The sequence below is a fragment of the Parasteatoda tepidariorum genome, chromosome 2 (assembly GCF_043381705.1).
Source record: "Parasteatoda tepidariorum isolate YZ-2023 chromosome 2, CAS_Ptep_4.0, whole genome shotgun sequence".
Taxonomy (NCBI): Eukaryota; Metazoa; Arthropoda; class Arachnida; order Araneae; family Theridiidae; genus Parasteatoda; species Parasteatoda tepidariorum.
The window spans coordinates 28,983,039-29,055,127 of NC_092205.1; the positions used below are offsets into that span (position 1 = coordinate 28,983,039).

A 72,089-nucleotide genomic window follows, 5' to 3' on the forward strand; every position below is an offset into this window, starting at 1 on the left:
CAAATTAAAAGATTGCGCTTTTTTAATTAAACGCATGAGTAACTTTTTATTTAACTTTTTTTTAAAAATTATTAATGCATGGCATATTTGTGTTCAAACACAAAATAAATGGGTATTAAAATCAGGCATTGTATATAATATATTTAAAAAAAACAACTTGCATTCCTGTAGAAATATACAATAACTGATAAAAATTAATATTTAAGCAATTAAAAAATCTAAACTTAAAGAATATAACAAGATATTGATAAATAAAAACCATAAACAAAAACAATTACAAATCGCTACAATGAATTATAATTGGAAAATGAACAAACAGCAACAATTTCAGAATTGTTGTTATGGTATCAATATTTAGTTACATTACGATTCGATTTTCTTTTCCCAATCAAGATAGAAGAAAATACGCCTAAGTACAGCAGATTGTTGATGTACAAATTGAGCTCTTTAAACATGAAAATATAATTTATTTTTAATTTTTTCTCGAAATACTTTCTTGGGAAGAAAACTAACATTCTCTCAAAGAATAATTCGGCGTATAATTACATACATAACTTGATAAAAGTAACAAGGCGAAAGTCGAGCTATAATAATTTTAATAATCAAATTATTTTACAAAAAAAAAATTTTTTTTTTCAACATAATGTTTGTGAATAGAAGATACTTTGAACAGTTTAGATTAGTTTTAAAAGGAAAGGAGGAATATGTACCTGAAATTATGGGATTTCGCTAGATAAAAATAACTTGTCGATCACTCCACGTTAAGTCTAAGAGAAAAAGTTTCGTTTTGTTTCGGTAAATTTTGGCTCTCGACGAAGCAGAGAATGTCAGACGTATGTCGTAACTCTCTAACGAAATTACATAGAAGTAACTCTAGTTGTACCAAAGAATATACATACGAGAAGAAGGTCAGCTTCTATAGATGAAATGTAAACCGAAGGGTTGGTATGGACCCGGTGTATTAAGAAAAAAGCAACATTTAGGGGGCATAGCAGCACCCCATCAACTGTTGAAGAGGAGAAGGAATAGTTTCTTTTGATTTAAAATTTTCTGTTGCTCTATTTTCGCACTATTTATTAACACTACTATACACTATCATTGGAATATTTCCTTGAGAATTCATTTATATAATTAGTTCATATTAATTATATCTGCTAAACACATTTTGAAATGGAATGAAAGAATTTAATGGTTGAGGCAGTGTACCCAATCAACAACTAGTTCAGGTGACGAACCCTTGGACTGTCACTTTGATCTTTATACGCATGCACTAGCACACATAAGCTGATCTGATGCAGCGAAATCTGAGTGTGTTATTCCAACACCCTGTAAGTTGTTTTTATGGTATAGCATACTGTATTGTGCATTTCCCTGGGTTCATTAAGTATATGGAGAGCTGGACTTCTTTTCATTTCCTAAACAGAAAGAAATAATTCAAATAACCCAGAAAGTTTGTGAAATAAAAATTTTACGTTTGTCTATTTATCTTATTTTTTTCCCATAAACAAATTCTATGAAGAAGAAAAATTAAGTAGATTGATTTAAGGTACAGAACGCAAAAAAGTAAACGAACCACCCTGAATAACTTTCGATCTAATGATCGGATCTTCACGTTCTAGGACCCAATCTTAATGGTTCGAGAGAGTGATCCCAAATACGATAATTAATTATCGCAGACGATATTTTTAGTTACGTAACCATACACAAAACCATGCTTTCTCTGTATAAACATACCTTTTTTTTCCTACGGATTCGGATTTATAAGCCCCAATATATATGGGGTAGCTGAAATCTGAGAAATATGGTCCCAAAATCCCCATAGTTTGGTCAAGAGAGCTGTCCAAAGTTTGGACTCCTAAATGTTTATCTTACTTTTAGCGTATTTCGTTGGATTTTGAAAATTTTCAAGTAAATTGAAAAAATTTTGCCACAATTATGAAATTCGTTTATCCAAAGATAATTCCATGCAAAATAACTTTCAATAAATATTTATTATTTTTTATTATTTTATTTAATAATAGTCGAAAAAATTTTGAATAGTGCGCTATACAATTTTTACATTATTGAAAAGAATATAATTTTGCTTGACGAAATATAAAATTTGAGCGAAATCGGTCAAATAGCTTCTAATCGGTCGCAAAGCAAACTACCAAAGTTATTTTTATTCCAAAAAAGAGATAACGTGAGACTCCAAATAAACCCATTATTTTCATGCATCGGTAAAGTCTTGGACAACATGATGGCTAAAAGTTTTATGGTTTATTGAAAAAGCCAATTAGTATTCAGAAGAGGGAAGAGCGCAATAAGAGTTAGTTGCCTGTTTAAGAATGCAAAAAGTTCTAAAAATATTCTTTGGTTTGGTGTAAAAGCGTCTTTGAATGACGCTAATGAGTCCATACTTTTAAATGATGAACCATATCATCATGAACCCTGTTTCCAAAACTCCACATAATAGAATGATGATAGAGAACATTAAAAAAGGATAGGTATATTTTGTGCAACATAGACTACAGCAAAAAGGTAAAAGACATAATATCAACATGAATGATGAACTTTTATTTAGGCTTTATTTACGTTTTTTTTTTTTCTTCTTTAATTTATGGTAACGAACTTTTTTGCGAACAAAAAATTTGTTTTTACTGACCAACCAACAGATACTATATGATGCAGGGGGCCACAGGGCTATTCTTAATTTTAAAGACATTTTCAAAGTCACCCTCTGAGTGGATGCGAAGCTCATTCTATTCTTTTGCAGATGATGTCATATTTCCGAAACTGCTTTCCGGCACTACGATGTGGTAATAGCGAAACTTTTTCACAAATAAAAGGTTAAGGCGTCATATGCTTGGTACTAATAAAGAAAAAACAATTAGGATTGCTTCTAGGGAAAATCGATTTCAAGAGATCTGCATATAAATTTAAGACGTATAACTTCAAAATAATACAAGATTGAACTACTTGAGTGTTGCAATCAAAATCAATTTAAACATTACTGGAAGAAATTCGAAACAAAGTTCAAAAACTCCTCTCAAACTTACAAGGTTTTCATTAGTAAAGCAAATTCGGGATTGAACAAATATTCATATAAAAGATTTTACTTGATGGCTAAAAAAATACGCTGTCTTTGAAGTGTGGTTGAAATCCAACGATACTTAACGATATCCATTCAACCAATTCCACTCTTTAATATAATCAAGTTATACAAAACGGTTTGAACGGAAAGGTTTTAGTTAGAGTTATACCGTTCAGCCTAAATCGAGTCTTTGGGGTAAATCTCGATAGTAATGACTTTGCGGAAATTTTGGAACTACTCCCAGACAGTATCAAGCCTTCTAGATAACCATGGCCTAAATTCCATTAGTCTAGATAGCAAATCCGTTTTCTCATAAAGAAGTATGATTTTAAATGGTAGAAACATCCGAATCCTTCATTGTGTGGTCAAATAAGAGAAGGGAACAAGAAAGGACTCTTTAAGATTATCTGATAGAAACACACTGTCATATTGAGAACATTATTTTGATATAAAGCTTTGCGTAGCTTTTACTCACTCGCGAGATTGTACTTGAAAACCCAACTTGTCAGTTAAAAACTTAATCCTAAGATAAGTAACCCATATAGGGGCAAAGATGTAAAAAAATTAAATAATGTTTAAAAGAAAGTTTTTTGATTGTAGATGGTCACTTTTAAAGCAATGTAAATAATACGAATAAGTGACAGGAATCTCCGTTTTTCATAACTCAATACGACGTAGCAAGATTGGAAAATTGGAATAACAATTCATTCATTCAGTTTCCAGCTTTAATGAAGGAAAACTCAAGGGAAAACAAATACGTTTTTAAAAAAACTATTCATTAAATTTCTAGCTTCCATTAGTTGGAAGAGACGAAAATAGGTTTTTGGAATAAACTATTTATTCAGTTTAGAGTGTCCTTTCATACGAAGGGGGAAATTATGCTTCTGTAGAAACTTATTTATTGAGTTCCTATTAGAAGCTTCCATTAGAAGAGGGGGAAATATGTTTTTGAAATAAATTATTCATTCAGTGTCCAGCGTCATTAATTGGAGGGGGGAATTGTTTTCGGAATAAACTATTTATTGAGTTTTTAGTTTCCATAAATAGGGAGAGGGAAAAATTATGTGTTAGAAATAAAATATTTATTGCATTTCTAGCGTTCATTAACCGGAATGGAAAAAACATATATTTTCGGAATAAACTATTCATTCAGTTCCTAGCATCCATTATTAAAAGGGAATCAAAAAGAAGAAGAAAATACAAACGCATTTTCTTCTTCTTTTTTATTCGTTTTGGTATTAGGAATTCATTCAGTTTGCAGCGTACATTAATAAGAAGAAGGAACGGAATCAGAACTGAAAAAAAAATTACGTTAGATAAACAAAGAGTAAGAGAGATATTGAAATGTTATCTGTTAAAAAAGATCGATAAAAAACGATTATATTCCAATTTGGAACATGCGTTTCAAATAATAAATAGTATCTGATTCATGGTGTTTAAAGGGCATCTTGACGATGTCGAGGCGCGTGAAACAGAAGAGCACAACAAATGGTTTGAGATATTTTCAGTCATTGGCCAATGTAGCCGTTCCGGGCACTCTGGAAGAAGTGCCCGAAGAAATCGAGAAAAAAGCAGAGCAGATATTTGGAAACGATGATTGGAAAAGGTAAATATCTGTTTTCTTATTAGATTAACAATTTCGTAGAAAAAAAATATTTTCAGAGATATTTAGTGATAAAAGCTTTAAGAAATGTATTTATCTTTTGATTCAAAATGCGTAAGGCATGGCTGTCGTTGTCGCCAGTGGCATAGTGGGTGCATATTTTAAAAAGTGCAAGTCCCTTCAAGAATTAGAAATCTCAAAAATCCTCCCCCTGATATTTCAAATAAACTTAAGAATAATATTCACGTTAAATTTAGCTAAATTAAAAACAAACGAAATTTTTCTTTTAAAAATCATAATTTTACCAATAAAATTTTTTTTCCGAACGGAAATATTAGAGACTTGTTATAATTGTGTATTTTATTACACTCCCTTCAAATATTAGATGCTTGAAACGCCAGTGGTACAAGGGGTGTAATTTTTGGAAGCAGTTATGATCTTGGTTCCTTTCTAAAAATAGCAGTAAAAACTATCGGGTTATAAACATTTCTGCATAGTTGAGTCTACATTTGATATTTAATAAACTTTGTCTTCTGTTTTTAATTAAAATAATTACTTTCATGTAACTTATTCTTCATGTTAATTATATTCATGTAAATCGAATTTTCATAACATTTGTTATTGAAAAAGATTCTAAATATAGTTTGAAATATTTTCCTATGCTTTAACTTCTACACAAATTACTGTCTTGCAATTTTTACCTAGAAAAAATTATTAATAATTCTAATTCTTCATTCGTTGGAGTTCTACAGGAATTAAAGAAAGGTTTTGAAAGAGTTGGAATCGTGAAAATTGTCTTGATTTTAGTTCGTTAAATGTTAAGTTTTACAGGAAAAAGAAAAGAAAGAAAAAGAACAGACGTTTTTGATCTTAGGAAAATTATTTAGACAAATATATATAATTATGGGGGGAAATATTACTTACGAAAATTGAGATAATTATTTTAATTACAGCTTAGTAGAAATTTAATTTATCACAAGTTTTTTAGCCTGTGTTTGTTTGAACTATTGAAAAATCCATATTAAAAAATTGAATTATTAATCAAGCCATCAAAAAGTCATCAATTTATTAAGCTAGTGTGAAAAGGTAATTAAAATTCGATGCAAATTAATTTACTGCATCATTTGTAATAGTTTCTCAGTTCATGAATATTCACTAAAAAATTTCTTGTAATAAGGTGCTTAGATGAGTGCGTGTAATTTACTGATATCCAGACTTATAATGAATTTGCATAGTTTCAATATTTTGTACAACATATTTTATAAAAAAAAAATTTTTCAACTCTTAAATTACGGTATAAAATGTAATTTTAAATAAAATATCTCCCCTAACATTACTTTAAATATAAATAAAAATAATAGAAATAAATAATTTGAAATATATATTAATATTATTAATAATATGAACATTTTTTTAAAATTCGGTGGGATTTTTGAGAAAGTATAAATTAAAGTCACTGTTTAACTCACAGAAAAAAAGGAGCCTTTCTGTAGTTCTTACTAAATAGTTGCAAGTCACGGCATGAAATAAAGCTTTTTTGCGAATAATATACTATTTTTACAACTGCTTCGAGTTTGAAATCGTCATTTATGACTGTCAAGTCGTCGCTTTGAAACTAAACCGTAGTAACTCAAAAAAATCGAAAAATGAGATATGTGGGTCATTTTGTGTAAAAAAATTTACCCTTTTAGAGAAACAACGTGTTATCTTCATAGTTCCATAAAATTAATTTAGAGAGCAGATAAATCGTTATCGCATTGGCGCGATTCGCCCTCTTGGTTTTAGGGAATAGTGTGGCAGTGTGCCAGTTGCAACAAAACCTTGGAGGAGATAACGTCGCTTTGAAGCTAAACCATAGTAACTCAAAAAAGCAAGTTTTTCAGGAGAGGGATTTTTTTCCTACACTGTTGTATGTCAAAATCTGAAATGAAATGTATAATATTCGGGAGGATATTTTGAAGAACATCGTAGTATTTTGAAATAACTCTACACTTTTAATAAAAGTTTTAGAGAAAAGTGTTGCAACTCAAAGTATCTTAACTTATTTCGAAATTACTACAAAATTAGAAATGCTACAAGAATCAGGCCTGGTTCATTGAAAAATGTAAAGAAACAGGGTTTTTTTAATGTAAACTATTTTGCAATAGTCGCGATAGCTTCGAGTCAACCTGCGGTGAAAGTTCCTGAAAAGTTAGAAATTGCTCTCCTGAGAAACTTGCTTTTTTGAGTTACCACGGTTTATTAGTTTCAAAGCGACGAAGTGTAGCCCATATTTAGCCAGAACCTTCTATGCTCATTCTGAAAATGATGCAAAACAACACTACGAAGAAGAAACAATAATCTAAAAAGGAGAAGTGTCTTTGATTTGAATTTTTAATAATTGAAAAGTGACTCTCACTCTGCATTATCTAGGCTCACAAAAATTTGCAAAAATTGAGAATTATTCATTTATTTTGATAATTTTCATCCAGTGGAAATATTTTACAATGTGAGCTTTTTTTTACATGATTTAATAACTTTTAAAGTATTATTTGTTCGTTCGAAAACCCAGATAATTTTTTACGGGCAAGATTACATTACAAATTTAAAATGATAGCTTTGCTTGAAGTGTAAGGCGCTTAAACTGGGGCTTTTTTTATATGTTATTTAGTGAAAGAACGTCGATTAACACGGTTACATCGTTCAACTAAAAATATTCGAACAACATTTCGTTAGCAAGCTTAGTTTAGTTGCCCAAAACTTTTTTTTTCTTTCCGAAAGAGGTGCCTTAGTTGATATGTCGCCTACCTTAATGCCTTTTTTTCCTGAAGGCTTTTTTCTTAATTTTAAAATTGAAAAATTAGAGAGAGTTTTAATGTTAAAAAGTATAAAGAACTAGATATGAGAAATTTTCTCCTTCTTCTACAGTGTTGAGAATGCCATTGGCGACATATTCAAGAATGATTCATGGCTCGAAGAAAGTGGAATCCTTTTTAAACTTCATCAAAACATAAAGTAAGTTAACTCATGATGAATATCAAAAATTCTCACTTAACCATACCAGAAATGTAAGTTTTTTAATGTTTTTTGTTCCGTAAATAGTTATATAATTCATGATCTTCCCAAGAGGAGTTAATAAGTCAATTGGATTTAATATCCGTACCCAAACAAATGCATCCAGAAATTTCTTTTATTCCTAGAATTTTTCTAAAAGGTGAAACAATTTTCAATTAGGAAGATTTATTATTTTAACGAGAAAAAAAGATATTTAATAACGATTGATCATTTTACATAGCAAACCACCTCTTAAGTAATTAAATGCCGAAATAATTTGGGGAAAGCTGGGAATTGCTTTAAAAGTAGTGGTTGATACATATGAAAACCCAGCCAGAAAAGAGGTAAACTTCAGCCGTTATTTGGAATTTACAGAAGAGGTGGACAGAAGAAACTTATATCAAAGATATTGCTATCTAGACAAATGAGGTTCTTTTCTGAATAGATTGAAACCAAATAAAATCGATGAAATGGTTGCGAATTTATGTTAGGCTTTACGGTAAATATGTCTATTTTAAGAAGAATTACTTAAAAACTATTAATTATATTATTAAAATGATTATTGAAAAGAATGCTTATGTTAAAACTCTTCATACACANATATATTCAAATCTTACTAACAATCTAACAAGAAAATTCTTTTACTATTCTTCATTATTTTTTCAAATTCGTGAAAAAAATAAATGAAGATTATTAAAAATTTATGGAATATTTTGTATTCATGCTATGTTTCTAATTTCAGAAATATACTGCGATCGAGAACTGGAACTTTCTTAAACGATTGTTATAAAGTAAGGACAGGCTTTGGATACAAATGGCAGTTTAGAGAATGTCCTTTATGTATTCAAAGAATGTCATTTCAATTGGATCCTCTTTTTTTAGGAGTGGTTGATCAAAGAATTGAATAAAGAGGTCTTAAACCTTAAAGGACTCAAAGGTAATAGGCAATTTGTTTTTATGAAAATGAATTAGTGAAGGTAGACAATTGTATTTAAATCTAAAAAGAAAAATATCAAAGAATTATCGATAACTCACTCGAGTTTCAAACATTTGTTTTCAATGGCTCTTCAACTGTATTTGTGAAAATACAATTGAATACAGTGTGTAAATTAAACACTTTATAAATGATTTTTATTTTCGATAAAAGTGTCTGATATCTTATTAACGGAAGAGGTGGGATGGTTCAAGAAATAAAGAGTCGTTGAAGAGGTTACCCAAGTTCGAATCCTGGCGATGACTAACCCAATCGTGTTCGTTTCTTGGGATCCTTTTTAACAGGCTAACCGTATGAAGTATTCGTGCGTTTTTTCTTCAGGTTAACCTTAATACTTGATCCAGGAGTTTTCTTCTCGTTAGGTGGATGTCAGAACAACAAAGCTACTGAGTGGATTATGATTTCGGAGCATAAATCGGCTGTTTAATGCTGTTAATAAAATTGAATAAAAAGCATTAAAATGGTAAAATTAAGTAAAATAAGCTTTTGATGAGGTGACCCAAGTTCGAATCCCGGCGATGACTGACCCAATCGTATACGTTTCTTGGGATCCTTTTTAACAGACTAGCCGTATGAAGTATTCGTGTATTTCTTCTTCACGTTAACCTCAATACTTGATCCAGGAGTTTTCTTTGCTTTAGGTGGATTATGATTTCGGAGCATAAATCGGTTGTTTAATGCTGTTAATTAAATTGAATAAAAAGCAGTAAAATGCTAAAATTAAGTAAAGTCAGCTTAGGCAAGTAAAGTCAGTAGGCATTTTACTTAAAAAAAAGTTGCAAAAGGTCAATGTGGTGCCATTTTTTTTTTTTTTTGATCGTCCTTTAAACCTACTATAGATTTTTGATCTTTACACTCATAACATCAAGTTCAACCACCAAATTCTATTTAGTAACTGAAATATGTCACTTTCCAAAGTTGCACTTTAAAAAAATAATAATAATAATAACATATTCTTATTAGGTGTTGAGCTTCTGCAGAGATTAAAAGAAAAATGGACCACATTTTACTCCAACACTGTACCAATGTTGGAAGTCGTTTTCTATCTCTTGAAAGTAAGTCAATCACTCTTCTATCTTTTACTTTAGGAAGTTTTTAATGAAATGGAAAAACACGAGTCTTTCTTCACAGCACTGATCAAAAAAGCCACTTTATGTAGTTTAAAGTTCTACGTTTTACAATGGCATTCAAATTAAAACATCCAATGTCATACGCAGTAAGTCACAAAAGTTGTCAGGGCTTATACGTGCATTGTATTTCTAAGAAAAGAGCAATTTCGCACCACAATTTTCACATGAGTTATTCGTTTATTTGTGGAGCCAGAAGGGCTTTACCACATCATGAATTTGGTCTAAAAGAACAGAATCCTTTGTTCGATATTTTTAAAAACTAGATTGAGATTTATATATATATAATCCTATGTCTCCTTAAGATAGAAGAAAATATTATCATGAGTCTCATCACCAATCAGTATGGATAATGAAGGATAATGGCAATACTAATTAGCATTGTTTTTAAATATGTGACACTGTGTTGGAATGTGTTTAACTGTTAACTGCTCATTAAAGCTCTAGAAATCTGGTATAGGATCGCCAAGTAGAAAATGCGTTATTCATGTACGACCAAAGCACAAATCATTCAGTATAACTTCATATTTCCTCGGTAGGACGAGTTACCCTTGAAAATGGTTGTGTTTTTGATTTATGACTGCGTAAATTTATTATTTGCCTCACTTTTTTGCCATTCTGATTATAGTTCAAGATTAATTGTGGTTTTAACATATAGAAAAGATAACAATGTATTAGTGAGACCAACTAGATACCATTACTGAGCAACCATAATTTTGTATAAATTCATAAGCATGAACGATATTATTTATGAATGATAGAATGGATTTTATGAGTGATATTCATTAATTATAAACTGCCTAACAGCTTTTATAATCTGCGTAGATTTTCCTTTTTTTATGTGTTTTGTCTGGGATAAATTGCAAAACAAGAAAAATAGTGTGAGCTTCGCATGTAAAAACTGGACATGTTGGATGAAGTTTCTCATTGACGATCTCATCCAATATGGCCACAACAGTTACTTTTCGAAGAATATTTTAAAAGGCATGGATCTAATTTCTCAATTAGTTAATTATGAGTCTTTGGCGTAAAAAATGCTATACCACACCTAACGTTTGGTTTATATTAAGAGTCTATCTCAAATTTTTTGGAAGTATCTGGAATCTTTAAGATAGTGAATAAGATTTCGAAGAGGGATGTCACAAATTTAACCTGATAGATCAGGATAATCACTATTAAAATAATGACGTTTCTTTATTACTAAATTTGTATATTGTATTGAAATATATTTGATTGTAAGCTGTTCTCTGTAACTGGAGCAAGAAAACGCTGGTTTTTTCAGAAAAAGGTGTTTATATGTTAATCTTGTAATATGTGATACGCACAGGGCCGGATTAACCTATAGGCACACTAGGCACGTGCCTAGGGCCTACGAAATTCAGGGGCCTACGAAAAACTCGGGAGAAAAATTTTTTTTGACAAAAATAGTTTAGCTTTAAAAACAACAAGTGTATTTTGCACAAAATTATGAAGATACAAATAAAAATATAATATTTTACGGTAATAAATTATTTTGCAGAATCTTATGATCTAATATATTACTTTTTTGCGATTTTTGGATTCAACGAAATCTTGTATTATGCTGTCGAATTCCAAACTACGCAAAATGTCGGATTGAATAGACATAAGTGCGAGCGATGCCAAACGATCTTGATTCATTGTTGAAAGCAAATAATTTTTTATCAATTTTAATCTGGAGAAAGATCTTTCTCCTTCTGCATTTGATCCAAGAATCGACAAATATATTCTTAATGCAATGTGAAAATATATATGGCGTAATAGGTTTCCATACGAAGAAAATTTTAGCATATATTTTGAAAAGAGGGTAGGAGTGGGGGAAGGAGGGGAGGGCCCATAAACGGCTGTGCCTAGGGCCTACGAAAGGTATAAAACGGCTCTGGATACGCAATATATGTATTTACATAATATGTGAGTAAAAATTTCAGTTTTTTTCCGGAACCTCTTATAGTTTTAAAAGGAACTATTAACGATTTTATTCCGGTTTTAAAAGGTACTATTAAAGGTTTTATTTCGAGTAATTTTTTGTTGATTCCTGTATTCCCTTCTGAAGGCCAATGGGTATTTAAAGTCTTTGTTATTGCTGTTAAAATATCAAGTTGCAAAACAGGATGTTAGAAAGGTTTTTTAGGGGTTTTTATATACTAAAATCAGTTATCTCGTTTCTTAGGATTTCAACTGGTCCTAGGATCTAAGAGAGCAGTATCCCAAGCATTCATCACTAATGTTTAGTAGCAATTTTACCATACGAAATATAATGGAATGCAGTTGAATATTAAGATTTTACAAAGCCTCTAGACAGCTTTTGGAATCGGTTTAAGTGAAGCTTTTTAGTAATGATTGGTGATACATTCAAGAGCTAAATATGTAGAAAGACTTTCAGAAGTGAATATAAAACTGGCAGGGCGAACTTTCTCAGAATAAATCTTATTACAGTTTTATTTTTAAGTAAAGCATGTAAGAATTATAACATGGATGTTGGAATACAAACTGCTACAGAAGTTGGAATCATCACTTTCAAAAATATTTTCATCTACGTTGAGTAATTTATGTAAATGTGACTGCACAAGTTTTGAAAGCTCTGACCACAAATTACTTAACTATTTTGAAACATAAAGTTTTCTCAAGAAGCTGTGTTTCCCTTCTTATATTTATTACAATGCAGGTGCGGCACGTATACTGTCTGATTACAGATGAAGTATGAAACAAAATAAAAACTATGTGATTTTCGAGAGTTGCAGCAATCATAATACCTTATGCACAATATTCTGGAGCAAAAGGAAAATCCTCTCTTAAAATCAAATTTATACAATGATATACAAATTGCATCTTGTTTTTTTTCTTCTTTTAAATAATAAAACAGATAGTGTCGTGGTGAATTAGGGGATAGAGCGTTCGCCTTCCAATGAGATGAATCTGGTTCGAAACCCAGCGATGGCTGGTAGATACGGATTCCGCACCTGGCTCGCACCGACCACAGTACTGACGTAAAATATCCTCAGAGGTAGACGGATCATATGTTCGAGTCCCATTGCCACAAGTCTAACTGTGGGAGGTTTTCATGGTTTCCCTCTCCATGTAACACAAATGCGGGTTAGTTCCATCAAACATTTTTCCACGAAAAGGCACATTTCACCGAATACTTGAACCAGGAGTTCCCTTGTCTTCTGGATTGAATTCAAAATTACAAGGCTACGGACTTGAACATTAGTAGTCATTAGCCCAAAAATTAGGTTGGCTGTTCAACGATGGTTATAAAATAAAATAAAACAGATGACTATCGCTAAATACATCTAATTTTGTGCCCTTTCACTTTTAATGTTTAAATTTATTCAGAATAATACTGTCAATTAACAATAAATTGAACTAAAAAACAGTCCAAGATAATCCTTGGGCTATTTTTTTTTCATGACATTAATTAGAAAACAGAGCAATAAAACCTCATTCATAGGCTGCACATGTCGGCATTTCAAAATAAAGTTCAATGAAAGGCCATGCCGATAAGAACATCTTATCAGTGTTCTTTCTTTCTTTTTTTTTTCTTCTTTAAAGTAAAATAGTGGCTTCAGAACGAAATCAATGAAACAAAATGTAACAACATTTTTACTGATCAATGAAAAGTAGAAAAAAAAGTGAACTTGCTGAATAATTTTTGATTTGATGATGCAATTTTCACGTAGCGATCTTATGGTTCAAATTTATTGTTCTTAAATGTGCTACTTTATGAAAGCAGACGAAATATCACGTGCAAAAAAGTATTTTTTTCTTCCTCAATGCATTCAGGTGTTAAAGCCTGGGTATGGGCGTTAGTTGCTATCAGAAAAGGATGGTTCCATTATATTATTTAGGAAATCAGCCGAAATTTTTTGATAGTTAAATTAACTATTTGAGTACTTTGCCTAATTAATGTATTCTAAAAATTATTTCTTTAATAATCATAGAAAAGTGTTTAAATAGCTAGGACTTCGAATTTTTACGTTTTTTAAAACTATGTCATTTTAAATGAAAAAATATTTAAAATTTGAACAGATATGAAACTTAATTTCTTGTCCCATTACTTCCTAGATCCTCAAAATAGTATTAGTGGAGAAATGAACAAATAAGATACCTTAATTTTAAAGATAATTTAAACGCTATTCTTATATTTTTGTACATTGTATGTCATTTTGTAAGAAACCATTTCTTTATATGTTAAAGCCAAAAGGAAGAATGTCTGTACGGAGCACAACATTAGTGACATTCAGAGATGTTGTTTTCTTTTCGGACAATGTTGAAGGTACGTACTTATTGTTTTACCCTTACACTGACCCTCGTTAGTAAGTAATCTGATACAACGTGTTCATTTTTTTTATAGTAATTCTTTTAAAATATGTTTCTATGAAATTAAATAATTTAAAATCAGCAGTAACTGGGTACTAGCACTTCAAGAAGTAGAAGATCTCGGATACCCACACATGTGACCTATGACGTCAGGGCCAGCTGATTGTTATAAGCAAAGTGGCGTGTTAAAGTTGAGCTAAGTTCGAATGCTAATCAACGTTAAAATAATTAAATGCAGTGCTGTATCGCAACTCGAATTTGTTGAAATACAATTCTCTCTTACTTAAACGTCTTTTACTTAGATTTATTATTTGGTTCATGTATTTTATTGTAACTGTAAATTATTTTTGTTCTGTGTTTCTGTGTACCTAACAACTTCGATGCATAATTAGTTTGTTTATGTTCTTCTTGGCTTCATTTCTGTCTTTGTGCTAAATTAGAAATACATAGTGAAAGAATTGAAATCTTTGTGAAAGAATATAGATAATATCACTTAAGAGAATCGATACTTGACTGGCTTGACATACTCGAAATAGAATGGCGAGAACAGTTGTTAATGTGAACAAATACCACTTTTCAACAACCAATCAGGATCAAGATATCCACACAACGTCACTTGCACGTATCCCATTGAAATTTTTAAGAAATAAGTATGTATTCAAAGGCAAAATTAATGGATAAGTGGAACTAATATGTTTTAAGAGAAATGTAAAAAATCGCCATATTATTATTATTGACGCCAATGCTTAATTTAGGTAGTATATGCATATGGAAATAAAAGAACTATTTTATTACCGAACTATTTTATTACCGATTTATTAGAAGAAGATACTTACTAATAATTCTACGTCTTTCTTTTATTTACCAAATAAAAATCATGCAAGCATACTAAAAGTAATATGCATTATACATTTTAAGATTAAGGTGAAAGCAAAAATAAGTTTGTTACTTCAACCATTCTCATATTGATGCAGCCACTGATTCATAAATACCCCTCACAATGTCACTTACTTGGTTCTTCCATTAAACTCTTCAATTTTGTCGGTATATGCCTTTCAGTTTTGTGCATGATTTCGCAGTATTGTTCAGTACAGTTTATTTTTCTTTATTCACCCCCCGTACTAAGAACGGATATTCAGCTAGTTTGTAATAAGTACCAGTAACCAAAAAATTTGAATACGGAATTTTTTTTAAATATATTTTCAAAGTAAAAAAGATCTTTTATCAAGGGACTTGGTCAGAAAACTCTCATTTTAAAATCAAATCTGACGATTCTGATATTGTGAAGGGCAGAATAAAAAAACCCCTTTCCATTCAAATTAAATAAATGAAAAAAGATCCACAGGAATGGCAAGAATGTGGCAAAAGCATATTTACGCATAGAGCAGGAGATAAAAACGTTTAATGATGAGTTGCGTCAGAATGAGTTTTTAGGGACGTAACGCTCAATGAATCTGTTAAGAATTGCAGGTGTGCGTCGTCATTGCGGCGCGATTCGCCTCTAAAACTAATATCGCTGGGGCAAAGAATGAACATGTATAATTCACTTCTTTTTCCATTGAGTGTTATTTAACATGGTCTATTTTTTTTTTATACAGTATCCATCAGAACAGAAAAAGAATACGCTTCTTCGGAGTTACAACACATGATACTAGTTCTTTATGTAAGTATAATACTTTTCTCCACTAAACAGTAAGGAAGATAACGATCTCCATTGTTAAGCAAATTTTTGTAATATAGAAAAAAAAAAAAAAACTTGCATGAAGCATAAGTATGAAAGAAAATACGAGATAGGTAATTTTGATCAGTTGAATCTATAAAAGCCCTTAAAAAAAACTGCAGCTTTAAAATCTTAAGGATTGTTTGATAATTCAATGAAAAAAAATTGGAACACTTACTTTATAATCAGCGGGAACTGAATTATACTGATTCACTGAGTGGAAATAAACATGAAGGTTTACTGTTTGTTGCCAATACTACCTACTACATCTATCGGTTCTTGGCTGAAACAACGGTTCACTTCTTACTTATACCATTGATCAGATGAGCGCTACTTGTCATAATTTTGGCGTTAATCAGCCAAAGGTAATGCCAAGTATCCTATGGCTTTGTTTACTTTTACTATGAGCTCTCGCTGAACAGAGTACAGTCAGAAAGTTTCACATAATAATTGAAAATAATTAAATAAAAACGAACATGCAACATTTGCAAATGAATTATAAATTAATTAGGGAGCTACACATGTTCTCTGGAGGGTTGTCTCACGTGATCATTGTCAATGTTTTGTAAGTGTAGTAGTAGTACTGAGGTAAGAAGAAATAGAATTTCTTTTTTACTTGATTTCATTTTTTTTTTGGGGGGGGGGGAATAGGAAGATAAACTATAAAAGAATTCGTTCGCCTGTTTCAAAGAGTTATTTACCTACGTGGAGTTTTTCTTAATTTTTACCATTTCATATAAAATTAATGCGTAATTTCTTTCATGCATTCATTAAGTGATTCATATTTAATTTCGTATATAACTAAATACTATTTAATAAATGAGCATGAAATCACGAGTTCAGGTTCCGGGTAGCAGGAGGGGGAGAACTCCACAGTTGACTTATTTACAGCAAGCTGGATAGCCTCATAACGAAACATTACCTATTCGATTTCTCAGAAACTATTCAACCGATCGATTTCGCTCAAATTTTGCATTTTGCCATGTAAAATTACATATTTTAAAATAATGTAAAAAATTGAATACCTTACACTCAAAAAAAATTTTCGACCATCATTTGATAAAATAATAAAAAAGAATAAATATTTGCAAAAATTTATTTTTTGTATGGAATTATCTTTTGATAAACTATTTTTATAATGGTGCTCGAAAATTTTGTTAGAAATGCGAATTCGTAAAAAAAAAAAAAAAAAAAAANAAAAAAAAAAAAAAAAAAAAAAAAAAAAAAAAAAAAAAAAAAAAAAAAAAATAGTCAGAGGAAGTACGTTTTTGAAGTCTGATTTCGCAATTTGAAATATCATCTGCACTAATGAATTAGCATATTTGAGGTCTCCACCTCGAACCATTAAGATTGGTTATAAAATGGATCATTAATCATTCGATCAAAAGTAATTCAGGGTGGTTCTATTGTGGTGCACTCACATTACAAGATTTGTCGAGTCGGATCCGGAACTAACAATATTGAAATCTATCTAAACCAAAATCTCAACATAAAATATCCAAAAATATGTCAGAATTTCGGCAAAAAAGGGATTTTAGCATTATCTACATTTGGAATTATTACACCTGTGTGTGTTACTCTTGGAAGAAGACGTGAGTCGGAAGACGTACATGGCACACATGCCGAGTCGGATCTTAGACAAAATCCTGATAAAGGCGAAATTCTAACAATGTTAAAATCCTTTGTCAGTGGCATAAATCTCGATACATTTAAATTATCTGACAGCGTCGGGATTTCGTTTGAGTCAGAATTCTAGCTTGTCAATAATTTGGCAGGCTATCTTTCCTTGGATTGGAATTATTATAGATTGGTAGCGTTCCGAGAAGGACATCAATCAGAAAACACACATCGTACGAAAAGGTTTACAGAGTCTAATGTGGGGCGGAATTGCAACTTGGATAAAATCCCAAAATCGCTGAAATTCATCTAAACCAAAATCTTAATATATTTGAAATATCCGACAGCGTTGGGATTTCAGCTTGTCAGTAATTTGGTCGGTCGTTTGCCTTGAAATTATCACAGCTCTTTAACATTTGGAGAAGGACACTAATCGGAAAACACACACATCGTGCACCAAAATTTGCTGAGTCGGGCTTGGGAAGAAATTGTGAGTTGTATGAATTCGAAGTGTCTGGAAATTGATGCAATTCATCCAAACCGAAATCTCAACACGAATCAAACATTTGCATCATTTGAAACAAATCAACAGCAACTTGTCGGTATTTTGCTTACTTGGGATTTCACGGGAGTCAGGACTTCGGATGTGTTGGAATTATGGCCTTGTGCGAATTTTTAAGACTTTGGCTGTGTAATCTGGAGCAATTTGTTGCACATACTAATACTGGGGCGGGGGGGGGAGTGAGACATCTTAGTCACTTACTCTTTGACGACGAACGACGAGTCTGGTTTAAAGACGCAATTTTTGTTCACACTGTAATATTCATCAGGGTTAATCTGTATAAATCTTAATTTAATCTCCAGTAAACTCAAACTTTTTACTAAAAAATTTCTTAACTATTGACATCTATGCATTATCCAGTTAATCTCTTGTTAAAAGAAAAACAATCATTATGAACTCAAAATCTTTTCTGATAAAAACTTAAAAGCCACATTTCGTCTCATTTAGTTTGTATTACAAAAAACTGTCATATCATCTCAATTTAATTTTTTTGTTCTTCTCAATATTTATTTTTTGTATTCAGAGCGTAACAGACACTTACCCACCATCCAAGAACAGGCTGAGGTTAGAAGCTGTGGCAGCTTCACTCTGTTCCACATTCATGGGTTACTATGGAATGTACAAGAATGGAGAGTTGGTAATCCCTTCCAATGAACCTGCAGCAGCTTCTAGGAGGAGACCCAGTGGTAAGATTCCCCCCCCCCCGCATCTACAGAAAATGTGTAGAACAACTTGCATAGAGTGTTCAGAAATACCTACTTTTTTAAAAATGAAGCAATTAAAAAAACACGTTAAGAATCGCAAAAGTAAGTTTGAAACCGAATACAGTCAGCTCATCAAAATGGACGATATTGATTTTCATGGATGATATTCACAATAGAGGTAAAAGAAAAAAAAAGCGGCTGAAATCGGTACGATTGACAGGTGAAACAGAAACGCGATTATTATTATTATTCGAAATACCTTTCAATTTCATTGGATAATAATTTAAAAAAATCTTCATTCTTTAAAATTGCAAATGATTTAGATTTGTATAATATTTTTGTTCTCGTTCAGAGGTATAGTGGAGATAGTACGTGGGGAAACGGCATCATACTCTATCGGCTATTTGATAAAATTCCATTTTCTTCGATTTCGCAGTTTTTTTTATATATAATTAGTCTTTTTTTAAATTTATTGTAAAACTTGTGCAATGAATGTGCAATTGTGTCAACAAAAAAAAAACAAAAAAAAAAAATACGGACCACCCTGAATAATCTTTAATCTAATGATTGGATCTTTACGTTCTAGGACTCAATCTTAATGGCTCGAGGGGTTGACCGCAACTATGCTAAGATCTCCAAAATATTGGGAACAGTCGCAATCTCACAAATATGGTCCCTATAGTTTGTTTAAAAAAAGCGTTGCAAAATTTGCACTCCCTAATCTTAACTTTACATTTTGCGTATTTCGCTATATCTCGAGAATTTTTTAACCGAATTTAAAATTTTCGCACACCATTATAAAATTCGTTTATCCATCCATTCGTTAACTATCCCTAGACATTAAGATTGAGTCCAAGAACGTGAAAATCCGATCATTAGATCAAACGTTATTCAGTGTTGCCCGCCCCCTCACTGTACATTAAAAGTTTTAATTGCAGTGTAACATATTTTGTTGCTGCAGCCGCAGGCCTATTTGACACAAAATACCAAAACCATCCAGCAAGTATCCACATAAAAAAAAAATTATAGCTTAAAGTTTTTATATTATAATTAATGAATTTTTCAGCCGTATACAATAAAGGCAAAAATTTCTGAAAACATTTTCTCGTGTTATTTTCAAATGTAAAAAAAGTGAATAAAAAGTCGGAATTTTGAGCATTTTCTCACTTAAATATTTGAAACTACTGTTCTTGTCCCATTGAAATACGAATTGGTAATCCCCTCATGCATATTTTTCTTTTCTTTTCTTTTTTTGGTATGCTATATCACACAATGTGGAACATTTTTATAATTTAACTAATGAAATATTGCTAAATTAATGACAAAAAATGTTTTGATATTTCAGAAGTGGGACCCCGACGAATTTCTCGTCCTTTCAGTGTTCAACCACAACAGATGGAAACACTTAATCAACTATTCAAGAACGCCGTTAGAAACAAACAGCACCCTAGAGGTGGAGGGCGATTCCAGAAAAACTGGAAACTGGTTTGAAGACAAGACATTATCAAAAAGTCTACTGTTCACATCAATTCAAAAAAGTACACAGCAAAAATGTTCTGGTTATCAATTTTTAGCTATATTTCTATAATTATCGAATTGTGAATTAAATGTATTTTAAACTTCTCTGCCTATAGGGGTATCCAGTTGTATACAGTTTTTTATTTTATTTATAGCAGTTCTTTCTTTTAAGCAAATTTTAATTTTACTTAAAAAAAAAAAAAGATCAGTGTAAGGGATATTGGGTAATTTCCCACACCTGATTAATCCACTCTCTAAACTTTTGTCGCATCGCGTTCATAGCACTAAATTTATGAAATGCTTGAAATTTAAATGTTTTCTTTTAATGGCAGCTCGGAAGATTTTGGAAGCGTTACTCATTTAACAATACCCGGTGGACAATTGTAAGCCTAAGTCACAGAGACGAGCAACATTACCCCCGCAACACTGTCACAGTTGCCAGTTCATAGGATGGGCCACATTTATACATCAGAAGACAACACCATACTCAGAGAGTAATTCGAACCTGTAACCATTGGCTTCAGTCACGCATGCTAACCTTTAGCAAAATTTTTGTTGTAGTCATTTTTAGGTTAAATTCAGGAATTTTTGGAAGAAATAAAAAGATGCAATAAATTCATTACTTTTTATATTAAAACAACAGTTTCAATATGTTCCTATAAGACATCTTTATAATGTAAGATTATATATTTTCGAATTTAGAAAAATATATTTTTCTAAATTCGAAATATTAAAAGGAAATATATATAATAAGGGGCCGTTCTAATATTATGTAAGTGCGATTTTAGCACGTTTGGATTCCATTACCCCCTTGGGAGCAAACACAAGCAAATCATAGATCAGGGGAGATTGTGAGCCCAAGTCAAAATTTCAGAAAATTTCTTGAGTTAAAAAAAAAAGTTTAAATTGAAAAATTAGAAAAAAATTTAAACAAGGTTTTTTTTTTCCTTTTTCTCAATATTTCTTAGTTTACTTAAAATATTTTTAAAAATTTACACATAGCTATACCATTTACACATACCTATGATGACCTGGAGAAGTAAATCAAAATTTACAAATATGTCTTCCTTTTTTGAGTTTATGATTATAACAACTGTTTACTGATAAAAAATGAATATTAATCATGAATATAAGCTTATAAAGTATATCTCTGGCTCTCCTTTACAAACAAATAAAATAAACTGTGTTTTTAAGTTCCACCTTTGAAAATTTGATTTCCGGAAACTTCTGTGATCAATGATTTTTTTAAACGTCTGGACCTTCGATCTCCGGAAACTGTTAGCAAAAAGTCCGGAAAACCGGATTTTTTCCGGAGCACAATCAGCCCTGCAAATCCCCTGCCATGCTTATGTAAGAAAGCTCATATACTCCCCCCCCCTGCTTTCCACTTAACTTAAACATTTATTATAGTAATCCAATTTTAGGATTAAATTCAAATAAAAGGTTTTGAATGATTGAAGATTTGAGAATTTTTGAAGAAAAAAAATTTGCACAAAACTAAATTCACATTTTCATTCATTTTATAATAGTGTTTCGGGATCTTAAATGTTTTCCTTCTGTGGTCAAATCTCTAGACAGCTGAAGAAATGTTTCCAATTCTTTCTTTTCTCAAATTTAATACCAAATTTGAAAATTTTTCAATTTTCAATTTTTTTGCAACACTTTTCATTTGTAATAAAAAATAACTAATAGTAAATTATTTTAATGTCTTACCTAAGCATCGCTCATATCCCTCCCCCACCCCAGTCCTCAAAAATAAGCAAATCATAAACTCTTTCTCTTAGGTGCTTGCATAACATTTAAACTGCCCTTACTACACAGATTTTTAAATATACTAACAGAAAACTAATCTTAGTCAATAGCCATCAGAACAATTAATTTTAAAGCAACTGGAAAATTGAACTAATGAAGTCACTTCTCAAACCTTTGCAAAATAATCCAGTTTTATTAAAATATTTTGTATGTAAAAAAATTCTTTAAAAAGAAACAATTTGTATTACAAAAATATTACAAAGTCACTTCAACAAAATTTTTCTAAACAAAAGAATACATTTTACTTCTTTAAGTTCGCTTAAAAATCCATAATCCATTTAAAATCAGTTTTACAATTATAAATTATCTACCACCACGAATTGTATACAAATATATTAACAGCAACATTTTTATTAATATATTATCTAGTGAATTGGATATATGAAAATCTTGAATCACGTTTAATAAAACTGAGGCATTTATTAAAATTTGATCGTTTAATTCCAAAACAATTTGTTGGGATATTATTAAAATAATAATAACAATAGAAGTTATTCTTTGGACAAAAGAGATATACTCAAAAATGTCTTTAATTTCCTAATTACTTTTAGAGACATTCAAAAAGATGCAAAAAGCAAAGTTAACTTTAGGAAGCTATTTTCTTTGATTATAGTTCTATGAACCATATTTCCCAAATTAAGGCTTATTTTGAGAAGGAGTATCTTAAATATGATAACAAAATTTGTAGAAAAAATATTGCATCGTGATACAGGGAAATTAGATCAAAAGTTAATCTTGGTCTTCATTTTCTGTGCACTATATACCTTAAGAGTACTTATAAAAAATTGTAAATCATACTTAAGAAAAAAAATTTATAACCCAGGATAAAAATGAAAGAGAGGTATACCATGAACAAGATGGCTAGATAATGTGGGAAAGTATCTGAGAGGTGAGGGAGAAAATAGTTAGAGAGCAGGAGGATTTGTCATATTGAGATAAATAAAGTTGCCTGATCCAGCCATGACTTTGAATAAGCTGTAGTGCTGGTAGAAAAAGAAGAAAGTTAAAATATTCATTAAATGGGTTAATTCATTAATAAAGGTAAAATAGCTAGTCATTGTCCTCAATAAAGTCACATAAATATTTATATTTTGGAATTTTTAAAAAGGAATACAAATGCTATTTATCAAAATGTTCAAATTTTGATTCGCTGTCACCGCTTTAAATAGTTTACAAATTAAATATTTTTACTTACAAAAAGTACAAATACAAAAATAAGGATGTGTACATACTAAACTTTTGAAAATCTCAACATTATTTGACTTTAAATAGAGATCATTTCTTCTTCCCTTTTAGATTTTCGATATACTTTTCCAAAACTGCTTGAATGGAGTCTTGGGAAATGAATTTAACAATCGACTCCTGCTCTTCTTTCTCATATGATATCAACTCATCCACAAAAGGTTTACGCAGGCTGTTTTTGGTCATCTTAAAAGCAATTTCTACAAAAAAAAAAACATGGTTTAAAATATAAATATAGGCCACATACAAATATTGTTATACTTGGAGGAAACTTGTAAAATTGTGGCAATTTAAGACGAGGAGGGAAAGCCAAACATGAAATACAGGGATTGGAGAAAATTATGGAAACTCTTCTATACTAACACATTTCTCAAGAAATACTTAAGAGAATTAATTTATAACTTCAGAAGTGCTTAGATCATGTGATTTTTTATGCATATCAATGAAGTTCAAAGCTTTCAGAAGTTTGATGGATGGGTAATGAATTACGAACAAAAAAGAAAGTTCTTGAACATTAATATAAAAAAATATAGCAATAAGCTTATAGCTTGTATAAATTATTTCAGTAATAATACGCAATAACTGCACGAAATTTTGTAACCTCTGCTCAAAACATTTAAGGAGATACGAGATACGGACATTTTTATAAAAAAACTAATATTTTTGCTTTGTGATTTTTTTTTACTGTAACTACAGAAATATTCATTAAAATTTAAAGAAAATTTTTAAAGCAAATTTTATTAATATTTTCAGAAAAAAAAACATTGAAAATTGCGCAGCATAAATGTATTTTAAGAAATTCTTTCACACATCGCATGCATGGAAAACATTAAAACAATTTTATTTACTAATTTTGTTCTGAATCGTATTTGGTAACTCATTAAAAAAATCCGATTTGAATATCTTGAAACTTTAAAAAGTATAATATATAGTCAAATTTTTAAAATTCGATTTCTCAAATATTATTTGACGCATTTTGCTCAAATTTTGTATTTTGTCATATAAAATTATATTTTTTAAAATTATGTAAAAAAATTGCATAACAAATAATTTAATAAGTTTTGGACTATTATTAAATAAAATAATAAATATTTACTAAAAGTCATATTTTACATGGAATTACCTTTGGATAAACAAATTTTATAATGGTGTCCAAAAATGTTTCAATTAGCTTCAAAAGTTCTCGAGGTATGGCGAAGTGTGTAAGAAGTAAAATTAACATTAAGGGGTCCAAGCTTTGAACCACTCTCATGAACAAACCAGTGGGACATTATTTCCCAGATTGCAACTACCCCCTATATTTTGGTGATATCATTGGGTCCTTGAACTTGAAGATCTGATCATTAGATGAAAAGTTATTTAGGATAGTCCATTTATCTTTTTTGCATTGTTCATTTTCTCCTTAGTAATGGTTAAATATTTTATTAATAAACAAAAGTGATCCTAACTCTTAGTGAATTTATGGTTACTACCAACAGATTTATAAAATAGTTTAAAAAAGAAATACGTATAATAATAGCAATATGACTCAATTCAAGGATCAATATGACTCAAATCAAGGTTAATTCAAGGATTAGTACAGTCTAAACTTAAAAGGAGCCAAACGAACGAAGAGTACAGGTGACATTTCAGAATTTTTTTTTAAAATTTATTGTGGAAAATTATTTTTTCAGTCTTATTCAAATATACAACATTCATTTATTTTATCAAGCCTTTTTCATTCTGAATCCATCTTAGTGGGTGAGCGATGAAAAGTATAAACTGAGCGCTTTTGGAATGGAAAAACAATCAAAGTTCATTTGGGAAGAAACAATTGATGAGTAACCTTAAGAAACCTGCTTTTTGGCAGCAAATTAAAATGATAAGTATACAAATACTATGACACAAACAGCTTAAATGTAGTTAGTTAGAGATTTCTAGATTACAGCAATTAGAAGTTAACAGGCAAGAAACAAGGGCAAGGCATAGTCTTCAATTCTTATTGTGAGGATCACTAATTCAAATTTGCAAAATGTCACCAAGAACATTAATCCCTTAAGCTCTTCTTCATACATTATTTAACATACCAGGAATTTTTAAGAATTGCTCCATCTGTTCCTCAGCTTTTTCCTGTAATTGAGCAGGAGAATCTACAACTTCGTGAATCATGTTCAATTTCAGAGCTTCTTCTGCAGTAAACAATGTTCCCCATTTCAGAGCATTTTCAGCATTACGAAAACCAATAGTGTTGACAAATACACTCTCAAACCTTAAAATATACAATGTTTAAATTATTCAATGTTTAAATGTTGTTCATCCATAACTTTAAATCATCTGAGAATTTTATAAGGAGACCATAAAAAATTATCTGATAAAGTAGTATTCCTTTTTAATATATTACTATATTTCTTTAACAAAAATCAATCAAGTAAAGCTTGGCGTAAAAAAAAGACAATATTTCTTCAAAAGTGCTCATTTTCAGGGCAGATTTTGTTAGTATTTTTTATTACAGAACTATACCTGACTTATTAGTACTATACCTTATTTTCAAAAGTCGAGATATTACAAAATTTTAATTAAATGTATTTTATTAATTTAATGTCTTTCACTCAGTTAAGCCGTCATTTATCTTTAAATGGAAGATATTGAAAGTATAACCAGCCACATTTCATTTATCTGAATCTGTTCTTCAGTTACATTTCAGCCAATGTGAAAAAAATAATATGGAATATGTTACATTTCAACCAAGAAACAAATATCTTGCAAATGTTTCAAATCTGACAGATCTATGGGAAAGAGTCAATTAAAGAAAATAAATAATAAAAACAAACAAACAAGTAAGCAAAAAAATATTTACATCTGTTACTGTGGTAACAAATATTGTTTTATATCATATTAGACATAGCATTTCAAGGGCTGCTAGTAAATTTGGACCTTAAAAGTTGGTACTTATATCACAATACAGGGCTCATTTTATATATCTATTAATTTTTAAAAATACATTTTAAAAAAATATTTTCCAAATTAAAATACTAAAGAAAATAATGCAATTGTTGAATTGAACAACAATTATTGTTCAATATTGTTTCTGAATATATATAAATTAAAAATTTAAGATTTTTTAAGTTTTATTATGCACACAAGATGCACATACATAGAACCCATAATATAAGAAAAAACAGAAAAAAATAAGAGGAAAAAAGAATTTCAAAAGAAAGGGAAAAATTATGAAAATAATTAAAAATTTAAATTGAAATAATTTAATAAAAATTTAAAATTTGGTAATCCTGCAACTTAGTTACGAAAATATTTTTAAATCATTTTTGCAAGTCATTCTGTAAGTACACAGCATTTTTTTTCCTTCTCGCTTTGCATGTTATTGCTTGTTTTTTATTTGTTATTTTTAATATTTTTTTTTAATTTCTGTGATATTTTTACATGAGAAATTTGTGTTCACGAATCAATATCTTTTTTTTTCTGTGGTGCTCCTCTCACCATTGTATTGATTTATTTAACTTCGGCTTTATTTACACAATATTAAAAAGCACTATTTTTGCAAATATAATCATGTTGTAGAAAATACAAAATTATTTATTCAATGATATTATAAATAAATTTTAGACTTTATTAGTTATTTTTCAAAATGAGCTATGATAATATTGTAAAACAATTTATATCAAATTTAAGCAATCGAAAGATATGTCAAACAATAGGTGTGGTGTATATATACCCGTATATTCAGAAATATATATATATGCACACATACATACTTACTCAGAAACAACAATGAACAATAAATGATATAATGATATTCGATTCAGCAATTGTATTATTTAGTATTTTAAATGAAAATTGCAATTTCAAAAATTAAAAGATAAACAAAATAAATCATGTGTAGTAAATAAAAAATCATTCTCACTACATATAATTACTTATTGAGTATTGCCACAAATAAATAAATTTTTAGCATTTATCATTACTGATTTTTCAAAACAAACTATGCTCGTTTATTTGTTTTTATTAAAATCTATACCTATCCAGGTTGCAACAAAAATGCGACAGTCACAGACTCATTTGTGAAGACACGTGTGACTCTCGAGACACTGATACTCCCCCAGAGGTCTACATGAGATTACAATGAAACATTTAATTTTTGACCCTGAGATGAAAATATGACATATTCACATCTCAAGTTAGTCACACTGTGACCTTATTGAGAGATGAATAAGACACAGTTCCATCAGACTGTGACCCTGTTGAAACATGAATACGTCAAACGGTAACCCTTTTGAAACATTATTATGTTACATCTTCATCACACGTCACTGCAACAATTAAATGTCTTATTGTGGTCTCGTATAATAGAGTCTCCATGACTGTCCCACTATAGTAACAATCTGATAACGGCGCTATCAGGTTACTATCTACATTGACTTAAATATTATATAATTAAATATAATATAAACATAATAAAAACAACAACTCACCATTTAGGAGCAAATATTCCCTGTAAAGTAATAAAAAGGTATATTAAAAATAAGAACATTTCAAAAAATTCACACAGTACATTAAAAAAAAAAAAAAATCAAGAACCAACTATCAAAAATAAGCACTGTTTAAGAGCACTGTTCATATTAAAATTTTTTTTAAGGATTTTAAGAACCTATATGTACTATGTAGTCATGTTTTATTTTAAGCTAAAATATGTGAATTAATAAAATTCAACCAGATTATTTTGAAGTATAAGAAAAATTTCGCACCAGTCGAGTTTCGTTGAGGCCAATTGTAGTTCTAGGTTTCACCATGATACTATGATCACAACTAAGTGTGAGAATACAACCACCAGCTATAGCATGTCCCTAAGTAAAAGAAAGTATTTAAGTGTCATTCTATATAAATTGTTCTATAACTACCACTAATAACTCAGTGAGAAGTCTTATATTTGGAATCATCATTACTTTCACAAATACAGCAAATAGATTTTTCTGAATAATGGATCATTAAGGTAAGCAAACATCAAAACATGCATTATCCAATAAAAAAATAACAAATCAATGATAGTTGACATCAACTTTACACAACGTTTTCAAGTGGGTTGAATGACATTTAATTAACTAAAGAATGTTTAACATAATAATATAAATAAAAGTCAGCAGATGACAATCTAAATTTCCTCTTTCATGAATAAAAAATGTTTTTTTTTTCACTTTTTACCATTTGACCAAAAAAAATAAGCAGCATAAATAATCTGATAAAAACAACATTAATAACGAGTCTATTATATTGATAAATTAACAATTTAATTTTAAAAAAAATTAATATAAAATAGGGAATAGAATTGAGTTCAAAACATTTATAAATTGAAAGGAAGCAAAATTTGTCTGCTGGTGTATTTTTTTTTCAAACACTATAAATATTATTAATATAAAAACTTAATAAAGACTATTAATATTAAAACTATTAATATCAGGCACTTCATTAATATTCATAGTTTATTCTTCTCCCTGTTTTTTTTCCCCCTGTACTGCTCTTGTCTTTCAATAAGTCTTTTAGTGTGCTTATTGTAGAAGAATAAGTGTTTAGCTATTGGAAAAGAAGCAGGAAAAAATAAAAAATATTATTTTACTGATAATTTTTTTAAACACATCACGTGCGTAAAAAACAAAGGATTCTTTTTTTTAAAAAAAGAAAAGATATTTTTTATTTTAAATGCTAGAAAGTGTCCGGAAAATAGACATTTTATATTAAGGGTTGTGATTACATGATATCCTGTTTAATTTTTAATACTAATGTAGGGAAATTTATGGGTCAGAATTTAATTACAATGATACATATAATTAAACTCCTTTATGAACAGTTGGAACAAAAAATGTTATCAAAATTACTCATAAAAATAAAAATTTACAAGTATAATTAAAACTGAAAATTGTTTCCACAATAATACTAATAAATTAAAAATTTACATTAACAGCTGCAACAGTTATGAGTGGTGTTACATATAGTGTCTTCCACATATTTTGGAGAGCTGTCCAGAACTGTTTCAGTCGTTCTTTCTCAGGCTTGTACATTTCATTTATGTCCAATCCAGCAGAAAATATAGTAGGAGAACTCTAAAAATTTTAAAATAATTTATTTAAATACAATACTTATTCGATAATATTAACTTTATTTCCTTTAATAGAGATTTTTTTTTAATAAACTATCTAAAACTATTATATTTATTTATTAGTTCTAAAACTATTTTTGTAGCCATAAAATTACAGTGCATACAATACTTAGAGGCAGTAATAAAACTATTCCTATTTATTATACTCAGGATTACTATTACTTAAAAACTTATTTTACAAATTTAAATCTGTTCTTATTTTGTAATCTACACATTAAAAAAATAATAATAAAAATGTATATAAAAAAATATAAAATTTTAGTTGTTTAAAATTTCATAAAAACCATCATCAATCAAAATTCTATTGCTTCATCTATAACTTTACTCCTGGTGAAATACCAACTTGAATATTAAATATTTTTTTATTACACAAAGTTATATTAGGTTTATTTTTTCGATAATTCAAAGACATTTTTGCTCTACTAGCATTAAAGTTCAATGATATGTCAATTTTTACTTATTTTTTATATAAAGTTTGATAAATCTTTAGCAATTTCAAAAAGATATCCAATGAACAGCATAGGAATTGAAAAAAAAAAAAAACAACTTTCAGAGGTGGTGAAAATATGACAATAAAAAGGAAGAAAGTTTATCTTAATTTCTCTTCATTTCATAACTGTTTAGACAAAATCACTGAATAAGTACTAAAGCAGCCACATTTTGAAGATAAGAAACCTAAAATGATTCTCTTTCTTCATTTTTGGTACTTCTTCAATAGCATTGAGTGATTAATTCCCTTCTTACTCACTATACTTCTTCAGATGGTACTGTTATTACGGTCTGCAGTTCCTCAGGGTGCTAATTTGAAATGGTTGATGAAAATTTAAACTCTTTTGTTTTGGAAATGTGAGATGTTTGATGAAAGTCAGGACATAAAAAGATTTCATATTAAAAAAAATGAATATGTCAATATGTATCTTTCAAATGTATGTTTCAATTTTGTGGAAGTTGCAGCTCTAATAAAATAGCTATTTGCTAGCCTCTGATAAAGGTATTTTGAATGAAGGCATGTATCTAACATTAGATGATTTCAAACATAACTAAAGCTTTAAAACAAGGAAAAAACAGAGTTCTCAAAAGTTTAAGTGTCAATAATAAATCTAAACCTATTTATTAAATAGAAAAGAGTAACAGAAAGATGTATATCACTACTCATTTTCTCCAAACACTCTTTTAATAGTTTCGAGGGGGGGGGGAGAAGAAAAAGAAAATGGCAAGAATGATAATTATATTTTATTCAGTTTCAGATTAGAAGAATATTCAATCCCTTGAAGCATGTTTTGGCTCCAGATGATGCTTTAAATTATCAAAGTTTAATTGTATTCATAAATTGTGCCTCGTCGTATCATATTTTTCAACACTCATTTAATTTCAGAATAGTCATAGAAAAATTATTACATCGCTTTTGCTTCTTCAGAGGTAAAGTCAGTGAAGAAAAATGGAAAATAGAAATAAAATATAACATAGGAAACATAGAAATAAGACAAAGGAAACTTAATTTATTTGATTAAATATAATTAAAAAAAAATTTCAGTTTTATAAAAAATAGTTTAATTTCAAACCAAACATTTACAGCAATCACTTTGAATTTTTTCTAGTTTTTATGACTTTCATGATAAATTAGAATATAAATAAATTGGGTACATAAATGAAATAAATTAGAAGCCAATTAAAAGAGAAAAGAAAAATTCCCATTGTGAGTAAACAGTGGAAAAATAATTTTGAGTGTCCTGTATCCACATATGATTAACAGTGTAATTAGAATATATTATTTATTATTAAGGTTTTCACTGACTTAAGAGTACTTGTTCTATATATTGACTTAAGAGTACTTGTGGAAAAAATATTAGATAGTATCTTATTAACCCTTTAACAGTAATCAAGCTAAAATTAACAAGTCATATTACTTTAAATTACAAAAAGTGCAAGAATTTGCAATCAATGTTCAACAAATACAGAGTTATTGCATCATAGAATAGAATACCCATTTTACATTTGTAAATATTATTTTAGAAATGAAAATGTTCTTAAATAAATATACCATGATTACAGTTAAAAGAATAAATGCTAAAAATATTTTTTTTCTTCATATTATTAAATTAAAGAGTTAATGCTCTTGGATATCATAATCAGGTTTCACTTCGGATGCAGTATATCTTGCTGAACTCTACACAATTTTCAAAACTGTCATAGTTTTTGGTTTATTTGAAATATAAATGAGAGTGTAAAAATAATATATATAGCGGTAATTTAAAGTGTTCTTACTGTTTATAGCAAACATGTATTTTTATTCAATTTAGTCATTTCAAGAAAATTGTTTTGTTTTCCATAAAAAATTGCCATATAAAGACAGAAACTTGCTTGAAAGCGCATTCATCATTATGCTATTTTTGTAATTTTTTTAATTCTATAATACACTGGTTATCATAAATTAAGGAAAATTCACAAAAATCGCGATAACTCTTTAAATTACACATGGAATTTTATGAAACTTACCCACAATATACAACACATAGTAAGGTATTAAACAACATAAAAAGAAATTATCAGACATTAATAGTAGTATAGAAATTAGCACATGTATAAAATAAACAAATTGGAAGTATCGGTTTGCAATAGAAAAAGTACCTTTAATATGGAATATGATTGCCTCTAGAAGCAATACAGCACAAACAGCGATGTGTGATGCTTTCAATTATGCGGTCTATCAGTTCAATAGGAAGTGAGAGCCATTGCTCTTGTAAAGCAGTTGCAAGCGTGGCAAGGGTCTGAGGGGGCGGATTGATGGCAGATACACGCCTCCCTAGAGCATCCCAAACGTGCTCGATAGGATTCAAGTCCGGGGATCGAGCTGGCCACTCCATGCGAGTAATTGTTTCCTGTTGAAGATAATCATCAACAATGCGAGCTCTGTGTGGTCTTGCATTATCGTCCTGTAACAGGAAGCAATCACCAATTGCCCCGGCATATGGGCGCACATAAGCATCAAGGATGTTGTCTCGATAAACCTGAGCATTCACGGTTCCCCTTGGAAAGACATGGAGGTATGTGCGCCCTCCTAAGGATATGCCTCCCCAAACACAGACACTGCCTCTTCCGTATGCATCTCTTTCACGGATGTTTGATGGATGATAACGGGTCCCAGGTTCTCTCCATATCAAATAACGTCTACTGTCACTTTCTAGACTAAACCTGGACTCATCCGTAAAGAGAACAGGCCTCCATTGATCTGACGTCCAGTGGACATGTTGTCGGGCCCACTGCAAACGGTCTCTCCTATGGCGTGATGTGAGCGGCACGCAAATGGCTGGTCGTCTCGCATACAGACCACCTTCGTGGAGCCTTCTGCGCACAGTTGACGTTGACACCAACCTTCCGGTGGCTGCAGCAAGAGAGGATCTAAGATGTGTCGGAGTAGCGGTTCTATTCCTGCGTGCACTTAATGTCAAATATCGGTCATCGGCACTGGTCGTAACAGTTGGCCGTCCTTGACTGAACCTCCTAGATGCCGAATCTGTGGTTTGAAATTGCCTCCAAAGTCTATGAACCACAGATGGACTCACATTTAGCCATCTGGCCACTTCTGATTGACTCTGCCCTGCCTCTAGTCTCCCGATGGCTCTCCATCGTAGTTCTTCAGGCAAATGATGCCTAGAGGTCATTATTACGAATTGGCTATCTCAGATTTTCAATGTCGCAATCACAGTAAAATTTGTGTGCTTTCTCTCAAACTTGGACTTTTATGCTCCAGGCAGATGACGTAAGCCGAGTGCAGCGCCACTAATTTGCATATTGCAATTTTACTCAGCTACTCTTAGTGGACAACATATGCAAATTTTGCACGGTTTGGCTTACTTTTGAAAGAGTTATCGCTATTTTTGTGATTTTTCCTTAATTTATGATAACCAGTGTATTATCATTCATCTATTTAAAATATGAAATTTAAAAGAAATTTTGTTTTCAGTGTTAAAATTAATATACGTAGTAGTATAATCAAAATCAAACATGTAAATTATTTTTCAGCAGCATTTCATTATAAAAAAATGCTTAGAACATAAAATATTTCATTTATTTATTTGACACTGAATTAAGTACTCAACATACAACACTTAACTAAGCTAAACCATCTACCCACTTTACCCCACCTCAGAAAACAAATCATAATAAATAGAATTTTGAAATTTATTCTTAAATTTCTGGGTAGATCTGCTCTGTAGTTATCCGTCTACCATTTTAAACTGAAATTGATAGTTTTCGACAGCTTTTAATGACATTAGAAGAACATTCATCAACATACTAAACTAGCATACTATATAAGATCATAAACAGATAGTTCCTAAACATAAATTTTTTTTTATCTGTTTCTAACACTGAAATTAAAATGATTTTCCCAATCCTAGAAAATGTTTCTAAAAATTTTAAACATATTATCTAAATTTAAAAGGAGAAAATATATGTTTAATAACATTTACCCACTTTACCCCATGTACCCACTTCACCCTGCCTGACACTATATCTCTTAATTTACCAATTGTTTTCTGTCTTCTTTACAATGATTAGATTTAGATTTGTTTCAGCTACAAAAATGACAGTGTGATCTGTACACAAAGGCTTGGACTCTAAAAAATTGCTTTAAGCAGAATGGGATAAATTAAAGGTAGAAGCCTTGCGGCCCAGTGCTAAAAATTTAAATGAGCATTTGCCACTGTGCATCATCGCAAAAGGCAGTCACTTTATGATCAATAAATTTTTTTTATTAGTAAAAGTCTAATTTATTTATTTTTAATCTAAATTAAATTTTAAATTTCATATTAAAATATAAAAATAAGTCATATTAAAAAATGTTTGTTCATTTTTTTTTTAACACATCCTATAATAGCAAAGTTTACAGCAAAGTCATAAAAATATACTTACAGATGACAAAATCATGCCTCTGAATTTTTTTCCTTCGAGTTCCTTAATGACTGATGTCAATTCATTTAGAAATTCTAGATTTAAACTATTAGCTGGTAATCTTTGCATTGTTACACATGCAGTTTCTGAAACAAAAGTAAGGTTAGGTACTTATATGAAATTTGAGAGGTATTTCTAAAAGAGTACTAAACAATAGACTAAATAATTGCATTGCTAAAATAATCACCAAGGCACCAAAGGAATATTGAATATATATAGAGAGAGATGTTCCCCTGGGGAAGACTTTGAGTTTTACCCTTCAAATTGGTCTTATTCTCTGCTTTTCTTTTTTTGAATTTTTTACATGCTACTATCGAGAATGCATCAAAACTAGAAGATTTATCTGGCTCTGGTAGACGTGGAAAACCTTCCAGAACTTTTTAAATATGTTTAAAGAAAGATATTTGAAACAATTACGATAATTAATTTATCATGCAGAATACTATTTTAACGACTTCATAAATAAAACTTAAGTTGAATAGCAAATAAATTAGATCTATCAACAACAACAACAAAAAAAACTTTTTTTAAAGAGTTCAAACTAAATTTAATTACATAATATTGGTTCAATAATTCCAAAATATTTATTTTATTATTTAACAAGAACAAAACTAAGTTACTAAAATTTCTGATGTGCTAATTATTTAATCTCATTGCAAATAACAGGGATCTTAACTGGTCTATCAAACAATAATAAATTTATATACTCTTTGATTCATTTTCAACTACTTGGATCCACTTTTTTTCTTTACTTGTAGTACTTGAGTTAAACGAAGCATTATAGAGCAAGCTATGTGGTTTAATAAATGATCTCAAATAATTAGTTTTTGAAAGCATTGTAGCAAATCAATTAACGAAATTATTGAACTAATAAGCGATAACACCTTAAAAAAGAAGCGATAACAAGAAAACAAACAATCAAAAGGGGTATCACGATTGGGAAACTTATATAAAGTAAGATTTTGAGCTTGAAGCTTTCATTTGAGCATTTAAAGTTTTCTTATGTTTATGAATTAATGCAATCTGGCAACATGCGAAAGCAGAAATTGAAGAAGTTTCGGTATTTGATCAGAAGATGAAATTTTTACTATCACAGTAACTGAAATATATTGGATTTAAAGTGAAAACAATTTATTAAATTATGTTTCAATATAGTGGATGATGTTTAAAATAAGTAATTTCACCAGGCATTATTTTACCAGAAAAACTCTGATTGATGTTCTTGTGCGAAAAATAAATATCCCCTGTCTGCTCACTGCGCATAAGGTGCTGTTTAAACAACATAGGTTTGAGTTATATTAGTTTATAGATTTATAGAGATAGTTTTAATTTGAATATTTCTTATCTTGTTTGTAAAATCGATAAAAGAAGACAACATTGGCAGTGTTATAATCCAACCGCAATAAATTTACTTGCATAATTGCCAGTGAACTTGATTTTATTTTGAAATTCATCTCTTGTTTTTGTTTATTAAATAGTTGATGTTCTTTTATAAATTTCACTTGAGAATTATTTAGCTTATCTTAAGCGGTAAAAACTTTCTGCACTGTGTATGTATATAAATATATATATTAATTTTATTTTGATTAGTTAAACATTTGGTTTTTGAGGTGCATCATTTTCCATCCTCCTACATAACTTAATAACCCATTAGCTGATACTATTGTAAAATCTTAAACTCTTAGAGAATTTTTCCAAGTAGGTACTTCTTCGGGCCAACTTAAATTGTTTGGTTATTTAATTTGGAATAAATTTATGAAAAATATGTAGTGCCTTGCCCAAGAAGGTTACGAATTGAGAATTGCGAGTGTACCTTAATTTGAAATCTTTTAGCTTATTGCGCCAAAAGTTGCCCAAACTATCATTATTTTAGCGGTTAATTTCAAATATATATTATAGTTATATATATTATTTTACAGTTATATATATTTTTGTTCTAGGTCTTCCAATTTTGAGCTTATGCGAATGGCTTCTTCCTCCGAAACTGGAGGTTCTCAGCCAACAGAGGAAAAGAAGTTTAAAAATAAGTTATGTTTAGAAAAATCACCCTATTTACTGCAACATGCAGCAAATCCAGTTGAATGGTAATATATATATATATATTTTTTTAATAACAGGCTTACAGAGTTTCAAATGTATGTGATTTTATGTATAATTCTTAAGCAGTATCTTGTAGTATTCCAAACCCAGTTATAAAAAAAGTCCTCAGTGGATCATGGGATAGGATTCCTTTGCATTCAGGCTAACCACAATCATGATTTTTCCTCTCCATCTAACGCAAATGCGGGTTAGTTTCATCAAAAAGTCCTCCATGAAAGCTAGTAAGTTTCTCAAGGAGTTCCCTTGTCTTCTGGATGGGGTTCAATCTCGAGATGACAAAATTAATTTGGCTGTGTTACACCAGCTATATATATATAAACGACCACATGTTGTGTATATATATAAATTTTATGTATGGATGGTATGCTTAGCCTTATGAAGATGTATGTATGTCTTAACTTAATGACCCTCAATCATATATTGTTATTGTACTTATACTGCTTATATTTCAAGTGTATTAAGATTTTAGTGAATATCAGGATTTTATTAAGGTTGTAATTTAGTATGAGACTCGACTCAACGAAACTTGGTGTACGATTTGAATATCGATCATAGTAAACCCACAAATGAATTGGCTGTTCAAGGTGGGCTGTAAAATGAATAAAAGGATGTGTTATATAAGTGTATTTTTCCTATGTCTCAGATAGTGTTAGTTAAATTTAATTTAAAATATTGATCTGTTCTATTTAATCAAAAATAAACCTAATCAAATAGCGAAGTACTTTTGTTGTGGTTGATAAGTATTTTTTTAAAAAAATACAAAAAATAGAAGCATAAATTTTGGTGTTTTGTTTAATTTCTGAGATTTATTTTTTCTAAGTAATTTTAAGAAAAATTAATTCAGTAAATTTTAATCTAAATTTCGTTAAGTAGCCATTTCATATGCACCAGATATAATCATTTAGTATAGACCACCTTTAGCGTATATTTTTAGGAACCTTGTTAAAATAAAGACAACAAAAAAAAATTAAATCATTGATGCTCGCAAATTAAGATTTAAACCAGAAAAAAAAACATTTAAAACACTTCAAAAGTTGACAAGCCACTATAGGTGTAGAGGAATGCAAAAAACGTCTAAAATTGTTTTATAGCTGGTAGAGAATTGAAAGCTTTTTTAATTACCATCTTTTATCTTAAAGAAGGAAACAATCCACAACCAATTAGGTTCTGTAGCTTTTGTGCACCCACCTTCCTCATCAGTGATTTGACAGCTTTCAATAGCTTTTTTGGTTTTTTCCTGTTTTTTTTTTTTAATGACAAGTTTTTATTCTGAATACCCTATGTATTTTTAAATTGTATCGTCAAATACTTAAGCATTTATGAGTTTTTTAAAATCATCCAAAGTAAATAATCATTTCCAGTATCATTGTTAACTAAAAAAAGTTTGTTTTTTTTTCCTCCAAAAAAAAGTGTTTTGAGGAGAGAATTTCAAAAAAATTTTCAATAAACATAAGAATGAAGTTATTATAATTGTTTTTTCATTTCAATGAGTTGATATGTTTTCTTGCCTAAGAGAAAAATTTGTAAATGTATGAAATTTGCAGTTAAGAAATTTCTATAACTAAGCATGAACTATTAACTTTTTTATATTATTTGTTTCATTATTTCTTAAGAGGTTAAGATTTTAAAAGCTAAGCATACCAAAATTTATTAATTTGTTTGTTACTAGATCTAATGTTGCAAAAAAATAAAACTTTTTCTGTAAATAATAAATACTTTACTATATATTTTGTGTTTTTAAGTATTTGTATCTATAAATCATTTTCAAACATTTAAATATTGATCTGTTCCATACTAATATTGTTATATTTAGTTGGTTAGATGTAAAAAATGGAAATTATGTATCTAACACAAAATTCTATAAAACACAAAGAAAAAAGTAAGGACTAAAAAAATAGCATACCATGAATTTTTGATGACTTTAACCAGTTTCTGACGCTTGACAAGTATATTTAAAAATTTCAACTTTCATCGACTGACTGTACTAATTTAAGAAACAAATAACTTAATTTTTTTCTAAAATTTTTTCACTGTGTTTAATCTAAAAGATATATTCTCAAGTAGTTATTCTCACATCTATTAGCTTTATTTTTTGTGTATGTTTTCACAGTAATTATGTCCAACTTTTTTGAGTGAAAATTTAAGTTTGTATAAACATTGCTTTTGTTGTAAATATTTAATTAAGCTATAAACTTTGTTAAATATTTATATATATATATAAAAAATGAAAAGTAAAACCTGATCGTCAGTTTTGTTTTTTTCCTAGGTATCCGTGGGGACAAGAAGCTTTTCAAAGAGCCTTAGAGGAAGACAAGATGATATTTCTATCTGGTTTGTTATTTTATTTTTATTATTTTACACAAGTATATTATAAGAAAAATTATTATACGTTCAAATATTTATACAGAATATTATTTTGCATTTATCAGTACAGTTACGTAGTGATGAGAAAGCTTCTTTATTTTATATAAGTGGGAATCTGTTTTTTATTTTTAGACTGCAAGTTCTTTTCTGGCAGACAAATTACATAGCTGATAGAAATATTCATTAATAAAATACATTATTTTAAATAAATGGGATATTCATGAGGGTTTTTATTGTAACTTTCACCGGGGTCAGCCCAAAGGCTAGACGAGTGAGGCAGTCATCTAGCTGAAAAATTAGCACAATTCACACAGATTATATTACAATTGACAGATAAGTTATACAATGTAAACACTAGAATTATTGCCTCAGTATTTAACCAAAAGCAACAACAACAAAAATACTCCATCCATATTAGTATTTTCATCTTTCTCTCATTTACAAGTTAGAGTGAGGTTTCTAAAAAAATAAAATAACTACTAATAAAATAGTTGGAATGTAAATTTGTATGCACTTCTTTTATTTTCACCATTTAACAGTATGTTTGAAATTCATTTTAACATTGGCACTTTTATTAGTGATATGCCCCGTGGCAGAAACACGGCGACACAGCGACATTGTCGCAGAAAGCGACTGAGTTCTTGCAGAAAGATTTTTTTTATTTGGGAAATAAAAATTTTTGGTTTGCTACAAACAAAAGTTCTCAAAATAAATTCTGCAGAAACAGAAGCTGTTTTACCAACAAAAAAAATCATTTTCTTCAGAAACAAAAAAATTCTGCAGAAGCAATAATGGTTCTGCAAACTTTTTTTCTTACAGAATTGTTTTAAATATTTTTTTTTCTAGCGTACCGCGGAAGGAGAAAGCGCTCGTAATTCTCCGTTAATCTCCAACACAAACAGTTACTGGATAAAAAGGGGAGAATTTTTTTCCCCTTTATTAAGCTATTTTTGGAAATTTGCCAACTTCGGTCTCTATCGCTGGCGCAGTAATTTGCTTTGTGTTTTTTTATGAGAACAGAGCATTTTATATTTTTTGCACTTATGTGGAAAATTTCATGCGTAAAAAGATTCTTTTTTTAAAAAAATCATGTCTAGCGAAAAGGTTATTTGTTGCAATTGTGAAGCCACAATAGTTAAAACAAATTTGAAAACTGATTTATCAAGGCGGCATTCCGAAAAAGAAATAAGATGGAAGTCGACAACATCTAAAAATGCCTATATGCTTTGAATTAAATCGTCGATAAAAAAAAAAACGCAATCTAACGATAAATGAAATAAAGCCTGAAAGATATCTCACTATCTACGATTTTTTAGCATGCGAATGAAAACCAGATTGGTGAAAAATATTTACTGGTCACTTTCAAACAGGTTTCCATACGCATGCGAAAAAAATCGCATCCAATGAATATGGCTCTAATACCGATGTTTCAGTACTGATAAAGACTATTTCGTTTCGAGATGTTGAATAGACTTGAGCATATTGAGTCGGAAACTGCTTCTGCATACTTCGTGTGGAATCAGTGCTATATATTTACACAATACAGTGCGAAATCACAAGCGCTGTGTATTTTTTTCGTTCTGAACTTAATCTGATCACGAAAAAAGTTTTATTTACCTCCTTTTTTTTAAAAAAAAAATCTTTCAATAAGTCAGTACAATATTAATCGCATCTAATTAATTAGATAAAATTAATTAGATGTAGAAAAAATTGAAACAAACATTGCTTTAATTTTTTTGCTTTTAGAATTCGGTTATAGTCAATACTATTTTATTATTTTGATTACTCAACTTCAATATTAATTTTTTCACCTGATTTGTTTCTGTACCTGATATAACTACTATAGTGAAACATTAAATCATACTGTTTTAAACTGATACTTCAAATTCAGTTATCTTGTTTTATAAATTTAATCTTTTTGTCCATTCTTAGCTATTTCTATAAGTTCTATCTTATTACAGGTTCTGGGTAATCTTTATTTATGCTCTAGTAAGCATTTTTGTCTGCAGATCTATACATTTATAACTTTTCGTTATTATCGAAGATTATGCAAATTTATACTTAAACAATTTAAACTTATTAAGAAATGTAAACTTATATTATGAAATTAAGAAAAAAACTACACAGTTTTATTCTATGCATGTAGACTTATTTTATAAACACGAATTTCATCTATTATTATAAATTCATTACACATACATTTATAACGATAAAAATATCTTGCAGAAAGATATTGGTTCTAATTAGGTTTGTCGCAGAAAGTCAGAAAAAATTCTGCCACAGGGGTGATATGAAAATTGGGTACTTCACTGGAGAATTTGGAAAGGTAACATAAAAGCCAAACAAAGCTCAAGTTTTAGATATATTTCATTTTGAGTTGCAATAGTTATTGGTATTGCTAGAAGAGTGGCAATTAATTTCCTAGATTTAGAATGCACTAAAGGGGGTAGTTATCACTCTCTCTACACTGACTGATATATTGCTCTGATTGATTTTTTCTTGCATTATTCTTCAATATCAGTAAAAACTAACCATTTTAATAAAAATTATTTGAGGAGTATTCTCGTTCCCAGTGAAATTTTTCTGGAGTGAAACTGGAATCAAACATGTCAAATACATATCTAAATGCATATTGGCGATCTCTGACTACACGATGGGTTACTTTATAAGTTTACACAATTTTTAGATTACCTTCATATATTGGTTAAAAAGTTTTGGTTAGAAGTTTTAGTTTTGTAGATAATTTTAAGCGTTGTTTAATGTTTCAGTGGGTTATTCCACCTGTCACTGGTGTCACGTGATGGAGAGGGAATCTTTCGAGAATGAAGAGATCGCCAAAGTAATGAACGAAAGCTTCGTCAACATAAAAGTGGACAGGGAAGAGAGGCCAGATGTTGACAAAGTGTACATGACATTTGTTCAGGTATTTGATCCAGAATTTTTTCACACTTTTCTTATCTTTTTTTTGTGTTTGTTATTGGCAAAGTGGACGATCTCACATTGTTTAAACCATCGAAAATCGACTGGCAACATGTCAAATGATAAATCATTCATTACATAAACCTTTTATTCATTGAAAAACTATAAAATATTATTATTTCATATTTTTTGTTTGTATGCTTATTAAATAGCACTAGTTGGATATAATTGCATAGTTCAACAAGTTGGTTCATACTTTATTTTTCTTTCTTTTATAGAAAAGGTATAACTTATTCAATACTAATAGATTCACTTAATTAAACAGCTTGTATTATCATTGGTGTAATTTTAATTTCAGTTTCATAAAAAAAGGTTTCAAACAAAATGCCATATTGAATTAAAATTCTTATAAAAAGTGTTTCATATTTATATATGTAATTAAAAGTATTAAAATAAAATTAAGGAAAATCTTATGTGAAAAAGAAAACATTTTTGCTGTATATACTTACTGTTAAATTTGTTAATAAATGTCATGAAATTTGAAAGAATTATTGTGTCTGTGGGAGTTTTAAAATAACTGTTTTGGTTAAATGACATTTTAATTTTATGTTTGTATATTTCATTAGTATGTACTAGAAACTGGAAAATGAATAATGTCATAATTGAAAGTGCAAAGACATTGATCAATGTAAAAAATACTTTTACAGTCAACTACAGGTGGCGGTGGATGGCCCATGAGCGTATGGCTTACACCTGATTTGAAACCTATTTTGGGAGGGACATACTTTCCACCTGATGACCGCTATTATGGGCAGCCAGGTTTTAAGACAATTGTGACACATATTGCTCAACAGGTAAGGTCCTTGATTCAAATATATAGTGCAAAAGAATACATTTTTGATTGAAATTTTTATTGCCTTTATTTGAAATTTTGCTGGGTGTATTACATCTGTTTTGCTTTGTAATTAGTTATACTTTAAGATATTTTATTACCTTTTACAGACTTGTTTTTATAGTCTCTTACATTTTATTTTAATATATAACATTTTATCTCTTACATTTTACATTGTTATTGTTTTTAAATAGTCTATTTTATTATAGTTATCTAAGAAATTTATTTCATCGTGTATACATCGGTAAATGAATTGTAAAAAAAAAATTTTTGAATTTAAAAAAAAATTTTAGTGGCAGGTGAACCGAGTGAAAGTGATGGAACAGGGGAGTAGAATTCTTGAAATTATAACTCAGTCTATGAGTTTGAAGGCGTTCTCTGAGTCTGGAAAAATGCCTCCCAGCATGGATTGCATCAAAAATTGTTTTCTTGAGCTACTTCATACATATGACAAAGAATATGGTGGATTTGGAAGTGCACCCAAGTTCCCTCAACCAGGTAAATAAGACCAATCTGAGAGTGTTTAAAATTGCCTTGCGTTTTTAACGTTATATATAAATATATATACATTATGTTTGAAAAAGAAAAGTTTTTTTTTTTTTTTTTTTGCTTGTACAATTGTTTTTATTTTCATCCTGTCAGTGAATAAAAAATTGCTTTTTTTAAATAGAGCATTGTTTTAGAATATTTTTTTGTGACTTTCTCTAGATTCATGTAATATTTCATGCATAAGTACAAAAATAAAAATTTAAAATTCTATTTGTGGTAAAGAATGAAATTGCACTTAAAATCACTTTTTAGATGAATATTTTTAGTTTTTTTACTATTATTAAGCTTTTTAACCCTCACCATTCAATTTCCCTAAAATGTGTAGTCCAAGCCTGTAACTTTGTTATTTTTGTTCATTGAAGTAGTGAAATTTGTTATTTAAATGCTCTTGAAACTTAAGAAAAAGGAAAGAAAAAGCAAAGCGTTTCATTTCTAAGGCATATGCATGACAAAAATTTAATTTTACAAAACAGCAATAATGATTTCATTCAGGGATGGTTCCAGCATGTTCTGATAATGTAATGGTTCCGTTTTCTTAGATTTAATTTTAAAAAGCAACTGATTTTGTAACCTAAAGGTTTTTAGTTAGTGGCAGTCACTAATCACAAGTGTATTTTTTAATTCTCTCATGCTCTGAAAATCATTTCATTTCCTGCCTAAAAAATTCGTATTTTAAAAAAAATTACTTTCAAAGCAAAAAATTTAAGAATTCTAATATGGGAGGTTCTAACGTTGATCGCTGCTGCTTATTTTGATATTCCAAAATTCCTATTTACAAAGCCAATACTGTAATTTAAGGTGTCGTCCTACATATAAATTCTGATGTTAAAACTTAGATTTTTTTTTAAAATAAGTTATTGTTTATTTATTTTTTATTATTGTTAGTTTAGTTATTGTTAGTTTTAACTATAGTAGTGGTCACAAGTAGTAAAACCACTGTAATCGCTACTTTTTATCGTAGTTTGATATATAGTGTGTTACTTTTTTTTTTTAAAAAAAAAAGTAGTGTAATGGGTAGTGCAATAAAAAAAAATAAAAAAAACAGTTTTGTGATTCCTAGCTACTACTTTTACGTTAGTTTAGTATGTGGACACTACAAGTAGTGAAACTACTGTAGTCGCTACTTTTTTTCATAGTTTGTGGTGTAGTTGATTCTTTTTTAAAAAAGTAGTGCAATGAGCAGTGCATTACAAAAGTTTGTTGCAGTTTCTGGCAACTACTTTTTGTTAGTTTAGCATGAGCGGAGTTCTAACAACTAATTTTTCGAATTTGGTGGGTATAAATCTTCAGGGATCTGTCAGTAGACGCAATTTTAAATGCCTCTCTGACTGTGAGTAACAATTGTGTTCTTAGAGTCACGTATATATATTTTAGCTAGCCATATGAATAATAGATAATTTATCACTTTGGTTACACTTTCACATGCAAATGTACACTTGTGAAACATTGATGTTATTTCAATGGAAGGGAACATATTTCCGTTGTACTTAATTTCTTAAAAGGAAAAAAAGGTCAGTAAATACACGAAATTGCAAATATTTGATAATTTCCTAGCATTTCTTAAATTAATTATTCGCTGTCAATATGGGCATAAAAAATAAAGATTAAATTAGCGAATTCACAAAGAAATATTTTAGAATAACATTCTGGCTCATGTAAACACAAATAAATATTTCTAAATAACACTTCATGTTAAATATAAGCCAACATTTTTTAAAAACCAAACATAATGTGTAAATTAATTTCCCCATCAAAGTTTGGCTCCTTAAATTAGGTCAGCTGTGACTACATTTCAAAAGTTTCTTGTCACTACATTTGAAAAAAAGTAATTGTAGTTAACTACATTTGTAACAAAGTAGCTGTAGTAAACTACAAAAATATTGTAGTTTTTCTAACCACTAAAACTGGTTTAATTTTCGTAATTAAATTATTATTTGTTTTAATTTGATTCATTTGTGAGAAAATATTTTTATTGATTTCTAGGAATAAGAACTATGTATATATTTTTTGACTTTGCTTACAAGTATCATGATTTTGGGCCACAATAAAAAGTATTTTTGATGGGATTCTAATTTAGCTTTTAAAAAATGAATTGAATGATTTAATTCTGAATTAAGTTACAATTTTCTTACTAGCCATTTTAATTCCCGAAGAATTCCCTAATCGTTTTCACTGTCCATAATTTCATCCATTATTTACAAAGGTAGGAGTCATATATATATCAAAGAAATAATTCTTTAATTTCCTTAAAACCATTTTTTTTTTTACTTTTTCCTTTCTATATTACTTATTTGTGTTCTGTAATAATAATAAAAATGTAACCTTTTTTTATGTTTGTGATAGGATGTTATTTTTTAATCAAGCATTTGGCATATTAAAAAACTTATTATTAGTTACCTATAGGTTGGAATTTCTGATTCTTAATTAAAACAAGAAAAATAAAAACTTCATTCAAATGAGGAGATTCTCTTTTATTCACAACTCGAGAAGCATTTTATAGGATTTTTCTGGTCCCACATCTCAAAAAGAAACACACCAAATCAATGTATAATAAAATTAAAGAAATAAATCTAAAAAATTATCAAACAGCAGCATTCGCTATAGCAATTCATACAATGATGACACATCTGCACTGTTTACTCTTGAACAATTAACTTATTTTTAACTGCTATTCGTTTCTTAAATTAATTCTCAACTGAAATAAAAGGTTCATGGCAGTCTAATATTGTATATTTAGATAACTTTTATCTCTAACTGTGAGTTTTTGTGAAAGTTTTAGGTTTTTTCAGAATGAGATGTGAAAAAAAGTATTTAGGACATAATAATAATGAACTTGCATTTTTATATTTCTTAAAAGTTTTTTTTGCAGATAGCTCGTAACAAAATAGCTTTTAAGTATTATTTGTATTTAATAATATTTTTTTATGTTATAATTAAACATCAACTCAAAAATAAAGCCTATCATCTAATTATTTTTACAAAGCACTAAATGTTGAACAATGTCAAAGATCTCTAATTTAGAGGGTATTGAAAAATTTAAAGCCACAATGAAAAGAAAACTGTCTTCTTTATTTAGCTGATTATTGACTGTTTTTCCAGTCATCTTCAACTTTCTCTTTCGGATGTACTCAACGGATCCGGAGTCGAAAGATGGGAAGGAAGCTCTCGAAATGGCATTGCACACATTGAAAACGATGGCTCGTGGAGGAATACATGATCACATAGCCAAGGTTATTTGTTGCTCTAATTGTATTAATGTAAAAAATATATTGTACTAATGTAATATTATAAAAATACAATCTAATGTAGTAATAATGAGTGTGTATAATCTTTAGAGGGAAGTTAAAAAGATTGTATTGTTGCTATTAACAAATTATAATTAAAATTTATGATTATATTCTTTTTTTACTTTACTTTCTTTTTCGTGCATTATAAATTCAAACTTCCAATTCACTGCTTTTAATAATAATGAATTATCTCTTATGTTGTTACATTTTTTTCTTCTCACAAACGTAGTGAGTGAGTACGTAATATCTTTGCTTATAGCATTGTTGTTGGAGTTGTGGGTAATTTGGTAGATCAACCTAACAAATTTATTTAGACATGAAATTTACCTCTGTGATATATTTCAAAGCCCTAAAGCAAGTAGGCAACATCCTTTATAATAGTGTATAGTTTTTAGCATTTTTAGAGTCATTTAAACCGGAAGTTTGTCAGTTAACAAACCAGTATTATTTAAGGAAGTGTTTCTGGTCTTGTTTATACCATGGAACAACTAAAGTTTTATCAAAACTCCATCTGTATTTATAAATTCTTTTTTTTTTGTTTACATCAGAATCTTTATTTATGCTTTAAGAGTTTGAATTTATTTTAGAGATAATCATAATAGTTTATTTTTGTTTTGATTATTTTTGCAACAAATTTATGATAATTGGGAATTAGTATAAATAAACCTATCAATCATGCTTCTATTGCTGCTTTTTATCACTATTGTTTTTTTACGCGTTACTGTGTTCTATCTTGCATCCATCTCCACATTCAGTTTATAAGTTGCCACATATTCTTCATTGTATTGTATTTCTCATTTAAAATATGAAGTATTCGTGAGTATCTTTTAAGTTTCTAAGTTGTATTAATTTCTCGTCAGTCTCAAGTAAATGTACCTTTGCTGTCATGCTCAAAATAAATTTTCTTAAATTTTTTTTTTTTACACTTTTGGAAAAAGCCTGTTCAGCTATCCCTACTATTTATCATAGATGCAATATATTACTTATCAAATAAGCTAACACTTTCTACTATTTTAACTGGGTGCCCTTTGTCTATACAGAAACATAAAAGCTGTGATATCATTTAAAAAGATATTTTGTTTCAATATTCTTCTATTTTTAATTGTTTCCTTTCAGGGTTTTCACCGGTATTCTACTGATCAATTCTGGCACGTTCCCCATTTTGAAAAGATGTTGTATGATCAGGGCCAGTTGGCTGTTGCATATTTAGATGCATATCAAATCACGAAAGACAAATTTTTTTCTGATGTTGCTTCTGACATTCTAGAATATGTTTCCAGAGATCTGAGAGATGTTGTAAGTAGAAACATTATTTATGGAACTCATAAATGCTTTTCAAAATTAGAAATAATTTATTTAAGATTATTGTTGTTTATGTGCTTGTTGCATTGCTCATAAGACTAAGTTTTGACTATCAAAACTATATTGATAGAAAAATAACAATTTTTATAGTATATAGTTGCATTTGTTTTATAGCAAATAGTTTGACCACTTTCGATTCTTATAAAAAAGATGACCATTGTTTTCTAATGAACTTAATTATTGTGTTTTATTTTATAATTTAGAATGGCGGATTCTATAGCGCTGAGGATGCAGATTCATTACCATCCGAGTCTTCCGAAAGAAAGAAGGAGGGGGCATTCTGCGTGTGGATAGAGTCCGAGATTCGAGAACACCTATCCGAAATGGTGCCAAATACTAAAGTGACGCTCGCTGATGTCATTTGTAAATATTTCCATGTACTTCCAGAGGGCAATGTTGATCCTTATCAGGTATAAATCATTTTTTTCTGATTTTGTTTTTGACATTCTGAAATACATTTCCAAAGATCTGAGCGATGTTGTAAGTTGAAACATTATTTATGGAACTCAAAAATGCTGTTCAAACTTATCTTTTCAACTATAAATTGACCTATCTTTTCAACTTCGATCAACTCTGCATCCATTGTGAGGCCTCTTCGCACTTACTGTACAGTTAACTAGATCTCTGATGATTTTAATTCTGCATGGCTACAATATCAAAATGTTTGAATCACAGAACAAAAATCTTAAGTAAGGTAAACATTTTTTAAAGTGGTTGCAGATTTGAATAAAGTTTTATAGTTAAAGAATGAAGTCTTCATTCTTTTCAACTTACATAAAAACGAAAAAAAATAGATATTTTTAAAGTTGATATTAATAAATCATTCATTGTTTCTAAATGATATTCATTGTTTCTTCTGATTTTTTCATAGGAGTTCTAGAAAATGTTTTGCTTACTAAAGTATTGGGGGGAAAGCTCTGTGCATAATTAGACAAAATGAAAAATTTTAAATTATATTCTGACAGTTGTTTAACTTTTCTAGAAAAATCTTCATATTTTATTTTGCAGCTTAAACTTAATTAATAGTTTGAACGTCTTGGTGATATCTTATTAATCGTTTCTCTGCATTTCGCGTCTTGTTCGAAACATTCAAATATAATAAAGATCACCTAATTTTATTTTTTATTAGTTCATAGTACTTTATTAAACAAAAAGGACCTGTACTGAGCTTATGATCTCCACTGTTCCACTAAGTTTTGACTTTGTATCCAAACTTTTGACTTGTATGGACAAACTATCAAAATAGTATGGTGCTAAATGTGAATGAATAAACTTAATACCATCAATTGTTATTTTTATATTTCATTAAATTATGCACGTAAATCTTATGTACCGTCTACATCCAAATAGATCATGGTTTTCTTTACAAATTGAATCAAACGTGGATTATTAGCTTTGAAACTATACACTGTTCCAAATAAAAAATACTCATTATACTATATCTTTTTAACTTACATGTTGCCATAAATCTAAAAAAGTTTGTTTTAAAAATGGATCCCATGTCTTATCAATTTTAACGCCACAGTGGTTGGATACTCTTAGCAGCATTGATACTCTGCCATAAATCCTTTCATTAAAATCTAATAAATTTTATGATGGAATTTATTTCAGATTAGAGAAGTACCTAGTTATTTCAACTTAACAGTATTATAATATGCTGCAACGTTCTCCCTTCCTAAGTTTGAATTAAAAAGAACTGAGTGTGAGTAATAAATATATAATACATGATTCTGGTGCAAAGTTAAACAACTGCTTTAAGACCTTGTTTTGTTTTTTTTAAAATTTGAACTTTTTTCTTATTATTCTGAATGTAAGTCACTAAATCAAAATTTTATCTGGTTATTATCCTTCTAATTAGCAAAACTCATAATTTTCTTTCTGTAGCTTATGCTTGTTGAAATGAATAGGTTAATGAATATGTTCGTGATGGTTTTTGCAGGATCCCCATCATGAACTGAAAGAAAAAAATGTTCTCATTGTGAAAGAGGAGGAGGAAGAGTGTGCAAAGAGCTTAGAACTAGATGTGGATGTTTTCAGGGAGGCCTTGCTGAAGGGAAAAGAAAAACTTTTTGAAATTCGCCAACAAAGACCCAGGCCCCACATGGATGACAAATTTGTAACCTCCTGGAATGGTATGTGCTTACATTGAAGATATTTTGAGATGTTGACTATTGTAATTCTTATTCATTCATATGAAAGGTAAAACGCAAATGCAAAATTTTAAATCTGCAATACGTGATTGGTTGTTTATAATCATTTCATAATGGATCTTTTAAATACACTTCAAATCAAGTTCATAATCATAAAGAATTTGTATTTAAATATTATCATAATAGCAAAAATAATACCTGTCATAGAAGATTTTAATTTTTAAGATTCAAAATTTTTATTAACATTCAGCCTATTTATTTTTTGTTTCGTTTGATTTTTTTATTTTAAAGTATTTATTAGAGAGAATTGAAGGAAATGGATCTGTGCGCTTTTAGTAGCTGAATGTTATCCCTTAAAGAAACAGTATTTAATAAAAGCAATTTTCAATTGTTCTTGTAAAAAAAAAAAGTTTTAATAATACAAATATGGGGTACTGAGAGAGCTCATTTTGACAATTGTCCACTCTCTCAATAGAAAAGGTTTTGTTTTATGGCTTCTGGAGCTGGTACCCCCTGAAGACGTCGGCTTCAGTGGCCATATTTTTATTTCCATTGTTTGTTTTTTTCTTTATTGCTTCAATTAATAATCTTAAATTATTTGAAAAAGTTTGTATATTTATTTAAAATGACATGGATTTTTTTTTAATTATATTCCTTTGTGGGTTTTTTTTCTTCTAAATAATATAATTTATTCAATTAAAAACAAACAATTTATTTTAGCCTTAAAAAAGCTAATTGCAGCACTTTCAAATCATGAAGTGTAGGGTACACTTACAATGCCCCCAATCTACTGCAACTGTTATTTTAGATGTAAGGTAGTGGTTTATGAAAGTATCATGCTGTTTGAAAAATTTTTTCTTTTTTTTTTAATATTGTATTGTTTATCACAGCTGTTTATTTGAAAAACAATCAGCATTATTGTTCTATTTTTGTTTTCTGTAAATAAAAAATTTGTCGATAAAATAAAAGAATCTTATGAGTTTTTCAGGATTAATGATCAGTGGTTTTGCAAGAGCTGCCCAAGTGCTACAAGACCCAAAGTATGCTGAGATTGCAATGAAAGCTGCACAATTTGTACACAAACACCTATACAATGCAGAGTCTAATTGTTTGCTACGAAGTGCTTATAAAGGAAGCAACTCAACTGTTGCTCAAATGTGAGTGTCCTTTTTCCAGATGTCATGTATCTGTATGATTGTGTTGGCTGGACACAGATTCTTCGAAATTCATTGTGAGGTCCTTCCTTAAAAGTCAAAGAATATAATGTTCATAGTTCTTAAGCTGTATATGAAAAATTTATCGACTGCAAAAGCTGTTTTTGAAAACAATAATTTACCATTTGATTCTATAAATATCAATTTTCATAAACATGCAAAATTTGTAACTTCAATTATTTTTATTACTGGTATTTTTGCTGAAAGCTTAGTTGATATTGTTATTTTTTATTTAATTTGTCAAAAGCTTAATTGTGAGAAAAATTTGTAGAACATTACAAATATACATAAAAAAGGTATTCTCTGCATATTTTTTTCCATAAAATAATGAATTAAAAAAATATAATACTTTTTTTTAATGAAATTTCAACCAGATATACAGCTAACCTAAGACAATTGTCCTTGTCTTCTCCAATGCAGTAATTGATTTATCATAAGGCCAGAGAGGCCAAGACCTAAAGCCCTCATATTTTTGTAATTTTCCTTAAGGATTGTCTATTAGAGTTATGAATTAACAAAAATCATAATAGGTATTAAGCCAAACTTACTAATATCATATTTTACTCGTGTTATAAAAATTTTAATGCACTTTATCAATAAGCAACAAATAAATTATATTTAAAGTTACGACCGAGGATCCCCGACAGTTCTGTGCCTACATTTCTAGATCAGGCTCTGGTCTTCCCCATTTTGAGTATGCCTTAGGATTGGATTGTAAAACAAAAGACTCAGCAAACTATGAAACTAAAATTCTTTTAAGGAAAAACAACTTTTTTAATATAAAAATTACTGACACATATCGATAGGAAGACAGCCCCTACTCTCATCAGACTAAGAACAAAACATCATAAAAACATGAAAATTTCTACAGATGGGACTAGAAAATATCAAAACTGTGGCAACTTGTCTTAATGTGGAACTGACACCATATCATGTTTTAACTGCCCTGCAGTCGCTGCAGGCCTTCATCTCTTGAAATACCCCACAGAAGAGGATTTGTATTCATTTAATGCCATAGAAATAACAAAAATTATTCAAGTACACCATGAAATATGATTCAATAGAGGATACGACACCAAACAACCAACTGACTAATATGTGCTTTTAATATGCATGCATAATGTAATTTTATATCTATTATAAATGTGTTTTAAACAAATAAAAATTAAACAGTTGTTTTTTAAGATGATCAATCTGACTTGATTATCTTTCAACATTAAAAAGATTCGAAAAGATATATAACCACAAAAAGTTTTCCGTGTTTCATTTCTTTGATATTTAAACCTGACAATTTCAGAGAAATAATTTGTTCAAATTGTTTTTAGCTTTATTACATGCTAGAGACATATATATTATTACCCTGCTGGTTAAAACATATTTTACCTAATTCAAAAAATATGCATATAAAAATATACTCTTGAAATATTGTTATGATAATAAAAAAATAAGAGAAATGCAAGTGTTGCTCAATTCTTCTAATTTGCTTTTAAGCTTGCGGTATGATTTAGATTCATCTTACTTTCATTTGTATTTCCTATATGTTTGTATATGTAGTTTTGGGATATCTTTTTTAATGTTAAAAAAGAATTCATCTCAATATATAATAACTGAAATTTCTCTTCCATTTGCAAGCCATATTATTGATCATTTAATTTTGCTACTCCTGTTCAGTCAATTTGATATTATAATTTAGTTTGTTTAAATTATACTATGAATGGGTATCGGATTTATTTCTAAAAATATTGTTATTGTGTTTTTAGCCTGAGTCCAATTCCTGGTGTTTTGGAAGATTATACTTTCCTTGTGAGGGGTGTTCTGGACTTGTATGAGGCGACATATGACCCATGGTGCCTGGAGTGGGCATCTAAGCTACAGACGACACAAGACTGCTTATTCTGGGATGCTCTTGATGGTGGATACTACAACAGTGTCTCCACAGATACGTCCATTGTATTGAGGCTAAAAGAAGGTAAATTGACCCACAGTTTGCACATTAGAATTTAAAAGATATTTAATATTAGTTTATTAATATGTGTATATCTAGATCTTAAAGGAGTCATTTAAAAAATATTGAATAGTTACTAATCATAAATCTTCTTAGTTAAAGCATTACCTTACCACCACTTTTAACTCTTCTTTTTTCTTCACTTTTCATAACAATTTTGTTATTAGTTTACCATGTGGGAGGCCATTATTTGTTCTAAATTGTAGTTTGTGACATAGTAGTTGTGTATTTCTTATTCCTCTGTGCAATCAGTTCCTTTTATTTCTGATCATCTTAAAATATCAAATTCAGTTGATTCAATTTGAAACTAACCTTATTTTTGAAAACAAGAGTCCAACATATTAATCACCATAATTCTATTTAAAATTGGACAGCGACCACCGTAACCATATAAATATGCATTATTTTTCCTTTTAATTTACTTAACGTTTTAACATTGTTGTATGGCTCATTGATATAGAAGGTCATCGTTTAAAACCATATATATATATTTTTTTATGGATTCCTTACAATTTTGATAATACTGAGTACCAAAAGAAGAAAGGTATAGGAGACTAACTCATTTTTAAAAAAATAACTGAAATGTATAAATTTAATTATGTAAAGTTTTTTAATCTTATTCTCTTGATCTTTCTACCACTTTGAAATTGATATATATTTGTTTAAATATTTGAATTTTGAAGAGAAAAAATTAATAGTGTGGTTTTGTGAGCATGCCATCTATCAGGAGTGGCATATTAAGAATTTCTGCCATAATTGAACCCATGCTCAAATATTTCGTGATATTAAGTAACAGTGTAATAAAAAGTGTTTAATTTTGAAAAATAATGTTTGTGTAACCTTACTCTTAAAACTAATAATCTGATATATTTCTGGCTTAATAAGTGTAGCCAATTGCAAACCATGTGGAATTTTGAATGGTTTTAGAAAACCAGAAAATGGTATTGATGTTAGTTCGTGAAATTTCTGGAGTATTTTAATCTAATTTATCAGTAACTACAATCAATTATTTTCACACAGTATTCTACTTCATGATTTTTTCTATTCAAAAACATATTAAATAGAAGTATCAGAGAAAGTAATAATCAAAAGATGTATTGTTTTTTCTTCATTTAGATCAAGATGGGGCAGAACCCAATCCCAACTCTGTAGCCGCTACCAATTTACTCCGTCTTTCTAACATATTTGTGGATTTGAGCCTGCAAGATAAAGCCGTCAAAATATTGTCCCTATTCAGCCATCGAATGACCATGCTGCCTATGGCTCTTCCGGAAATGCTCTGTGCTTTGATGTTCTACAACTCCAAACTAAAGCAGGTAATCACTGCCCACAACAATCCATTCAATGAAAAAGACGCAATTATACAAAGTAAAACTTCAATGTAGCTTAATATAGAAGGGTAGGGAAGCCACATGCTTACGTTAGTTCTGATGCAGAATTTTAGCATTCTTTGGTAACCATAGCAGCAAAGGGGGAAAATAAATAAAATGTTACAAATTGATATGTGTTATTAAATTTATATTTTCTAACATTATATTGAATTTTTTCCAAACTTCACAGAGGAAACTGTTAAAGCTATTTCTTATTTGGAAACTGTCAATCTATTCCACCTATAAACAAAGATCAATCCACTTTTTCATGTGATATTTTTGGTGCAAAACCTTAACCAAAATAAAAGGCATGTTGCTTTTTAAATGGTTGAAAGTTGCTACTACTCAACCAAATATTTTTTAATATTAGTTTTAAAAGCTGAAATTAGTTTTGCATTACTGATTTTTTTTTCTCCATCAAATGTAATACCAATATAATTTTTTGAAGTTTTTCGAAAACTAAATTTGAGGAATTTGCTTAAAATCAGAAACTCTAATTTTGAAAAAATCCAGAAGGACATAGTCCAAGGAAATACTTCCCCTTTTCTCAAGCATTAGCAATTTGTAAATGTTGCAAAGCATACAAACAAACATAAAAATCTACAAAATATTAGTTGAAAACTGAATGCCTAAATATAAAAATTAAAAAAGAAGCACATTAAAAGGACAATTGGAAAGAAATATTATTTGTAAATCTTCTAATTAAGAATTTGGAAGGTTCATGCTTTTTTTACCCGTTGTTTAATGGTTACTAGATCTACCATTACTAAAAGAGAGGGGATACATTTTTATTTCCCAGCGTAGCATGCTTTATTTTCTATGTTGGTTTATATACAAGTTTTGAAAGAAGAAGTTTTTTAAAAAGCGTATTCTTTGGCTTCTATACGGATGAACTTATATTCAGAAATATGTGATAAATATAATTAACCATCTCCTAAAACTCTTAAACCTTATTTCTTTTTAAAATCGTTTTTCCCATCAGTGAGCAAATTCATCAACATTTGTCCAGATACTGGAAGATTGTGGCTTCTTCGATTGGTGAAAAACTTCAGTAATGCTTCTTCAACATCCTTGTGATCTGCTTTTCTCAACTTTTTTCTGCCATCTAAATTTCTTTCATGAGCAGAAATTATCAATTGCCTATTTTTCCACCTGTTACACACTGCAGATTTGGATAGTTTATATTCCTTGCAAATATCAGCTTGATTGCAGAATCCATTTTCAATTTTTCTGATTATGCCCATTTTATCATCAATGGAGAACGTTTTACGTTTACTGCTCACCGTAGTTAAATTTGAGACACTTGTTTGGAGCCCTTTTTTAACTAAACTGATAGCAAAAAGGAGTTGAAAGGAGAACCCTATCAACACATATTAGTGTCTAACCCTTTGACCAATAATGAATAATTACTCATTCCCTCTCACAGAAAATGCATACTGATCCCACTGACACCTTACAGGTGCATTATCTGCCTGAGTTGGAAGCATCTTCTTGGTTTGTTTAGGGATGGGAAAGCGAGATAAAAGAAGTAAACAAGAAAAAATGCTTATCGCTACATTCCCCTCTATAGATGGTATTAAAAATCGGTATATGTATTTATTTTGAAGTAGAAATTTCAAAATTATTACGAAAAAAGAAGAAGAAAAAAAATCAGGTGAAAACAGAAAAAAGTTCATTATATCCAACTTTCTCATTTTTTTGGTTCACTATATCCACAAAAAATAACATTAAACGGGACCGCACATTTTGTTCACTATATCCGGGAGTTCACTATAGCGGGATTTGACTGTATTTAAAAATTGTGATACATATGTGTTAGGTTAAGCTTAATCTTTACAAAAATAATCTCTGCCTGACTGTATTAAAAGCAAACAAATTTGTATTTTTGAAGATAACTCTGCAGATTGACTCAGTAAATTCTGCTACTGTAATCATAAGTTATTATGCTATTCAAAACTAATAACATATTAAATTTCAAATCAACATTTTTTGTATGACTGGTATGCTCTTTAAGAAATTTCAGTGTACTGGCTATCAATTTCTAAATTGTTTAAGTATCATAAATGACGTTATTATAGTAATATAAGTTATGTCACATACAACTTATCTGAAATTAAGTATTAAAATTTATTGTTCTAAATGTTTGTTCTTCCTAGATTGTCATAACAGGTACACCAGAGAGTGAGTCAACGCAAGAATTTTTAAGGAAGATCCACTGCCATTACCTGCCATTTAAAGTTCTCCTCCTGGCTAACGAGAACTCTGCCAAGCTTCTGTCAGAGAGACTGAAGTCTCTGGAACATTTGGACCACTCCAAACTAGCTGACAGTGTTGCACTGGTCTGTGAAAGGCAGTCATGCTCTCTGCCTCTCATGACCCCCGAAGACTTAGAAAAATGTTTAGTCTCTCCTCTTTCAAAAGAGGAACCTGCCAGTTAAAAAGAAAAGTCCAGTCCATTGGATGATGCCAAATTGAATATTTCTCACGGAAGGAAGCATTTGTCTCAAAGGGAAGGCTCTCTCTCGATCCCAAGAAGTGCTCTGGGAAGATATTTTAAAATGAAAAGGGAGTATTTTTCTCTACTCGAATCCCTCCTCCCGGTGTAGCTCTCAGATTATACTTGTTTATTCTAAGGTTATTAGATAACTCAGGCTTAGATTAAAGTTCCAGACACACTGTTGTGTCGACATGGTGTTAGTTACCATAATCGTTAGAAGTAATTATATTATGATTGTTATTCTCTGTTTTATATTTTTATCTTGTGAAATGTCTGTTTAAATTTTTTATGGTAGTGTTTCAGGTAGTACGCAAATTCATTTCTTCCTCATCTGTTGTAAGCCCATTAGGCCTAAAAACATTATAATTTATTTAGTATCATTAAATAATATGTTGAAAAATTAAGTCTCCTAAAGAGAAGCTTTTGTTCATAAGAATGAAAAAAGTCTATTTTGCAGATTAGTTTATTTTCTCTAGCTTAGATAACTTTCGAAATGCAATGCTTTTTTGAAATTTGTTTTAAAATGTATATCCCTTTATAATACTGACACATAATTTAGCTTCTAGGGATTCCTAGTTCTATTATGGTAAATTTTAAAAAGGAAAATGTGTTTTATGAAAAATGTTTATTTGCTATTGAATTAAGTATTTTTTTTAAAAAATTTCATTGAAATTGAATTTTATTGAATGGGAAATCATTTTTCTCAGGATGTATTTATTATTTTGAAAATGAATATTCTAATGAATGTATAAGATTTTGAGACACATTCATTACAGTATTAGTACTCAAGGGTGAACTTTAAGGTTTAATTTTTTTTTCATCCTAAAATAAAGCATCCTAATCCAAAATTGAAGGCTAATTTCCAATCATTAAACATACAGAGAGATTCGGAATGTAATGTTTTGTCGTTCTATAAACAATAAGCAAAGGAATGGTTTTTTTTAATTGTTTCATTTGTTTACTGATAGTTTATTGTATTGATGCACTTTATAGATCTATATGTTAAAGAAAAAAGGTTCCAAAGAATGCTCACTTAAAGAATCGTTGGTTTGAACCTCATGAATTGTCACATGAGAGGTTTAATATTGAATCTGTTCAACCTAGTATTTCTCATTCTTACAGAGTATATTTATTGAAGCCAATTTCTGATGAAGGATAATCACTACAGTGATTTATTTGTTCTTTTGACGTTAAGTAGTTTCTATTGCTGATATTTTGACTATTATTAGTTTTTATTAAACAGTTTTAAGTCATTTATTTTTTTACAATCGTTAAATTACAACATTCAAATGACTTATAGGCATGGTTGTTTTGTTTTCATTTTTAGATGTAATTTTTTTTTTTTTAGCATTTGTTTAATTTTGAATATTTGTTGAATACCGAGTGCTTCAAACTTTAATAAAATATTAAATGACATTTTATAGTTACATTGTTTAATGAAAATTATACCAGTTGAAGAATTTCTCAACTGTGGAAGTAAAAACTTCTGAAAATATTATTCTAGCTTTTTAAATTACAGAAGCATTTGCTATTTTAAAGTTGTTGTAGTTAAAGGAAGCTTGAAAAAGGAAATGGAATTTGATGGCACAGTTGTAGTTGAATTCTTATTTGCCTTTAAAAAAATACTTATTATATGCAGTAGGCATTTGCTGTAGTTTTTAATCTGCTTACTTTACTATTTACATCATTTTCCTTAGTTTGAATCAGCTGTTTGTGACAAAAACCTTCAAGTTTCTCTGTTCTTACCAATGAAAATAAACCTGTATACTTTGCAACCAAATGAAGAGGAAGTTGGCAGTTTTAAATAAATTGTAGCTTGATCTTATAATTGAAAGAGTTACACAAATACGTGCTGGAATTATTGTTTTAAATCGATTTGATGTTTTAAACCTAAATTAAATTTTTTTTTAAAAACTCATTTTTGGGTTTACATATTTCTCCATCCCTCCATAATTGAATATATCAATTTTTTTTCATGAACTGTCCAAATTTTTTTACTCAATTTTCTGATAAAGCTTATTTAATATTTCAGTTTCTCTTGAGAAGTTGTATTTTTGTCACCCACACAATTTTTGAATGGTGTGTCAGTTTTTTTTTTTTTTTTTTTTTTTTTTTTTTTTTTTTTTCAAATCAATAATTAGTATTGTGCATAAAAACATTCCTGGTGTATTTGAGGTCTAGTTAATATTGTGATCATGTTAATAAAAGGATTATAAAAATTCAATAATGCTTTGCTAGAACTTTTATTTGAACTCGTCATAAATATTTCAGATATTTGAATACTTTATCTTAAAGTCAATTGGCGTAATGCTCAAGTAAATATCAAGTAAATCCTTCTTTCTTTTTTTTTGTATAATAAATTAAATTTATTGACTTTTCTAAAAGAATTATGTAATTTTAAATTATTAGAGTTTCTGCAAACTTTAAAATATGTATCTTTATTTCTTAGTGGTTTGAATATTTAATTTCTCTTGGTAGTTTTTGCATTTTAAATAAGATGAGGCAATATTGTTGGTTTGTGTGATGTATGTGCTGAAGTATATGTGCGGTGCGGCAACAGTGTGACACTTCCTAAATGCTGCTCCAATAAATATGAGCTATAAATTATGAAATTATCTCATATTCTGTGTAACAACTGTCTTAATAATTTTCATAGTGTCAGAATAAATGAATAAGTACTTCAAAAAAAATCAATATTAATTTCAAGTTTTTTATACTTATAAACTTAAAACATTATTAAACATTTATATTCATTATAGAAACTTAAACATTTTGTTATTATATATTTTTAACCAATCTATGCATTCGTAGGCATTATTTCAAAGCTTTCTTCCACAAAAAGAAGAACTCCGAAAATATTGTGCCATTTGTTGAGCTTTATATCTAGTTTTTGTATCTTGTTGAAACATTGTGGTTTTAATTTTAAATATATCGTACTTCATATTTCACTTATTCATTATATATACAAAAAACATATGTATCATAAAATTTAAACGGCAATGTTGTAAATTCAATTTCAATGTTATATTTATCTGATTATATCTTACGTGTTGAAAGTTTTTATATTTTAAAATATATTATTGCTAGCATGTTAGTTTAACATGATTTTTTTAGCAAAATATTTATAATCAAACTTTTTAATCCTTTTTGTTTGAGAATACTTCCATTTTAAAACACATTTTTAAATATGTATTAAAACTTTTAAATATTTTTGAAATATTTCTTTCTCTATAATATATTAAAGTTATTTCTTACATCACAATTGTTACATTCTCACCATTTTATTAATTAATAAAACAGAGGCGAAAAATAGTAATAAATTTATTCACTTGAGATATTGAACGTCAAATTTATTTTTATTCATTGCACAAATACTGTCGGAAGATAAATTAGGTAATTGATATAAATAGTTAGAAAAAGACTCTTTTAAGAAGCTAAAATAATGCTTGATGTGATGTTTTTTGTCAATAAATGTTGCATTTTACATATGTTTTAACATTTTATGCATAATACTTTTATTGTTTTCTATTAGATGGATGCTAAAAATCCTATTTTTCTCGTGGTAGTAGTAGAAAAAATGCATAAATGATTTTTAAAAACTTGGTTTCATTTGAAGGATAAAGCAGAAGACAAATATTTAATATGCTTTTCATTATCAGAATTTATTCATACTGTAACTTGTGTCTTACAAAATTTGCTTTCCGTAGATTCCAAGAAATTAGAAACTGGTGATAAATGTATATAAAACTCGTGAAAATTTTATTATTTTATCTTTCACTTTAGTTCTATGCAGGGATAAATGTACAGTTTTAATCTCTTTTGAATGAAGGATTTTTTAATTTTAAGCAATTCAATATAATTGTTAAAATTTATATCTCATAACATCTATTCCAGTTCTAAACTTCTTTTATTTCTCTCACTATTTAAAAAAAATTTTTCCTTGTTACTTTTGACCTATACTTAAAGATATCTAGCAAGAGGAAATTGGAAATTTTACATAATGATTGCTAAATAGTCAATATTTAAAGCAGGAAAAAAATGGTAATTAAGTTAGTTGTAGTGCACAATACACTACCTATACAATCAATCATTATTCGAAAGCTACGTAGAAGTGTTTGTTTTTCTTCCTCTCATTCTCTTGTACAAAAATCACTCCTATCTAAAAACCATGTTAAGAAGAACAGGGTTGTCCTCTTTGAACCATTAAAAGAGTTGCTAGATACAACAAGGACTTAAGAAAGAGAGGGTGTATATTGGAACTGGTTTATTCATGAATGGTAGTCAGCTATTTTAAAAAATGTCTGTAATGTGAATTGAAATCATAAAAGTAATGTGAGGTTTCAATGTACTAGTTTATTGTCCATTTATCAGAATGAAAAATGGCAGTGTGCTCAACATTTTAGAGTGTCTTTTGGTTTATATTATAAATCGTAATTATGCAGTTAATGTTTTCGCATAATTATTCACTATTTCAAGTCATTTGGTTTTAGATTTGAGAAAATTATATTTCTTTTATACATATAATTCTCATTGAAAAAAATTTTTCTCCCAAAATCTTTATTTTATGGCTTTGATTAAAATAAAAGTATGCATTAAATCTATAGTATAAAAAAATTTCAAAACATTGGTTTTTTTTTCCAAAAATAAATTTTTTGTATATGCATAGTTTTATTGGTTTAAAATTTAAGAAAAAATTTAAAAAACAATTTTGCATTTTGATATAAATCCTTTGTTATTATAATTATAACAACAAAAAAAATTCTCAAAGATGTTGTTATATGGTAATTCTATTATGAAAATTTTTTTAAAATTATTGAAAAACAATTAGTAAAGAGCTTTTAACAGACTTAAGTGGTTGTCTGCAATGTATGTTAAAACAGTTCCTTAAAAAAACAATCAATTACAGAATTTGTATCATGTTCTTTATTAACTTACCAGGCAATGTTACCGAAAAGTTATGCTCATACTACATGTTATAAAATTTTGTATTGGTAAGGGAAACCAATAAAATTTCATCATCTCTTCGATAGAGAGGATTTTTTTTTAATACATTTTCCCTGAACACAGATACGAGCATTTCTTCATTAGTTTTGAACATAATTCTTCCATCCACTCTTATCAAATATGTCTTGATGGGTACACTGGGGAGGAAATTCTTTGTTGAATTTGTACAAATACTTGATCTTTGGCTAACTCGGATATTTGAATTTCATGTCTGCAATCGGTCTCTCTTTGTCAAGCTAAACATCATCTGCACTAATTAATTAGCATATTTCAAGTCAGCCCCTCAAACTATTAAGAATGAGTCCTATAACATGAAGATCTGATCATTAGATCAAAAGTTATTCAGTGTAGTCCTCTTTTTTTTTTTTTTTTTTTTTTTTTTTTTTTTTTTTTTTTTTTTTACGCACTACACGTGGTTATGGACGTGTCTTTATTATGATCTGTTCAAACACACTCAAAGAAACAGTTCATAATAAGAAAGTGCCCCTAGCTGTGTATGACAACATTTCTAGGCACAGGTTCCGATGCAATTTTAATCCTAATGATATGCTCTAACTGTCTCAGACGTTTTTTGTAACATTTATGAGACCTATTACTTGTAACGTTTCTAACATATAACGTTCAACTTTAAAACATAACATAACGTGTTACATTTATAATTTTAAAACTAGTACATTTTGACAAAAAATAGACTAAAAAATCATCTAAAAATAAAACTGTAGCTTAGAGAGAGAAATTGATTGCAGATTTGAAATCTGTGACATTGAAATATCCAGATCCGTTTAAAAAAATCTCATGCAACAGAAGAAAAAGAAATTTGTATTTAGAATGTATTTGCCATTGCAGTTATTCTGTAAACACTCTTGGATTGTTTTAGTCACATTATTTCTTTTAAATGAATTAAAATGTTAAACATTTCTCTTTTGGCAATCTGTCGTTTCTTTTTGGAAAAGTGTAATAAAAAATTACGATGTTAAATCAAAAACGAAAAAAAGTTCTTAAGAAATATTCAGGGGGTGTTATCGAATACAAAAATATGCAATTGTATGTTATTGTTTTTGAAGGCTTTAGGTGATTTGTATTGTGAAGCATTATTATGATTGTGCTATGATTAAAATAATTTTTCAATTATGAAAAATTTATGAAAGAATGAGAATTACTTTTATTTCATTAGCAATGTCATATCTTAATTAATGCAAACATTTTTGCTTACTTTTTTATTTTATGAACATGGTTTCGTGAGATTCTCTATTTTAAATAATATGTAGAACATGTCTCTTTCATCTTTGAATCTTGCAACTAAAAATTTTATCCTGACCAGTCTGTTATTATACTCAATGTGTTGTGAGTAAAAAATATGTCCATTTATCTATTTTGCTGCTGTTTATTTATTTTAAAATTTTATCATTCATGTTAGATAAATAAAGCTCTACAAATTCTGTTTTGAATATTTTATTTACATTTAAGGAGTAAAATTTTTGTGACAATATGTTTTTTTTAAGCAAAATTTTATAATGATGTAAGTTAGTAATTTGTAGCTTTGGTCATACTACATGGTAATCGACTAGTTATAGACTTGAAGATTTTTTATTTAATAAACACCAAGCGAGAAAGGGAAAAATTGAAAGGTTGCTCTACAAGGAGAGGAAAACAACGAAAAATCTCCCTGGATCCATTGAAAGGTGAGCGCTCAAACCCTTAAGCCAACGCAGCTTGCTAACCTATTATTGACGCTAGGATACTTTACAAATTGTGGTCATAGGAAAATAATATATAGGTAGTAAGGAAGTTATTTTGCGGCCCGTCAAAATGGAATAGTACCGAAATGTATATGAATCACAAGTTTCGCTGGATGTATATATTTCATTTTTTTAGAACTTTTATTTAAAAAAATTTACCACTATTCATACAAAGTTATGCTAAATATGTCAGTATGAAATAAGCGAGTTGGATTGCGAAGCCATTCGAAAGGAACTACAAAAAAAANAAAAAAAAAAAAAAAAAAAAAAAAAAAAAAAAAAAAAAAAAAAAAAAATCTCGTCGTTTGGTGAACGCAACGAGTAGGGTCCAATCTTAATTTTTGTAATTCTCAAAGGACAAAGTGATATTAAGGCTTACAGTACCAGTCAATAGGATTAATATTAGGGGATTAAAGGGCACCAATCCATGTATTTCAGCACTTTTCTTTTGGTGCAATGTAGTTTCTACACAATTTCGAAGAATGTTTTAGATAGTTATCTTGCTGAAAAACAAATCCTTGACCAACGATTCTCTGTCCACAGGGAAAATCGTAACTCTGAAATATTCTGCGATAATATTTTTTATCCTTAATTCCCTCTTTTTCTTACAAGATTTCACCCTTTCTCACTGGCAAAATATCCCCAAACCATGACTTAACGTCCATGTTCACAGTTGGTAGTAAACGTTGATTTGTCTTACGTTCACCCACTAAACGACGATCATACTGCCCGCCTTTGCTTCCAAGCAACTTAAATTTTGACTCGTCAGTAAACAGAACATTTGATCACTGTTCTAAAGACCAGTTAGCATGTTTTCCAGCCCACTGCAGTCGTTTAACTATGTTTTGTTTTTTCAAAAGAGTTTTTCCAGAAGCTACACAACATTTGAAACCATAGTCACGAAGTCAACGTTGTACAACTGACACAGCTTTCTGCCTAGCAGCAATCCATTCCTCACGGATTTCTGTCTGTGCTCGAGTCCGCTGCCGCTTACTTGCAGATAAACTTATCCTCACGTTTGGACGTAATTCCAGATTTTCTACTCATTGTTGGCTATTATTTTGGCCAGTTTCTTTCTTCTTTTGTAAAGTTCTGAGAGCAGTGATATAGGAAAAATTAGTTTTAAAGGCGATTTGACTACTTGCATGACCTTCTCCATGAAGTGCAATAATAACTGCACGTGTTTCGACCCTTATTTATGGTTTTTGACCCATATTTCTATTAAAAATTGTAAAAAAAAAAAAAATTTTACTCTTTCGTTTTTAATATTTACCAGTTATACTGGCAAATTAAGTCCATTACATCAATATTTTAAATGTGTTATGTACATGAACTTAACTAACCCGTATTTGCATTACAGGGAGTGCGTTCGGTGCGAGCCGGGAGCAAAATTCTTATCAACCAACCACCGCTGAGATAACTCATTAGGAGGCGAATGCTCTATCCCAGTGGTCGGCAAAGTGCGGCTCCAGAGCCGCATGTGGCTCTTTGGCTCCTTAAGTGCGGCTCTGGCACAAATATCCAAGGAAGGCGCAATAATATTTTCATTTAAAAAAAAACAAACTGAAATACAATTGCTGAATTTAAAAAGCAAGAAGATATGGGGCTCTAAATTCGAACGTCTTTGTGTTGAATTGGAAATATTGGAGAAGAAAAAACTTGATATTAGTTCACAACACAAGTGGTTTGCTTTGAAAGACCTGGAGAAGGAAGACATTATCATTTTCAAAGCTTGGAATAGTATTCCTGACTCTTGCGATCAGCTGAAGGAACTCGCGTTTGCTGTTCTTTCCCTTTTCGGTTCTACATATATATGATAACAATCTTTTTCAAGCATGAACATTATCAAGAGTAAACTGAGAAGTCGTCTTATTGATGAGAACTTGGAATCATGCCTAAAATTAAGAACAACAACATACAAACCTGACTTACTCAAACTTTCCAAGGAGATGCAAGCACATTGTTCGCATTAATAAATACTTATTAAGTATGAAATTTAGTTTTATTTAGTGTACTACTTATTTAGTGTAATAAAAGCTTACTAAACAAGCAGATTTGGCTCCCAATTTTTTTAAAAATTGTTGTAATGTTCATATTTGGCTAATAAGTTTTCCGACCACTGCTCTATCCCTTGAGCCACTGCGGCTCAACGCTATATTAAAATATTGAGCGTTTCACACGGTGCTAAAAGTGTTTCCTGTATTTGAGAGTCACCTTTGAAGCAACCTCCACCCTCAACTTGGTGCCCAATAAGTGACCGCGGACTTAACCATAGCCAACAGATTTCATTCGTGATTAGCCGATTGATGCATAGAGGCCTATCTGCACTATTCGTTTACTTTCAGCTCGAGCCAAACTAGGGTGTTCGGATGCCACGATGCCCCTTTTCCAAGGCACTGTTCTTCGCACATGTCGAACGCTTGTGCGGTTTTTTTCTCTTTTTCCAAACAAGGTTTGATACAACATAGTGGTGATTTAACATAGTCGAGAAGCCCTCGTCAGTTACTTTTGCAACCACGACGACAGAGAAGAGAAGGGGAGAGGCAAACGGAATGAGGAATTATCACTAGGGCACCCTGGGAACGTGACTCCCAGTCTATACCTGAAAAGGGTAAACCCCTGAGGGGCTTCTCAGGAGCATGCTTTAAATATGAAGGAATATTGGTTGAACCTAATTGTATGGAAACTCGATAACAGTTGCAAAGCGCTTCCAATTTTACATTCTGGGGAATAAGTTTTGAAAATCGGATACTTACTGCGAAACTCTATGAATCCTATGTTCAATAATGAAATGAATCACAACGATATATCTTTGAAAAGTTTTCATTCATTTTCTCTCCTAAATTTGCCAACATCAAGCATTATAACTGACCTTTTTGTGCAAAAACTCTTCAATTGTATAGTCAAAAAGTTCAAAATCAAATTTATATATTCCGTACAATTTAAGAATGTCTTTTTCAGGTATGTTTGAAAAGTACTTTAAAGTTAACGAATGTGGATGCGGGTAGCTCTCCTTCCACCATTCAGCTCCAGCATCGATGCCCACCTGTCGGAAAGCGTAGGGAAAATCATGTTGGGCCGTCTCCAGCTTTCCAATAAAGTCATAGTCCACTAAGCAAGGATCGCACCTGTACCAGTACGGAGCCCAATGTTCGTCATAGTCTCTCACCTTAGTATGGATCAAGTACCAGACAAATTCGGTGAAAGTGATGCGATCTAGAGGTGCACCGTCTGGCCTTAGTTTTTTCATCACGGGGTCCCAAAATCTGTCATAGAAATAAGGGACATCTTTTCGGGATTTCTCTGCTTTGCTACGAAAAGCCGACACGAGGCGATCGAAAGGGTGGCGAACGAATATCATTTTGAAGAACCTGTTGACGGTTGTGGATGGGTAGTACGTAGGACTGATTCGCCTGAGGGCATTATTGGCCACAATGTGGAGAGCGGTATCGTTCTCTTGGGCGAGTTCATTGATGTGTATGTCCGATATGTTGAGAAAGAATCTTTTAATTTCCGTCATGGCTACTTTCGGAATGAAGCAGTAGAAAAGAACCTTCTTTTCGTCGACGATGATGGGGCACATTTTATCATCGCAGAACGTTTCCTTGCCAAATAGCCGGTTTGTCGCCACTCGCCAAATTCTGCGCTTGGCGACGAGTTCATTCTTGTCACAAATTCCACGCACTCTCCGAACCCGAGCGTCGTACTCCGCTTTCCATTGTTGATCCATCTCTTCAGCAAACTACAAAAGAATTTTAAAGATTTACTTTTTGCACCATATAATAAGGAGGATCACTGCACCATATAATAAGGGTCACTACTAGATGGAGAATGTTTTGGTGTAAGAATTACACTATCGCGATGAAAAAGTTTACGTTTTTTTTTTTTTTTTCCAATTTTAAGAACATTTTTGTAAATATCAAAATTGAACTGAATGTAGGGTTCAATTGGCGATCGAATTGGGCTACAGGTGGAGCAGAGCACAACTCTATATTAATGGGGACACTTCGCATGCTTTCACCATTAGCGTGTGGTCAAGTCGGATAAGGGAGAAAGTTAGAATTTCCGCCATGATTTTCAAACTAATGAAAAACTTTTAAGTTAGGAAACTATATAGAACTCAAAACTGCTTGAAATATAGCTCTTAAAGAAAGCATCGTGGAAATTTTAGAAAATATTTTTGACTATTAAATACGAAAAATGTTATGGAAGGGGAAAATATCCAAGATAAAAAAGTACGTGTGGAGCCAAGCAAAAAGTGTTTGTAAAAAACAAATGGAAAGGTCAGATACTTTCTAGAAATTTATCTTACTTAAAAATATGAAATTATTAAAACGGGACATGGCACACAAATGCAATGCAGATGTAAATAAAAAGAGATAAAAGTTAAATATAGAGTAAAATGAAATACGGAGTTAAATGAAACACATGAAATGAAGTTGAAAATGCATTAAAATTACGCAAAATAGGTTAATAATACGTAGGGAATAAGATACAAAATGAATAAATATAGCACGTAGAAATGCAAAGATGTTAGGTAGATGGGCTTCGGCCAAAAAATCTTTGATACATAAAATACAGTTTCTATAAAAACTAAATCGATATTGGTTAAAATATAGGCAAACGATTAAAATATGTTGAATCGTGAGTAAAACATGTCAATTGGGGAGAATATTCTCCAAAGATCAGACAAAGTTGAGTCAATCAAGTGTAACCGATCTGGAGACGATCTCGGGGCAATGGGTCCAAATCAATTTTAACAGAGTGAAATTTGTCATTAACTTGAAGAGTCACTGTTGTTATCATAAAGCCATAATACAGCGGTTATCAAATGGTGTTTCACGGACCTATAGGATTCCGTGAATTACAATTTTTTTATGGAACACATTTGCGTGAAATTGCAATAAGAAAAACTCGCAATATTTTCAAAAAAATTTTTTTTTCGATAACAATATATTTAATAAATTACTAAAAAAAAATTATGGTTTACAAATAATTAAATCAGTATTTCTCATCAAACTGTGACATTCAAAATAAGATCAAAAAATTCAAGAATAAAACGTATTTTTCTCTGATAACCAGTCTTACAGTATATAACAAATCTTTTTCAAAAACCATAATTGTGCTCAATTTATTCAATTTCAACTTATACGGCAAAATCTACTAGACTTAAATTAAACAGTAAAAAAGTAGCAGCTGCAAACTAGCGAATGTAACTGTCAAACATAAATTCTAATTTTAAGGACTGATAAAACAATGAAAAAATTTCATTCACATTAAAAATTTGTAAATTAATTTATCGTTTTTTTTTTCTTTTTATTTACACCTGCTAATGAACGTTTTTAAAAGTCTGAGTTCCTTCAAAAGAAATTCGATTATTTAAGGTTCCGTAGCTAAAAGAAAATGGGAACCACTGCCTTAATATATTCTTAAACATGTATTTTCATGTTTAAGAAGGGTACAGTAAGGGTGTAGTTGCAGATCGAGATGCAGAATCGGGAAATTCTTGCCTGGAATCCCAAAATGAATTGGGAGCAAGGAAAACAAAACATGGACTAACAGATGCTGAATAAAATTTAAAATAGGATGAGCCATTTTCAAAATGTACCAACTGGCACTAAACGTTCACACTGTCAGAGTAAATGCAATATTTCCGAATAAACCGTGATAAAATTAGCCATATATCATACATAATAAAGAGGGGGAGAGAGAGTTATAAGCAAAACAAAGAGACCTGTGGATTTCGAAAAATTTTATAGAGCCACCTTCACGTACATAACCAATAAATACTCTTATTTACCGATTATTTTAGTTTTTTTTAAACTGTTTTCAACAATTGTTAAAAATTCTTCCACATAAATTTCACTAAGCAAAGTTAAACTTATAAAAAACAGTCATTGTCATGCTTGAGAATCGGTATATCCCGGTAAACTGAAGGAAAAAAAAAAGCTCTGGAGAAAGACAAAGCATCAGATAAAAGTGCAGAAAAAAAAATGAATTAATTGAATGCGCACATTTTTTATTATTTTAACACCAACAAATATATTAAATATTATTTTAAAATTAATTAATATACAGTGATTAGTTTGAAATTAGCGGAAAGGAATTTTTCACATTTCATACATTTTAATACTTCCACTTCGCAGTTTTCTTTATGCTTTTTACATATTTTTAATATCAATAATTACACTTATCGTATTGTAATATAATCATCTAAAAATAATCTTTTTAAACAGGAGATTTAAAAAAACAAACTTCTTATTGTAATGAAATATTTTATCATTTTTGTAAATTTCTTTAAATTAATAAGATTAACACTCAAAATAATAGAATTTGAATATCTTAAAATTTTTAAGAATTTTCAAGCAATAAGTAGTTTTCGCACTTCTTTAGAAAAGCTCAAAATGATAAAGGGTTTACCACGTATCATAAGTAAGTTTAAGTATTATTTTGTATCCTAAGACAAAATTCAATAACAAATGATACCTTACAATAATCGGCCGGACACCAAACTGTGATGGTATAAGGAAAGAAAAAATTCTTTTATGGGGATGGTAGCCCACAAAGCCGGTGTCAGTTTAAATAAATCATATTTTTAATAGTACGAAATTAAATTTGTGGAAATCCCCTTATCATTTTGAGCTTTCTTGTATAAAGTTCAGCGACAATTAGAAAATTGCTTGAAGCTCCTTAAATTTTTAAAATTTTCAAATCCGACTTTTTCATTAGTTGTCAAATACGATTTACTACAAAATTATAAGAAATATTTTTTTATTTTTTTTCCCGCGCATGCGTAGTGTATAAGAACTACTTTAAACAATCATATTTTGCGCAATTTTGAATGAAATTTTTGCTAATTTTAAAGCAATAATTTTGTAATTGTTTTTTAATTGTTCCAAAAATTTTGTTTAATGTTATTGAATATTTTTAAAGTTGTAGCAAAAAAGAAACGTAAGACAAAGAAGCTTATTTTTTATAAAAACGATTTATCTCCATAAATAATAAAGCTAAGTTTATGAAATTTTATGCAATTATTGCAAACAACAACCAAGTAATCGGTAAAAGTTACAAGTCTTTTTCTTTATTTTACAGTATAGGGTGCACAAAAATACTTGATTTATTTCGTAGTTTATTATTGGTCCCAGAAACCAGTGAAAATTTTAAACTTTATTACTGCATAAAGAAAATCGCATGAACTACTCACCCCTAAAGTTAAAAAATTATTCTAGAAGTATTTCTTGAGAAATTCAAAAAAATTTCAAAACTGAAAGAGATTTCTTCCATTATTGTAAGGTAGTGTATTTGATACATGTTTAATTACATTAAATTTGGACTACACGATCTGACTCTTCAATAAAATTGGAAGTTAAATTAATATAATTCTTATAAAGATAAACGGATTACAACTTAGTGAGTTAGTTTTGCATTGCGATCGTAAAAGAACTCTCTTATTTTTCTTGACTTTTCAGCACAATGTTAATTTTGTCTTTTCAAAATTATGTTTTACTAAATATTTCTAAATGGCATTCTAATTGAGGTAAATCAGATACACTTTAATTAATTGTTTAAATAAAAAGTTTATAAGTATTTCAGTTGTCTGTAGATTTGGGAGGATGTCCCCAATATATATTTGCGAAAAAAAAAAGAAAAAAAAAACAAATTTGAATTTCCTTAATTGAAATTTAATATTAAATCGAAAACTACGCTTGATTGGAAGACATTAGTTTATTATTTGAAATGTGACGCATATTAAAAGAATTAAGAATCAAAATATTTATAAAAAACGCGTTGTTTATTTTCATATTTTTTTTACTTTTGGGCACAATTATATATAAAAACGCGTTCCTTATTTTCATATTTTTTACTTTTGGATACATTATATATAAAAACGCGTTCCGTATTTTCATATTTTTTACTGTCAAACAATAAAGTCACTTTAATAATGAGGGTCTTTTTTTTCTTTAACCAGCTTCATTTACTGAAGTTGTGTTAATCGTTTTAACTGCAAGCGTTTTAAAATATTTATCTTTTCATGACTAAAATTTCATTTCGCAAAATCAAAAAAATTGTTTTTTTCCGCTGTCATTGGATTTGAAAAGTAATATTTATGGGAAAAGAATAAAAGGGGCTTAAGCTATTACCTAATATTTTACTAACTGATCGTGACACATCTTCTGCGAAGAAAGAAAAGATTCC

The 72,089-nt window shown here is 29.5% G+C and overlaps 4 protein-coding genes across 7 annotated transcripts in view; 2 read left to right on the forward strand and 2 right to left on the reverse strand.

Annotated features, from left to right (window-relative positions):
• Positions 1–4,466: 4,466 nt before the first annotated feature.
• Positions 4,467–20,926, forward strand: LOC107449634 (proline-rich protein 5-like). 2 transcript variants are annotated; one of them, XM_071177396.1, is made up of 10 exons: positions 4,467–4,679; positions 7,584–7,670; positions 8,452–8,500; positions 8,592–8,646; positions 9,667–9,758; positions 14,046–14,124; positions 15,767–15,831; positions 18,591–18,753; positions 20,117–20,309; positions 20,622–20,926. In XM_071177396.1, the coding sequence occupies exons 1-9, from the start codon at positions 4,528–4,530 to the stop codon at positions 20,260–20,262; spliced, it is 888 nt and encodes a 295-aa protein (XP_071033497.1). In that variant the 5' UTR covers positions 4,467–4,527; the 3' UTR covers positions 20,263–20,309; positions 20,622–20,926. The 2 variants fall into 2 exon arrangements, with proteins under 2 accessions (XP_071033497.1, XP_042899959.1); XM_043044025.2 differs by lacking the exon at positions 20,622–20,926 and having other exon boundaries at positions 20,117–20,394.
• Positions 20,927–22,214: 1,288 nt separating this feature from the next.
• On the reverse strand, positions 22,215–35,369 carry LOC107449625 (enoyl-CoA delta isomerase 1, mitochondrial). The gene is made up of 7 exons (XM_016065211.4): positions 35,149–35,369; positions 34,403–34,527; positions 29,286–29,432; positions 28,083–28,181; positions 27,810–27,829; positions 25,410–25,591; positions 22,215–23,543 (listed from the first exon to the last, which is right to left on the reverse strand). The coding sequence occupies exons 1-7, from the start codon at positions 35,276–35,278 to the stop codon at positions 23,377–23,379; spliced, it is 870 nt and encodes a 289-aa protein (XP_015920697.1). The 5' UTR covers positions 35,279–35,369; the 3' UTR covers positions 22,215–23,376.
• Positions 35,370–35,461: 92 nt separating this feature from the next.
• Positions 35,462–59,261, forward strand: LOC107449623 (spermatogenesis-associated protein 20). 2 transcript variants are annotated; one of them, XM_016065210.3, is made up of 14 exons: positions 35,462–35,707; positions 36,382–36,525; positions 38,808–38,872; positions 41,674–41,828; positions 42,532–42,678; positions 43,010–43,214; positions 46,365–46,495; positions 47,669–47,848; positions 48,118–48,324; positions 49,854–50,046; positions 51,053–51,221; positions 53,039–53,247; positions 54,400–54,599; positions 56,810–59,261. In XM_016065210.3, exons 2-14 carry the CDS (start codon positions 36,401–36,403, stop codon positions 57,089–57,091), a joined length of 2,268 nt encoding a protein of 755 aa, XP_015920696.1. In that variant the 5' UTR covers positions 35,462–35,707; positions 36,382–36,400; the 3' UTR covers positions 57,092–59,261. The 2 variants fall into 2 exon arrangements, with proteins under 2 accessions (XP_015920696.1, XP_015920695.1); XM_016065209.3 differs by having other exon boundaries at positions 35,470–35,727.
• Positions 59,262–66,700: 7,439 nt separating this feature from the next.
• The window catches only part of LOC107449614 (carbohydrate sulfotransferase 11-like), a 5,719-nt gene continuing 330 nt past the window's right edge, over positions 66,701–72,089 (reverse strand). The window contains exons 1-2 of one of the 2 annotated variants that reach the window (XM_071177397.1): positions 72,035–72,089; positions 66,701–67,635 (exon numbers count right to left, since the gene is read on the reverse strand). The exon at positions 72,035–72,089 is cut by the window's right edge and continues 73 nt beyond it. In XM_071177397.1, coding sequence (XP_071033498.1) covers positions 66,748–67,623 — 876 coding nt within the window. In that variant the 5' untranslated portion in view covers positions 67,624–67,635; positions 72,035–72,089 and the 3' untranslated portion in view covers positions 66,701–66,747. The remainder of the gene's footprint in view (positions 67,636–72,034) is intronic. The other variant, XM_016065198.3, reaches the window with a different exon arrangement.

Excerpts from the sequence above, each read along its gene's own strand:
- LOC107449634 (XM_071177396.1), top strand. The coding sequence starts at position 4,528 with ATGTCGAGGCGCGTGAAACAGAAGAGCACAACAAATGGTTTGAGATAT. Across the intron at positions 15,832-18,590 it reads ACATGATACTAGTTCTTTAT|AGCGTAACAGACACTTACCC; the intron begins GTAAGTATAATA and ends TTTTGTATTCAG. Across the intron at positions 18,754-20,116 it reads TTCTAGGAGGAGACCCAGTG|AAGTGGGACCCCGACGAATT; the intron begins GTAAGATTCCCC and ends TTGATATTTCAG.
- LOC107449625 (XM_016065211.4), bottom strand. The coding sequence starts at position 35,278 with ATGCTTTCAAAAACTAATTATTTGAGATCATTTATTAAACCACATAGC. Across the intron at positions 28,182-29,285 it reads TAACTGTTGCAGCTGTTAAT|GGACATGCTATAGCTGGTGG; the intron begins GTAAATTTTTAA and ends TCTTTTACTTAG. Across the intron at positions 27,830-28,082 it reads GCCTCAACGAAACTCGACTG|GGAATATTTGCTCCTAAATG; the intron begins GTGCGAAATTTT and ends ATTACTTTACAG.
- LOC107449623 (XM_016065209.3), top strand. The coding sequence starts at position 35,600 with ATGATGTTTAAAATAAGTAATTTCACCAGGCATTATTTTACCAGAAAA. Across the intron at positions 51,222-53,038 it reads AACTCAACTGTTGCTCAAAT|CCTGAGTCCAATTCCTGGTG; the intron begins GTGAGTGTCCTT and ends TTGTGTTTTTAG. Across the intron at positions 54,600-56,809 it reads ACAACTCCAAACTAAAGCAG|ATTGTCATAACAGGTACACC; the intron begins GTAATCACTGCC and ends TGTTCTTCCTAG.